Below are 60,948 nucleotides of genomic sequence, written 5' to 3'. Positions count from 1 at the left end.
TCATTCAAGTATCACACATGCGCACTAATTCGCAGTCCGAGATGTACTGAGCAAACTGACCTGCATGCGCAGGAGCAACAAAACAAATACCGGCTTAACATCATTCTAGAATCTAGGCTGAGCATATTTTGATTTCCAAAAAGTGGACACACATAACAGCCATAAATAATCCTCGTTTATTCTTATATTCAGAGTTTATATGGATTGATAGCATGCACGCACTGTGCGTGCATGACGCACAAACGTACGGACAGTTTTCCCCGACTCTTGGCCGAGTAAGCAATCTTTAAATATTATTTGGAGCACAGAATGACGTTTTTATGACTGTTGTCAAGCCCGCTTCTTCCCTAAAACCTGTGTTCAAGCTAGGCGCCAATGCTTACGCACAGCTACATTGCTACTGTAGCGCCCTGTCTCTCTCGCTCTTTGCTGACTTGACAGTTCAGACAGCAGCCACATTCTGGAAAACTGTGGCCCAGATCGAATTTTAACTAAAGATGTCCCGATCGGGTCCAATCACGTCATTTTCAAAGTATCGGAATCGGCAAAAAAATATCGGCCATGCCTTTTTTTAAATATATACACTATGTATATATATATATATATATATATATATATATATTTTTTTTAATTAAATCGTTTTCTAATTGTATTTAACGTTACAGACATAATATGTTACACTCATCCAGAGTCTTTAGTTTAGGTTTAAGGTAGGGTTATCAAATGTATCCCAATGTGCACGGCCCTCTCGCTCATTGTCGCGCTCAATCTGTAATGATGCCGTTTTACCTATATAGAGAGATAAAAGGCAGCGCTAAATGAGTAGAGTGAATTTTGGCAGCCTTTGGAGCCTACTTTTAATTGGCTAAAGCCTTGCAATCCCAATATTGTGGGAAGCAATATGGGGAAGCAAGGTGGCAATTGATCTTTGTCTTAACACCTTATGTTATTTCCCAACGCAGAGAAGATATATCAATTGGTAGCGCTACGCACAGTCATGGTTCCACTTCCCATCATGCATTTGGGATGGCCACAGTATCATTTACTGAAAGCTCAACAAATACACTAGATGGCAATATTTAGTCACAATATACAAAGTCACAAGTCTTTCTATCTGTGGATCCCTCTCACAGAAAGAATGTTAATAATGTAAATGCCATCTTGAGGATTTATTGTCATAATAAACAAATACAGTACTTATGTACTGTATGTTGAACGTATATATTCGTCCGAGTTTTATTCATTTTTTTCTTAATGCATTGCCAAAATCTATATGATCAGGAAAAATTATCGGGAATGATTGGAATTGAATAGGGAGCAAAAAAAAAAAAAAAAAGCAATCGGATCGGGAAATATCAGGATCGGAAGATACTCAAACTAAAACGATCGGGATCGGATCGGGAGCAAAAAAACATGATCGGAACAATCCTAATTTTAACCATATATGAAAGTGATCTGGGTCGAATTTGAAATCGTCCATTTTCCCATTCAGACCGTCCTGTTAATGCCCCACTCAATTCAGAAAAACACGGAAAATCGGATTCGTGCTTTAAGACCTGCAGTATGAACCTAGCCTTAGAGCAGGGGAGCCCAATCCCGGTCCTCGAGAGCCCCTATCCAGCTTGTTTTCCATGTCTCCCTCCTCTAACACACCTGGACCGGGATTGGGCACCCCTGCCTTAGAGTCATTCAGTATATTATGTCATTTTGATGTTGACATTGTTTCAAATGTTTTTAGTTTAGGGTTGAGGTTGTGGTTTGGTTACTTAAGGACATCTTGCTTAATCATTCATTCATGTTCATGACCGCTTTCATGTTATGGTTTTGACCATCTTATGAATGTGTCATAACAAGCATCCAAATAAATTGATATCACTATCTTCCATCTTGTATTTCAATTTTCTGTGACAATTTTGATACGATGGATGAAAATGACACCTGGTTGTGTGTCTCACGCTGCTTGAGCTACTATGACTATGTGTGGAAAAAAGTAAGGCGCTGTAACTCCTGGGCTTTCCGCTTTTCAATTCAATTGGCAAGAAATGGCTCTGATTTACATCAAATGGGAGAAGGAATCTAATAAATTAGCTGTGATCCGTTCCCATGGTTTGACTCTAGATAAAAAGAAGTACGTAGCGTGTTTTGCTCAATTCGCTAATTCAAAGATTGGGAGGGAAAAACATTGTGTGTGGGTGTGTGTGAGATTTGGTCTCCCCAGGCTGAGTAGATTTTCATCAACAACAACAAAAATTGTTCTAAAAGTTCTAGAGTTTTGTGAGAAATGAAGCAGTCGATTAAGATTTGGTGACTAACATTAGTGCCATGACAGAAGGTAGCCCAACGTTTTGCATACTTACAAGACCTGGAATAAACCTTATGATTTACAGTATGTGCTTCATTAGGAGATATGATTTGTATTAAAATGTTAACTCTCATTGGATTTGACAGCTAAGTGAACATACAAATGTGTTCTCCAATCTCCTGATCGTTTTTGTTTGATTCCGACCCTAAAGTAATGCAAAACTTGCATTTTTCTCTTGCGAGAGAATTTTTTTTTTAGAGGATCTTGGAATTCAACCAGCATCACAGAACAAAGTGTGTTCAACTGTTATATAATTTTGCGGTGGTTTTTAATATTTTCTGTGAATTTGTACTTATTTTTGCAAAATGTCTGTTTTATTTCGTACTGATCTTTCAATAAATTTACAGCTACATTTTTGGGCCTCTTTAAACACATTATCTCTATTGTTAGCATTGTGGTCGCAGTTGTCTTGGTTTAATGTCCAGTGCCTTTTGTCCTCTGAATGTGATGAAGAGTTATTACACATCATCACTTGAAAGCAATATTCTATTTCCAACTTCCGATTACTCATAAGAAAGGAGTCATAGAGCATATGTTGTCTGACGTCGAAAATGCCCGCTGCACTCTCTACTTATTTCAAATCACTTCCTTCCATCAGTGCCATTGTTCTCCTAATGAGCCTGAGTCCACTCAGCCTCAAGAGGAGGGAGATCTAATCTGGGCAGCCTGGAAAAGGAGCATCAACCTCACCATAGAGTCCAATCAAACACAGAGACGAGGCTCATTTATTTCCTCTCCGGAGGAGGTCAAGTGATTGGTTTGGCTTGTTTGTGTGTCTCTCAGCAAGATTGTGTAACGTTTTATGTAAGAGTTTCATTCTAATAATCATTCTAAGAACACATTCACAATTTTATTTTTTGTTTAGCTTTCTGAAAGGTTTCATGTAAAGATGTAACATAGGAATGACTGAAAATAATGTAATGTGCATGCCAAGGCGATAATAGATGTACAGTGTGTGCAGTAGCTGTTAATCTTATCCAAGTCTTATCTAAAATGTTTAAAACAGTAATGAAAACTCAATAAATGCACAGATCCCGGAGAAGAGACCCTCACAAAGACACACGCCCTTAATATTTTCAGTTAAAACAACAACTCACAACAAAGACTTCCAGTTACCACCATAGAGTATACAGTGAAGAAAATAAGTATTTGAACACCTATTTTGCAAAATCTCCCACTTAGAAATCATGGAGGAGTCTAGAATTTTCAGCGTACAGTGGGGCAAATAAGTATTTAGTCAACCACCTATTGTGCAAGTTCTCCTACTTGAAAAAAATACAGAGGCCTGTAATTGTCAACATGGGTAAACCTCAACCATTAGAGACAGAATGTGGAAAAAACCCGACAGAAAATCATATTGTTTGATTTTTAAATAATTTATTTCCAAATTACATTGGAAAATAAGTATTTGGTCACCTACAAACAAGCAAGATTTCTGGCTGTCAAAGAGGTCTAACTTCTTCAAACGAGGTCTAACAAGGCTCCACTCGTTACCTGTATTAATGGCACCTGTTTTAACTCATTATCAGTATAAAAGACACCTGTCCACAATCTCAGTAAGTCGCACTCCAAACTCCACTATGGCCAAGACCAAACAGCTGTTGAAGGACACCAGAGACAAAATTATAGACCTGCACCAGGCTGGGAAGATCTGGGAAAATCTGCAATAGGTAAAACGCTTGGTGTAAATAAACCAACTGTGGGAGCAATTATTAGAAAATGGAAGACATACAAGACCACTGATAATCTCCCTTGATCTGGGGCTCCATGCAAGATCTCACCCCGTGGCGTCAAAATGATAACAAGAACGGTGAGCAAAAATCCCAGAACCACACGGGGGGGACCTAGTGAATGACCTACATAGAGCTGGGACCACAGTAACAAAATCAGTAACACAATGTGCCGCCAGGGACTCAAATCCTGCACTGCCAGACGTGTCCCCCTGCTAAAGAAAGTACATGTCCAGGCCCGTCTGTGGTTCGCTAGAGAGCATTTGGATGATCCAGAAGAGGACTGGGAGAATGTGTTATGGTCAGATGAAACCAAAATAGAACTTTTTGGTAGAAACACAGGTTCTCGTGTTTGGAGGAGAAAGAATACTGAATTGCATCCGAAGAACACCATACCCACATGAAGCATGGGGGTGGAAACATCATGCTTTGGGGCTGTTTTTCTGCAAAGGGACCAGGACGACTGATCTGTGTAAAGGAAAGAATGAATGGGACCATGTATTGAGAGATTTTGAGGTAAAATCTCCTTCCATCAGCAAGGGCATTGAAGATGAGACGTGGCTGGGTCTTTCAGCATGTCAATGATCCCAAACACACAGCCAGGGCAACAAAGGAGTGGCTTCGTAAGAAGCATTTCAAGGTCCTGGAGTGGCCTAGCCAGTCTCCAGATCTCAACCCCATAGAAAATCCGTGGAGGGAGTTGAAAGTCCGTGTTGCCCAACCACAGCCCCAAAACATCACTGCTCTAGAGGAGATCTGAATGGAGGAATGGGCCAAAATGCCAGGAACAGTGTGTGAAAAGCTTGTGAAGAGTTACAGAAAATGTTTGGCCTCCGTTATTGCCAACAAAGGGTACATAACAAAGTATTGAGATGAACTTTTGGTATTGACCAAATACTTATTTTCCACCATGATTTGCAAATAATTCTTTAAAAATCAAACAATGTGATTTTCTGTTGTTTTTTTTTTCCTTATTCTGTCTCCCATGGTTGAGGTTTACCCATGTTGACAATTACAAGCCTCTCCAATATTTTCAATTGGGAGAACTTGCACAACTAGTGGTTGACTAAATACATATTTGTGCCACTGTAGGTGCATGTCCACTGTGACAGAGATAATCTAAAAAGAAAAATCCAGAAATCTCAATGCATGATTTTTTTAACAATTTATTTGTTTGATACAGCTGCAAATAAGTATTTGAACACCTAACCGCTATAATTCTGACCCTGCAAGACCTGTGAGTCCGCCTATTAAAAGTCGACCTCCACCCCATGTATTATGCTGAATCAGATGCACTTATTTGAGGTCGATAGCTGCATAAAGACACCTGTCCACCCCATACAATCAGTAAGACTCAAACTTGTAACATGGCCAAGACCAAAGAGCTGTCCAAAGACACCAGACACAAAACTGTTCACCTCCACAAGGCTGGAATGAGCTGCGGACCAATTACCAAGCAGTTTGGTGAAAAAAAGGTCCACTGTTGGAGCAATTATTAGAAAATGGAAGAAGCTAAACATGACGGTCAATCTCAATCGGAGTGGAGCCCCATGTAAGATATCACCTCGTGGGCTCTCAATGATCCTAAAAAAGGTGAAGAATTAGCCCAGAACTACATGATGGGAGTTGGTCAATCACCTGAAAAGAGCTGGGACCACCGTTTCCAAGGTTACTATTGTTAATACATTCAAAGGTCATGGTTTGAAATTATGCATGGCACAGAAGTTTCCCCTGCTTAAACCAGCAGAGGAGTGATGGGAGCAGGTTTTGTGGTCAGATGAGAGCAAAATAGAACTTTTTGGTGGTAATTCAACAAACCGTGCTTGGAGGAAGAAAATGATGAGTACTATCCCAAGAACACCATCCCTACTGTGAAGCATAGGGGTGGTAGCATCATGCTTTGGGGGTGTTTTTTGTGCATGGGACAGGACAAGTGCACTGAGACTTTGGGGAACAGCCTCCTTCCCTCAGTCAGAGCATTGAAGATGGGTCGTGGCCTAAGTTGTTAATAACGGCGTTAGAATATCATGGCGGTATTTTCTTCGGTAGTGAGTAATCTAATTAATTAATTTTCTCATCTTGGCAACGCCGTTACCGTTTCTGAGGCGGGAAAGGCGTGCGTTACTATGTTGGTTGACTGACGCGAGAAAAGTCTCAGAAAGACGGACTTACGGAGACGAGAGAGTAGTGCCGGAGTGGGGAGGAGGAAAGGGAGGGTCACGCCGTTGCAAACGCGATGCTACTTTGTTAGGTGGCTCCAATAAAACCTGACTCTAGCCGATAGCCTACAAACTACGCCCACATGATGCTTCGGTAGATATCACATATATACAGAACTAGATGCAAATGACAGACACAGCTGCATTAGCAACATGTATAATAAAGAACTAGATGCGTTAGTAAACAGCCCCCATCTTAAAGCAGGAGACTTCTCAGGAAGGCTCTGTTGTAGAGAACCTTCCTAGCGAACCAAAGTAACTTTTTATCTAAAATGCTCCTAAATCGGCAAAATCTTGACTTAAATCTATCTTTAAATGATGAAACAGTTTTAAAACTTACACATGTCAAAAGTAGACAGAAGGGAACTAATACAATAACAGGAGCAATTTTAACAACTTTAACGGTTGATTCACAACATTAAATGACTTCAACACATAGCAAAGGTTACTATCTAGTTATTGCAATATCCGCAATACCTCTGTGTCTAGTTAGGTTTAGGGTAAAGAATTGCGCTAGGGCCAAATTATCACCAGTAACTGAGTTACTAACGCAATTACTTTTTGGAAGAAATAATTTGTAACTGTAATTAATTACTTTTTTAAAGTAAGATTAACAACACTGGTGACTCGTGGCTGGGTCTTCCAACATGACAATGACCCGAAGCACACAGCCAGGAAAACCAAGGAATTTATCCGTAAGAAGCATATCAAGGTTCTAGCATGACCTAGCCTGTCTCTAGACCTAAACCCAATAGAAAACCTTTGAAGGGAGCTAGAACTCTGTGTTTCTCAGCGACAGGCCAGAAACCTGACTGATCTAGAGAAGATCTGTGTGGAGGAGTGGCTCAAGATCCCTCCGGCAGTGTGTGCAAACCTGGTGAAAAACTTCAGGAAATGTTTGACCTCTGTAATTAACTAAGGCTATTGTACCAAATATTAACATTTGTTTTTTCTCAGGTGTTCAAATACTTATTTGGAGCTGTATCACACAAATAAATCGTTTAAAAAATCATACATTGTGATTTCTGGATTTTTCTCAGATGATCTCTCTCGCAGTGGACATGCACCGACGATGAAATTTTCAGACTCCTCCATGATTTCTAAGTCGGAGAACTTGCAAAATAGCAGGGTGTTCAATTACTTATTTTCTTCACCTGACTCTGTAGGGTCAATAGACCCCAATCACGTGACGTCACAACTCCGCCCCCTTGACTAGTGCCGCCATATTGACCGTCAGCTAATCGAGTTTACATATTACCGCTACGTACATTCCTCCCATTACTGCCTGTTTTTCTGCTTGTCTAAGGAATCACCGCCTAGTAAACGAACCCAAAAACCTTCCTGACAATCGTTAACATTGATTAATCAAAATGGTGAAGGGATGTGTGGCGGTTGGTTGCAGTAACAAAGAAGATAAACGGTCATTTTAGTAGTTGCTGTGTGCCCATTGTTAAAAGAGCAAATCTCGAAAGCAGCACGGTTTGTTTATCTCGGTCCATGATGTGTTTGTGTCGACAGCCATTAGACAGCGGCGAAAACATCAATATGATGCCAACACGATCGCAGACATCATCAGACGGAGACTACGAAGCTCGTCACCACATTCGCGCAGTAAGAAGGTGAGCGCAACAACAGGTGTTGTGACGAAAAATAGCCGCCCTGCGTGAAATGTCCCCCCTGACGGGAGCGCCCACATGGAAACGACTTTCTTGTACCGTGAATATGTATTATTTTACTCTTTTTGTACTAATAAATGTCATACCTGTGTGATTGTCATTGTGATCTGGTCATGAAAATCTGTAGACTAATACATTTCTGTTCAAAGATGGTTATGTGGCCCAGTCCACGATTTGTTACTAAAATACATTACTAATATTTGGTGTAATTTAATTATTTAAAACTGATCTTACAGTCGTAAATCCATTACTGTAATGCGTCCATGAAAACATTTGATGTTTTCACATCAATAAAGCGTTATAAATAAGCACTCCCGGCAGGGGGAGCATTTCACGTGGGGCAGCTATTTTTCGGCACACACCGGCCCGTTGTCGATGAAATTTCATTTTACAATCGTGACAACGGTAACGCTCAGCTGACCAAATGTCGGTTTATATTCGGGCCGGTGCTGATTTTGGGTACCCGACTCCTCATCGTGACATAAACTGGAGTATGATTGGAAATTTTATGGTCTCAGGACGAGCTCTGACGCACGGGACGGGACCGGGCGGGAGGAAACATCGGTTTGGGCATCAAATATGGATCTGGCGACTGGATCGACTGAAGCTTTTCCAGATAACGGCTTTTATGGAACTCATCCAATGAGTTTGCAGCGTCTGAAAGCTTCCATAATTTGCAAGTGAATCCACCTTTACAAACTACGATCATTGACAATACGACACACAATGACGGATAATATGGCGGCACAATACAGTGATCACGTGATTGTGTGACGTTGGTGATTGGGGTCTATAGACCTCAAACTGATTCATCTGAATGAACAAATTTATCATCACCATTAAAACCAAAATGGTGATTTAATTTTTAGTACCAAGGTGCTGAAAATTGACTTCACCCTTCAAACCTGAACTGTAGATTCACTGCGATGCAACAGGATCGAAAAGGAATAGAGGAGACACAAAACAAGGGTTTCCCCTCTGCTGTTATGATTTATATTCAACACCACACCGTGCAGTCTCCCCTTGCTGCACATGAAGCAGGAAGCCCTGGGGATTTTTTTTCCAATCATCAAAACAAGCTTATAATCAAGCAAAGAGATGTAGGAATGCAAACATGATTGGATAGTGTGTGGATTGTAAAGTGGCAGCCATCTACTTTGCTGTCATCTTTCTCAGGAGCAGATGAGGATACATGAATGGGAAAAACAAGAATGTTGGATGCAAAGCGGATAAAGCCTTTTCTGTTGAGCCTCATGCACAAGAATTCATGCCTTTCATAAGAATCCAGCAAAAACCGCAAACATCCGTGAGAGCGAGTCTCTTATCTCACTGCTATCACAAAATGGCAAACATCAACAAAACCAGGTCTGGGATGGACCTAAAACTCCATAGTCGTTTATAGATTAGAAACTAATAGCCATATTTCGCATTTTCACACTGAAACACATACAAAAATATATTTAGAAACTCATGACTGATAACATTTATGCCGATTCTGGAAGAAAATGTATAAATAACTATACTGTTGTTCTATCTAAAACAACGTTGTGTTTTGTAAATCATTCAGTATTTTCCTGTGAGTTCTAATAGAATAAATATTGACAGCTGGTGAGCTAATGACACATGGTAACTATCACTGTTGTCTAATGCAATTGTGACTTGTGTCTGTTTACATACAGTAAAATCCAAAAACCAGGTAAAGAATGTGAGAATCACATCTGAAGAAACCACAGATCTAAACAACTATCTAAAGCTGAAACCCTGTCGGGTTTGAGCAAAAACATTCTATATTTGGGTTTCAGAAATTCAACACATTTTTTAAACAGCAGGCTGAAAACAACTTCCACTGTGAGATCAACAAAAAATATAAATGGTGACAAAATAACTTAATCTTCGATACAGAAATGTGTTATAATTTACACCTACACCAGTACTGCTTCACTTGCCACAAAGGCTAGGTTCATACCTCAGGTCTTAATGCGAAATTCCGCTTTTTTCGTCATATCTGTTTTTTTGGTGTGCCCGTTCAGACTGCCTTTGTCCATTGAGGCCGTTCAAGTATCACGCATGCGCACTAATTCGCAGTCCGAGATGTGCTGAGCAAACTGATCAGCATGCGCTACACATGCTGGCTCAACGACATTTAAGGGTGATCATATTTTGATTTCCAAAAAGATTACACAAATAACAGACATAAATAATCCTCGTTTAGTCTTATATTCAAAGTTTATATGGATTGATACTGTGCGTGCATGACGGACAGTTTGCCCTGCCTCTCGGCCATGTAAACAATATTGAAATATTTCTCATTTGGCGAGAGAAAACTGAGCATTCTCAAGCTTACCCCCCCATTTTATTTTTTCATGAATGTTGTCAACCCCGCCTCTTCCCTAAAAACCGCGTTCAAGCAAGCTAGCTGGATACAAAACAAGGCTACATAGAAAATGTTTCCGAGCAGCAAAATCTGTGTTATCTCAGTGTCCAGTGTTTTTTAAGTCCGTGGTGCAGGAGGCCGGGCCGAAGGTGTGTCCGGGCGTTGCTTTTGGGACCTTCCCTCTGTGGCCGGTTTAGGTTCGTGCGTGGATGGGACGTAGTTGCCACAGTGACCGACGCTGGTCTTGACGTCCCAAGCGTCCGCTATCAACTTTGTTATCCGGGCTGGTGCTACTTGTTTTAGGACAAAGCGCGCTGGTCTTTGTCCTTGTTTGTTGTCGGGAGAACTGATTGCCAGAGTTGGTGCGTCAATCTTGCTCGCACACGTTGGGCTTCTGTGATAAGATGGCGTTGTGTATCTATTCTGTTTCTTTAAACTATGGTGTGTTATTTATTTTACATTAGGTGTGTTAGAGTAGTGCAGTCCTACAGTAAATATGAGAAATGATACTATTCCCTGATTAATTATATTACGTGTGTTCGAGTAATGCAAACAGTTAGACGGTGCCTACGAGAAACGGTACCATTTTTCCTTTTCCCCCTCATGAGCGCCGATAAGGTGATTCCCTTTATTGTGTTCATGGGCACGGAGTGAAGTCTGCCTAAACTATAGTTAGATGAATGTGTTAGACTAATGCAAACAATTATATGGTGTGTGTGAGAACGGTACCTATTCCCTTCAGCGCTAACGCTAATGTATAGCTCCATCGCTACTGTAGCGCCGGAGCTCTCGCTCTTTGCTGGTGTAATTGCTGCATGGAATCCGATTTGGGGGACTTGACAGTTCAGACCGCAGACACATTCTGGAAAAATGTGGCCCAGATCGGATTTTAACCACATATGAAAGTGACCTAGATTTGGATTTGAAATGGTCCACTTTAAAGCGACTTTTCCCATTCAGACCATCAAGTTAATGCCTCACTCGAGTCGGAAAAACACGAAAAAATCTGATTCTTGCATTAAGACCTGCCGTATGAACCTAGCCTATGAGGACCAGCTAAACCAGTCTGCACCTTAACAGGAAAAGAAAACCAAGAATGTATACTCCACTGCATCATTTCCTTCAGCTTTACAAATGATTTCACTGATGTCCTGGAAAATTACAAAAATAAAACCTTGAATTAAACAAAATTGGTAAAAATTGGTTAATTTTGGAACACAGATACCTTTATGTTGTGTGTGTTTTTTTTTAACCCTTTAAAGTTGTAAAGGGGCTATGGAAAACAGTTGTTTCAGGAAACACAGCAACATTTGATTGCAGTTGGGTGGAGCAAGCTAACTCTGTCAAGTGAGTGGTTAAAAGACAAGACAAAGAAAAATATGCTATTAAAAACTACCATGGTGATAACTTTTTTGTTTGGTTTGGATATGCATGCAGGACCCAACTGTGTACTTATGAGTACCACTGTCACATTCAAAAGATGTCAAGCCAAATAAGGGTTTAATATGTCAAATAGTACCATAGCTACTCAAACTGAATTGTACCACCTGGTTTATTAGTTTATCTAACTTTAAATTCATTGTGAATAATCTAAACTGAGGAAAAACAGAATTGATGTGTATCAGCAGCTATGTGGTTGTCCATGAAGTGGAGTGTAGCTACACTGGACTGTGATCTGGAGAAGCATGGGTAGCCATCACCGTCAAACACTCAGTTGCTGTGTCCTTGGTCCTTCGAAGGCTCGTGTATAGCCTTTCGTCTATGTTAGAGGTCAGTTTGTCCGTGAGTTCTGCTGTGATGGTTTGTGGGCCGTAGCCTGAGGAAGCGGGTGGCTGCAGCGGCGACCGTTCGTCCAAGGGTTCAAGAAGGTGTCCGGGTCGTTTGCTGTCCTCTTGGGGCTCCTGATGTTCAATGTGCCCTTCGTCTTTCTCAGAGATGGGTGGTCGAAGATGTGGTGATGGTGTCTGGTCTTCGGTGGAACTTTGCTCTTGCTCCTTCCCTGCAATCTTACTTGTTGTAGTCTCTGTCTTTGGAGTTTCAGGCGTGCTGCCGTCGCTGGTCTCCTCGTCTGGTGCGCTGACAATGCGGGGGAGAATGCTATGGTAGCTCGTATCCATAGGGCAGTTAACGCTGTCACCCCTCCGCAGTGGCGTTCGTTGTCTCTCAAAAGAGGAATGGAAGTGTCTGACACCAGGGTCGCTCCACTGCTTATGCCGTTGCCACTGCTTTCGAAGATGTATACGCGACCGGTGCTTTCTTAGGGGTGACTCCTGCTGGTCAAACTGAGGGTCATGGCGGAGAAACTCGTGGAAGAGTGCATCAGTTTTCTCATCAATGCTGTAGTCTCTCCGATGAAGGGTTAGAGGTTGAGTGGGATGTTGTGAAACCTCCCGAGGGGTGATCATTTGACCGTATGGAAACCAGCTCTGTGGACTGACACCAGTTTCAATGGAAACTCCTCCACTGGCACCAAGCAATTGCTCATCATCTGGCTCTTCCTCATAGAGGTGAGACTCAAAGCTCTCACCTATTGTGCCAGATCGCCCTGCCTTGGTGAAGTGGTGCCTCTTCTCATGGGCTGTTCTTTCCTTCGGGCTGCTGCTTCCAAACATCCGTAAGTCTTCAGGACCTCGAGACGGGGCTTCTATTGATGCATAGCCGCTATCCATTTGTAATAATTTACGAGTAGATGGTTCACTGTCACTCCCGCCTCGCTCAGATTCAGTACTTTGTTGTCTCCTATTTCGTACACCCTTTGCCCTCAACGTCTCATCTATGTACATTAAAAACTCCTTATCATCCTCTGTACCTTCCGTGTCATCTCCTAAATCCTGGGATGAGCAGCTTGGGAACTCTTCTCTTTCTTTTTCTGTACACACGCTGTCAGCGTCGCTACAGACAGAGTTCCTATCATTATTGCTGCTTTGGTCAGAGGCAGCATATTGTTCCAGTGATGCACGTAATGACCAAATGTCTCTGTAAAGTGTCTGGGCATCCTGAAGGGCAAGAGGTTCAGAGCTTTCCCTTGTCGCCAGGGAAAACCCTTCTTCTTGGGGATCAGGGGACAGGCCAATCACCCCTGGTTCAGTATGGCTGCAGGAGGGCTCCACCATCACCTCTACTTCTACCCTGTTGTTGCGCACAGGTGAAGTGGAAAAGGAAACAGGCAAAATGAGAGTGTCAGAACATTACTATGAATATCACATTCATCATTGTCATGTTTTTGTTCCACAGGGCACAGAATGATTGTCATGACTTGTGATGGCTGCCAAGGCATGTCCTTACGCTTATCTTAGCTTAGTAAAACAGTATTTAGCGACTTGTCCAAAGGTATGGAACCCTGAAGAACTGGGACTCGAAGCCTGTTACATATCATTGCTAAATGTTTTTGACTAAATGATTGCAAAGCGAAGCAGTGGACAGGATGAATGGCAAGGGAATTAAAGATACCTGCCGAGGGAAGGGGGTGGTGCAGATGAAGGTGAACGCACAGGCTGTCCAGGACAATAGGCAATGTCTTGAGTGCGGGCAATGTACTGAATGAGGTCAATGTGATGTGTGTCATTGTCCTCCTGATCCATACTCTCACTGGCGGCCCTCTGACGTTGAAACTGCCGTCTCTTTGGTGAACCTTAATCATGGTAAACAACAGAAGAGAGTACGGTAAACACCAAAACAGAGTTGAAGGAAGAATTTATGAAAGTTTGGTGACAGAAGGCTGGGAGGTAACTCTTAATTCTGATTAAATCTACCACCAGCTGTTAAGGAGTTTGAAGGAGATTTTCAGATCATCTTTGGAGTCTTGGTATGACGAAAAACTGATCCTGCCATAGGTAGTTAATTCACTTAAGGGTTTAGAACTTCTTGGAACAACCAAAGTTTGAGTCAGTAAGCCATCTGTCCTCTGTGTGTTTGTGCATTTCCAAACAATAAGAGCAGCCAGTAGGCATATCACAGTTTATCCTGGTTCTTTTTTGCCTTTTGCTGAAGCTGCTAAGCCGAACATCTTTCAGTTTTGACCCAAAAATCAGAGGACAAGTAGCAGTGCTGTATTGAAGTCACATTGTAGGAATAGATTATTAATGATTATTTATCCTAAAGCCTAATGTTTGTACTTCAAATGCACATTTCTTTCTGTAGGAGTATTCACTAATGATTACATACAACTTTGAGGATTGTGCCACTTTTCCTGTTTCCCAATAGATATTAAAATGATTTTTCCAGGAATGTACTTCACTTAATGGAATCTCTGTTACCTCTCATGTCCAAACTTGAAGCTCTCTGGCTGCTGTCCAGCTTCCATTTCTTAATCTTGAAATAGGGACTGGCCCCCTCCAGGCTTGCGTGGCGTCGCAGTTTGGTGAAGAACTGCTGCACTGGACCTTGGCCTCCTGCACCACTACTTGCACTAGGGACTGAGCTAGTGGCAACGGGGTCTGCTACCATGCTGACACTGAAGCCTCGGCCCCGGGGCCCTGCTGCGATCATCTCCATCTGAAAAGAAGCAAAGCAGAAATAGTGGTGTCTAATAACCTGCTGTTTTTACAGTAGCTCTTACAGATACGCCTCCAGTAACCGCATATGCGTTTAGAATAATTGGATGTAACTCACAGAGCCTCCATTTGTCTTAGCAGTAGTATTTGCACTAAAGCTGGCCTCCACCACAGTTGAGTTGAGGGTGTCTCCAGGGAGAGCACAGCTGGAATTGGGGCTCAAGCTCGTCAGGGCAGTTTGCGGCAGGGGACACAGCATTGGCTGAAGGGGGTGCAAACACACCATCAATCTTTTTGATTGAACCTACTTTGTCATAAAGTGAATAATCAGACCACAACAAAGCACCGGTTCTATATTTATATCGCAGTCTGCTGGCTCAAGTTATTGAATGTGGGGAGCTAAATAGGAAATCAATACATGCAACAACAAAAAATTTGCTTGTGGTTTGTGTTCTTTTCCTGACTGAACTGATTGATGTTCACCATTGGAGCAGGTCAAGAGCAATGATGCATCAGGTCTATGCAACTGCTCGGAAGTGTCACCTGGAAGATGGAGAGTGCCGACTTGGCGACAGGGCGCGTTGTCATGGAGATGGTGTTCTCTGCTGAGTCGCACTCATGGATGGTGACTATCTTGAGCGCCGGGGGCGGAATGTGGAGGTGCGTTAACCGTGCGTTCTTTAGGTGGTGAAAGTCACCCTCAGTTAAAGTGTATCTGAAAATAAAAGTGGAAATTATATAGATATAGAGGGTGTTTCTGTGACATGCTTTGTGCTTTCACTTCAAGTGTAATCGGTAATACAAATAAACTAAATTATACCACTTATTAGTACCCTACAGTTGACTAAACTCTAGTGGTAGGAATATTCATGTCACATTTTTGACATTTAGATGCAACAGATCTTAGCTTGGCTCCATTTGTCATGGTACCACCATCTGTATTTGTCATTGGCCCAGCAGAATGTGGAACAAAATAAATGCTAGCTCACTTACACGAGACACCCTCTCAATCAGTCAATTTCAGTAAGACAAGAAATAGGATGACTGTATAAAGCTTGCTAAATTTTTACAAAAATCATGTCACAGATGTTTTTTTTTTAAAAACATTTGACACCTGTCTCATAATGTGGGAAAAAAGGCTCCTGTAACTCATTCACAGATGTTGAGTGCATTCGTCAATTAGAATCTGAACATTCACCTCCGTTAAAGAGTACACTCGTTATTTATGTTTTCAATAGTGCTGGGTGGTGAAGGGTCAATCTAATGATGGACAAACTTCAAAAGATGCCAGAGATGCACCATTTTAGATTTGAGATCCACCCAGTTTGTCATTACACAATGCTATTTTTGGGAGAAACGACTACACCTACCTATGTTCTACTGCTGATTACTCAAGAACAGAGTCTAGTGAACTGACTAAGCTCTAGTCAGTCAAATGCTATAAAATGGATGAGGGTGATACAGTGGGGCAAATAAGTATTTAGTCAACCACTAATTGTGCAAGTTCTCCCACTTGAAAATATTAGAGAGGGCTGTAATTGTCAACATGGGCAAACCTCAACCATGAGAGACAGCGTGGAAAAAAAAAAAAAACAGAAAATCACATTGTTTGATTTTTAAAGAATTTATTTGCAAATCATGGTGGAAAATAAGTATTTGGTCAATACCAAAAGTTTCTGCTCAATACTTTGTTATGTACCCTTTGTTGGCAATAACGGAGGCCAAACGTTTTCTGTAAATCTTCACAAGCTTTTCACACACTGTTGCTGGCATTTTGGCCCATTCCTCCGTGCAGATCTCCTCTCCATCAGTGATTTTTTTGGGGCTGTCGTTGGGCAACACGGACTTTCAACTCCCTCCGCAGATTTTCTATGGGGTTAAGATCTGGAGGCTGGCTAGGCCATTCCAGGACTTGAAATGCTTCTTACGAAGCCAGTCCTTTGTTGCCCTGGCTGTGCGTTTGGGATCAATGTCATGCTGAAAGAGCCAGCCACGTCTCATCTTCAATGCCCTTGCTGATGGAAGGAGATTTTCACTCAAAATCTCTCGATACATGGCCCCATTCATTCTTTCCTTTACACAGATCAGTCATCCTGGCCCCTTTGCAGAAAAACAGCCCCAAAGCATGATGTTTCCACCCCCATGCTTCACAGTGGGTATGGTGTTCTTCAGATGCAATTCAGTATTCTTTCTCCTCCAAACACAAGAACCTGTGTTTCTACCAAAAAGTTCTATTTTTAGTTTCATCTGACCATAACACATTCTCCCAGTCCTCTTCTGGATCATCCAAATGCTCTCTAGCGAACCGCAGATGGGCAGTACAGGATTTGAGTCCCTGGCATTGCATTGTGTTAGTGATAGTAGCCTTTGTTACTGTGGTCCCAGCTCTCTTTAGGTCATTCACTAGGTTCCTCCGTGTGGTTGTGGGATTTTTGCTCACCTTTCTTGTTATCATTTTGACGCCACGGGGTGAGATCTTGCATGGAGCCCCAGATCGAGGGAGATTATCAGTGGTCTTGTATGTTTTCCATTTTCTAATAATTGCTCCCACAATTGATTTCTTTACACCAAGCGTTTTACCTATTGCAGATTCAGTCTTCACAGACTGGTGCAGGTCTATAATTTTGTCTCTGGTGTCCTTCGACAGCTCTTTGGTCTTGGCCACAGTGGAGTGTGGAGTGTGACTGACTGAGGTAGTGGACAGGTGTCTTTTATACCGATAATGAGTCAAAACAGGTGCCATTAACACAGGTGACGAGTGGAGCCTCGTTAGACCTCGTTAGAAGAAGTTAGACCTCTTTTACAGCTAGAAGTCTTGCTTGTTTGTAGGTGACCAAATACTTATTTTCCACTCTAATTTGGAAATAAATTCTTTTAAAAATCAAACAACGTGATTTTCAGTTTTTTTTTTCCACATTGTCTCTCATGGTTGAGGTTTACCCATGTTGACAATCACAGGCCTCTCTAATCTTTTCAAGTAGGAGAACTTGCACAATTGGTGGTTGACTAAATACTTACTTGCCCCACTGTATGTTGTCCTTCATGGACCACTTTCATGTAAACAAAAATCCTGTGTGTACTGTATTTCCCTCTAACCTGCGACCCTTCTCCTGGGCCTTTTTGCCGTGATCGAACAGTGCTGCCTCATTGAAGGAAACGCGGCGACCCATGGTTCCCGTGGAGAGGAACCGCTCTGTCTCCTGGTCGTGGGAGCTGGCCATTGAAAGGCAGTCCGACTCATCCACCCTGATGGTGATTTCTACCCAGAGACAAATATGAAGAAAAGTTGCAATTATGTCCAAGAAATTGCGGCTGTTTGATCATTTCACCGAAGGGAACCATCTGATATATCAGCTGCTGACTTGTGAAACTCCTTCATAAAAAATGCCTGAGAAAAGCAGTTTCATGCTGCCTTTTATTAAATCATTTTCTGCAGAGACAGAATGCATTCCATGGTCCGCAGAGTATCAGAATGTGTTCTGGGCATCGTGCTAGCGCTTTAAGCAACGCACTTGAAAAATTGCAGTTTTTTAATGTAATAGATTAGACATTGTGCTGACTTGATAAAAGTATCAGTGTGCCGTGCATTTTTCTTCCCTCACTCCTCCCTCTATCAATCACACTATACTCTCCTACACACATACTCACACACATGCACACCGCCTACGCTTACCATGGGTGGGCTGAGACTCCTCTGTGTATGTAGCGTTGGTTTTCTCAGCATCATCGCTACCACTGCGGCATAAAAATCAACATTTAAATGCATTGCTCTTTCTGGTTTTAACATCAAGCAAGAATGACAAACACAGGAGTCGATGCTTCAGATGATTGTTTACGGCATAAAAATCAACATTTAAATGCATTGCTCTTTCTGGTTTTAGCATCAAGCAAGAATGACAAACACAGGAGTCGATGCTTCTGATGATTGTTTAAAAAAAAAAAAAAAAAAAAAAAAATGGCTCCAAGACGAGGGGCTAAATCCTGTCAGTCAGATGGTGCTTTATTAGCTTGCACTTTTCTCCACAAGTCTATCCATGACTCATTCAATTGTAGTTTGCCCTCATTTATTTCTCCCTGTGGTACTATAACCCACAATTGTACAGACATTTTGGCGAATCAGAAAACTGAAGAAAGTTAGATTTGGAAAACACCATCTTAGCATTGACTGGATCATAAACAAAAAACAATTAATTACAGTACCAATATTATCATGACACAGCAAGTGTACGATAGGTTACAAGATGGAAGAAAACCCGTGGTTGGATGAGTAGCGAACACAAAGCTCCACTTTGAGGCAGATGCCAGCAAGGTGGAGGTGGGGTACTGGTATGTGCAGGTATTAGTAAAGATGTGCTAAACTAGTTGGACCTTTTGAGGTAGAAAATAGACTCAACTCTCAGACGAATTGCCAGTTTTTATATGGCACTTTCTTCAAGCAGTGGCACAGGAAAACGTTCGCATCTTTCTGGAAGACTGGGAATGTTATGCATGACAACGCTTTATCATATGCACCAATGTACTCCACTGCATGGCTGGCCAGAAAAGGTGTTTATGATGAAAATAAAGACCTTGAAGCTGAAAAACTAATGACATGGCCCCCTTTTAGCTGAATTAAACCTTATTGAGAACATTTGTTAAATAATTCTTATTTCAACAGGTGACAATTATACAGTACAAGTGAGATGGGAAAAGTCTTTGTTTTCATTTGCTGCATGATAATTCTGCACACCAATGGTTGCCAATAATGGTGTTTATTCATTCATTTAATTTCCATACCATTTATGCTCACGAGGGTCATGGTAGTGCTCGGCCTATCCCAACTATGGGCAAGAGCCGGTGTATACCCTGAACTGGTTGCTAGCCCAAAATGACAATGGCAGGATTCATCAGGCTTAAACTGCAAAACCTTTTATTCACACATTGATTGGCCACCACAGACCTTAACCCCATTGAGAATCCTTGGGATGTGCTTGAGAAGGCTTTGAGCAGCGGTCCGAATCTAGTATTACGTACTGTTGCAGGATCTTGGTGAAGAATTAATGCAACACTGGATGGAAATAAATCTTGTGACATTGCAGAAACGTATCCCAAAAAATACTGCAGCAAATGGGTGCTGTAATCAAAGCTAAAGGGGTTCCAACAAAACATCAAATGGTATGTCTTTTTGTTTTTTTTTGCAACTCTTTTTGTGCTAGGCAGTGTGCTATTTTTTATTTATATTATTATTTTTTTTTTTTTTATTAATTGCTATAAAATAGCTTTACTACCAGCTTAATTATCAACAATGATCATACCCGTAATTTTCGGACTATAAGCCGCTACTTTCTTCCCTCATTTTGAATCCTGTGGCTTATAGTCCAGTGCGGCTTATTTGTTGATTTATTTGGGTGAATAGGTAACACTTTATTTGACAGTGGCATCATAAGACTGCCATAAGACCGTCATAATTATGACTTCACACTATCATGGGCATTATGAATGCTTATGACAGTTGTTATCAAGTGTCATCTGGCAAATGATATCACTAACTCCATTTATGAGCTCAGATCTTTTACATCTATTCAAAAGTGAGATAATTTGCCGGATGACACAAAATGACAACTGTCATGAGCATTCATTAATGCTCATGGCAGTGTCATGTCATACTTAAGATTGTCTTATGCAGTGTTGTTAATAACGGCGTTAGAATATAACAGCGTTACTAACGGCGTTATTTTTTTTTCAGTAGTGAGTAATCTAATTAATTACTTTTCGCATCTTGGCAACGCCGCTACCGTTACTGAGGCAGGAAAAGCATGCGTTATTATGTTGGTTGAATGACTCGAGAAAAGTAAGAGAGATGGACTCACGGAGACAAGAGAGCAGAGCAGGAGTGGGGAAGCCATTGCAAACGCGATGCTAGGTGGCTCCAATAATACCTGACTGTAGCCGATAGCCTACAAACTACGCCCATATGATGCTACGTTAGATATCACATACTCTAGAACAGACCCGGGCATTTTACGGCCCGCGGGCCAAATACGGCCCGCGGACCCACTCTGACTGGCCCGCGAAAGGTTGCTTGGACTTAAGAAAATAAAACCTACTTTCAAAATTGTGCGTAATGCGTGGACTAAAACAGCAGGGCTTTTGCTTTGAAACCTGTTTACGGCATGCGTACGTCATTTACGTCCAGGTACTGAAACAAGTCTGAGTGCATGTGACTAGCAGCAACTCAATGGTAACCCTAAAATGTCTGCACGCGCCAAAAAAAGAAAGGTGGACGCTGAAGGTCGTGGTTTCAAAAAAATATGGACAACTAAATATTTATTTACAGACGTCGGTGGTAAACCCGTGTGTTTACTTTGTGGTGAGCAGGTCGCCGTGTTCAAGGAATACAACGTGAGTCGGCATTACGAGACAAAGCATGCAGAAAAATACGGACATCTGACTGAGGCTGGAAGAGCGCGGTTATCAGAAGATTTGCTAGCGAAGCTAGAAAAACAACAAGGCTATTTTACCAAGCTATATGCAGCCCGGGATGCAGCAACCAAGACCAGCTTTGTGATATCTCATAAAATCGCTAAAAACTGTAAGCCGTTTTCGGAGGGAGAGTTTGTGAAAGAGTGCTTGGTGGACTCTGCAGCTCTAATATGTCCGGATAAAAAAGAAGCATTTGAGAAAGTCCCGCTGTCCAGGCGCACGGTGACCAGAAGGGTGGAGGACATCGCGGAGAATCTCCGACTTCAGCTAAAAAGTGGAGTAGCAAGTTTTGACTTTTTCTCCTTGGCTTTGGACGAGAGCTGTGACGTCCGCGACACGGCGCAGTTACTCGTGTTTCTCCGAGGAATAACACAGGATTTCACGATTACGGAGGAGCTGGCAGCAGTGAGATCAATGAAAGGAACAACCACGGGGAGTGATTTGTTCAAGGAGGTAAACGCATGCATGGACTAGTGTTGTATCGGTCGCGAACGATTCGTTCTTTTTGAACGAATTGTTTGTGTGAACGAGACCGAACTAATCACCATCTGCACTGATTCGTTCTATGAAGTTGGTGCTTGTTCACTGCGTGGGAGGGCGTTGAGCAAGCGGCAGCGTCTTCTGACATCGCACACGACCAATCAGACGCCAGCCTCATCGCAGGCAGGGGAGGGACCGGAAACAGAATCAGGGCGTATATCACTCACTTCCACGTGTGGCCAATGAGCAGCCAGCGTGCAGGCAGGGGGGCAAGACTGAGTTTTGTCACTTCCCGTTCAGTGACTCGGTCCTCCGGCTCCTGACCTAGCTTGCTGCTAACTTGTCTTTCCAGTAATGACTATGCGGTGAACGAATCAAAAAATGAAAGGAAAGGACTTTGTCACATATTTGTTAACGTGGAGCCTATCAAATGCAGCTCAAAAAGACAAAAACACCACACAAATCTAGCGAGCATGGTTTAGTGTACTACTTTTCTCAACAGACTCGCGACTACCTATTACGACATACTATCAAATTTACAGTAATTTAAAACACGGGTAGCTACGAAGCAAGCAAAAGCTGAGCTGCGGTCGCGTGACGGCAATGAAGGGGGCAAAGAACTGTCACTATATGGAGGCTTCATGGCAGCGATATTTACCTCATATGTGCACAGAAAAAAAGAATATTTAGTATGATCACCATAATACTGATTTACAATGAAACGGTATATACATGTCCATTTTTTCCAAGTGTTTTATTTTATTTTTTTTCGTGTCAGGTGTTGGTTGGTTTGACAAATTATGTCAATCCGTCCATCATGTGCTACTCAAGCGCCCCAAAACAACGCACATGGACACGGGAGATGTCGCAATATGTCTACATTTTTCTTAACAGACTAATGAGGGTAGAAAGGCGACATCGTAAAGAGCAAGCAATCATTTCTCTTCAGCATTTGACGAGCTGAGATGCGGGGACGACAGGGGAGTTGACCGGATTATTTTATTTATTAATACCAGTGCAAAAATTCAATCCGATCACCATAATACTGATTTGCAATGAAACTGTATATACATATCAATTTTTTCCGAGTGTTTTATTATTTTTTTTCGTGTCAGAGCGTGTCGGTTGGTTTGACAAATTATGTCAATCCGTCCATCATGCGCTACTCAAGCGCCCCAAAACAACGCACGCGGACATGGGAGATGTCGCAATATGTCTACATTTTTCTTAACAGACTAATGAGGGTAGAAAGGCGACATCGTAAAGAGCAAGCAATCATTTCTCTTCAGCATTTGACGAGCTGAGATGCGGGGACGACAGGGGAGTTGACCGGATTATTTTATTTATTAATACCAGTGCAAAAATTCAATACGATCATCTTAATACTGATTTGCAATTAAACTCAAATATCAAAATGTAGTATTGTCTTTATTTCAGAGCAGCACATTCGACAACTAGCTATTTACACTTATAGTTTTAACAATAGTGACTAAAAATAATTGTGATGAGCATAAAAACAAAAATACAACAGAGCGAGAGGTAAATATGATGTGTTGGTCGTTCCATATTTATAAATTAAACTTTCGATTTATTTTTATTTTCGTGACAGCAAGCATGCTGCGTTAAATGTGATCAAGAACATGCTAAAGAAAGTCCGTGCGCCCCCGACCCCAACCCCCCGCTCCCCCCACAAAAGGAAAATGTTTAACCGTGTCCTCAATCGAAATGCAAGCACGAGCCATGACTTTGAGCCTATAAAACTAGGACAGACGGCGCGGAAGTTCTCCTTCGCTTTTGCAGCAGCGGGAGGGAGGGAGACGAGGCTGTCTGTGTCGCTTTTGCAGCAGCGGGAGGGAGGGAGACGAGGCTGTCTGTGAAAGCAGAATGATATTGCCTGTCACTCATTACTGAAACTACGACGAGTGGTCAATGTGTGCAAGAGAGGGAGGGACCAAGAATGTCACTTCCCGTTCAGTTATACTGCGAAGCGGTCTTTGGTGATTCGTTCGCCAACGTCACTTCCCGTTCACTAACCGAACGATTCATTTGGGCGGGGAGGGAGATGAGGGGGGCGAACGATTCGTTGAACGATTCGTTTGAACGAATCTTTTTACTGAACGATCCGGAATGGATTCGGTTACTCAAGTGAACGACAAATCCCGTCACTAGCATGGACAAGCTTGAACTGAAATGGGACAAACTGGTAGGAGTCACTACTGATGGTTGTCCCAATCTGACCGGGAAACATGTAGGACTTTTGAAACGGATGCAAGATAAAGTGACTGAACTTGACGCAGAGCATAAATTGGTGTTTATTCATTGTATTATTCATCAGCATGCGTTGTGTAAGTCAGTGTTGAAACTTAACAATGTTATTGATGTTGTAACTAAGACAGTTAACTTTATCAGGGCACGAGCATTAAATCACAGGCAGTTTGTTGCACTTTTAGAAGAACATGATGACGAACATGGTGACATCAGTTACCATACTGCTGTCAGATGGCTCAGCCTGGGCAAAGTGTTAAAAAGGTTTTGGGACCTAAAAGCTGAGATTCAAGAGTTTTGTGAGACTAAAGGCAAAAACATCCCTGAGCTCGTAGATGTTGACTGGATTGCAGATTTAGCATTTGCTGTTGATGTGACTGCACTGATGAACGAACTGAACACTAAACTGCAAGGCAAGGGCCTTTTTGTCCATGAAATGCATAACCTGGTCAAGGCTTTCATGAGAAAGTTGCAGTTTCTCTCAAATCAACTAGAGAAGAAAATTCTCACTCACACGCAAACCCTGAAAGAAGTCAAACCATCAGCCAGTCACCTCTGTAGGTACTCATCAATGTTAGGAGACCTGTACAGTGAGTTTTCAAGACGATTTGAAGATTTTAAAAACATTGAGGATGAAATGCACCTGATTTCCTCTCCTTTTGCATGCAATGTGGATAATGCACCCACTGATGTCCAGCTGGAGCTCATAGACTTGCAGTCAGATACAGTACTGGCAGAGCACTTTAAGTCAGCCTCACTGCCGGAGTTCTATTCATCTCTCAGGAAGGAGAATTTTCCAAACATGAGGAAACATGCTCAGAAGATGTTGGTTCTTTTTGGTTCTACCTATACATGTGAGCAAACATTCTCCGTAATGAAGTTTACCAAATCCAGGTACAGGTCCTCTCTGACTGATGACCATCTGTCAGATGTGCTTCACATCTCCACCTCAAACATTCAACCTGACCTTGATGCTCTTGTTAAAGCTCAACAGAGGCTAGATTTCTCTCACTGAAGAAAAGAATACTGAAACATGTTTGTTCTGCACTGTTTGGCAGTTTGATAAAAATGTTGAGTTATGTTACATTATTGTGGTATCTTTATAGAAAGTTAAGTTAAAAATAAAGCGTTGTGGTAATGTGACTGAAAAAGTCAAAAATGTAGCAAACTTACCTGTTTTCACTGAATAAAATCAGTTTTTTTGTAAAACAACCTCACTCTCTCATTATTTAACAACAACACATAATCTTACCAGCTTCTGTAAACAATACAATTTACTTATTTCAATGTACAAATAAAATTAATAACGAGTAGATTTCAAACTTTTGGTCCGGCCCTCCACAATATTTTCTGCTTCTCATTTGGCCCCTGGGGAAAAATAATTGCCCACCCCTGCTCTAGAACTACATGCACATGACAGACACTGTGGCATTACCAACATATATATATTTAGAACTAGATGCGTTAATAAACAGCCGCCATCTTATAGCAGTAGACCTCTCAGGAAGGCTCTGTTGTAGTGAACCTTCCTAGCGAAGCTAAGTAACTTTTTATCAAAAATGCTCCTAAATCGGCAAAATCTTGACTTAAATCTATCTTTAAATGACGAAACAGTTTTAAAACTTACACATGTTGAAAGTAGACAGAAGGGAACTAATGCAATAACGGGAGCAATTTTAACAAATTTAACGGTTGATTCAGAACATTGTTTTTTTGTTTGTTTGTTTGGGGGTTTTTTTGAGAAAAAAAAAACAACATGAAAATTATCATCAGTTACTTTGCCAAGTAATTAATTACGGTACTTTTACATTCAGGTAACTGAGTTACCAAAGCAATTACTTTTTGGGAGAATTTGTAACTGTAATTAATTACTTTTTTAAAGTAAGATTAACAACACTGGTCTTATGACAGCCTTATGGCGCCACTGTCAAATAAAGTGTTACCAAATACCATAACAAGCAATTCATGAAGCAACTGGAACAGTAACTGAAGAAATAATTAGCACAGAGCATGAATTTTGATTGTTATTTACATCTGTAGCACTGCAGTGCATGCTAGGAGGCAAGTTGGGCAACACCAGTGTTTACAGCAGGTGGCAGCAGAGGTTGAGTGTCTCCTCCAAGGGAGCAGTGATGGCCAAATGAAGCTTCTTGAAGCAATGAAGCTTTGCAGCAAATTGGTTCAAACCTTCATGGTGGTTCATTTGGTCCTACAACATCTTATGATGCCGCTGTCAAATAAAGTGTTACTGGTTAATATCTTTTGGTGTAAATATCCCATAATACGGTGAGGACAGCTGTGTCTTATAGTCCAGTGCGGCTCATCTATGAACATATGCTACTTAAGTGTCAAATTTGGTGGGTGGCGGCTTATAGTCAGGTGCGTCTTATTGTCCGAAAATTACGGTAAGTTAAAAGGATTTCATTAAAGTACCTAAAAATACATACCCTTGGACTGTAATGCATCTACAAATGTTACTGTAGCACAATGAAAACAACAGGCTTTAACAAATACACTTTGTCTGGTTAAACATATTTGCTTGCCTCGCTTCAGCCGAGTAAAATCCCAGGCCTGCCATTTACTTTATGAGGAAGCGAAAAGAGAATGAAATCCCCTTCCAGTCATTTCCCACCATCTGATTTCTTGGTGGAGCTCTATGAGCTTCACGCATGTGGGTGCGTAAGTGTGTCATCCCAGATCTCAGCTTCCTCTTGTCTTTCATTTCCTGTGTGACTCCCACAGTTTTCATGTCAGTGTGTATATGTGTGCTGACTCTCCACGTGCACATAGAGCACAGAAGAGTGGGGTGTGGGGGGTGAGATTAATCACTGCCGATGGCTACGGTGAAATCTCATTACACTCGTCATTTGCACCAGTCAGCCTGATTGTGTGCTGCTCTCACCCGCCAAAGCCTTCCTTGCCTTTTGGCGGCTTCGTGCTCTGTGTTTATTTGCTGCCCTCATATTTTCCAAGTGCGAGAGATGATTTGTGATGCTGTTAAAAAAAAAAAAAAAAAAAAAAAAAAAAGATCCCCACCCAAATGTAAACAACAGACATTTATAACAGCTCACTGTTGCCTTATTGTGCGCGTCTGCTCGTGAGGTAATCACGCTAAAGATGCTTCGGGGACTTGTGCACACTAGATTGTTGTGCAGGAAGCTTCATATGCAATTCCAATGAGCCTCATCTATTATGTAAGCAGATATATTTAATAAAGATGCTGTGTCTAAGAAGCACTTGCATGTGAACCAGTCAAGTGAGGAAAGTGTTGCAGTAACTCACCATCTAGCAGGTAGCACTGTGACGAGCAATGTTATTTATATTACGATTTTATATTGATGAATATTAATTGACTTACAAGTATAATTCACTCAGTGACCACGTAACTTCTCTTGTAACTTGATTCATCTTCATCAGAATTGCTGACAGTATATGCACGCGCTTAACTGTGAGCATGTTACAGTTCTGTATTTAAAGGGGATATCAATGATTGTAATGTCAGTTAAACTATTTAGGCATCATAGTTTGTGGTATGTTTACAAACTATGAATACAGTCAATTCTAATGACTTATAGAAAGGAATCTCTTGTTCGGGGGAAAATTATGATTCTCTCAGTTAACCGCAATGAAAAATGTTGTGATTTTATGGTCATAACAGCAAACTTCAAATGCATCAGTATAGAAAAATATGTTGAGTGCAACAGTAATAAAAAGTAAATAGCGTTTTACTGTATATGTATTTACAAATCACTCAGTGTAGATTCATTGAGACGATTCATTTTAAAGAGTAACATTTCCCATTGTGACCCACAGGTTTTGCCAAGCAACAAGTTGAATGATGAATCATATAGACCAGCGTTTTTCTCTGTGAGCCTGAGGTGCACCTCTCCTCAGGGGCTTCTTTCACCTTTCACTACTACGTTCCCCGAGTCTCTCTCTTGCTTAGTCCTTAAAGTGGCAAAATATGCTTCAAATTTTGCGACAGTTTTAAATGATATAAATGTCACTTTATATCAATCTCATTTGCTTTTGTCCAAGGGTATATTGTTATGAGGGTTTGGAACGTACAGTAAAACCTCGATTTTCAAAATTAATCCAATCTAAAAAATCTAACTAAAAGTGAATCGTCCGAAAACTAAAGCAACATTTGCTCTTGCAAATAATTTAAATCCAATTATTCTGCTCCCGACAACGATAAATATGAACATACTGTAGGTCATTTCAAACTAGGCCTGCACAATATCGCAATGTGCGCATGTGCAATAGTCCCACCTCAGGACGTGCATTTTTTTTTTTTTTTTTGCTTCATACTCTGGAACCCTCTTATCAGAGGTAGGTAGAGTAGTCAAAAATTGTACTCAAGAAAGAGTAGTGTTACAGCAAAATAATATTACTCAAGTTCAAGTAAAAGTAGTCATCCAAAAAATGTCCTCAAGTACAAGTAAAAAATTATTTGGTGAAAAGAATACTTAAGTCATGAGTTACATTGCAAGTAACTGTGTACGATGTTTAATTTTTTTTTTTTTTTTTTTTAAATATAGTAACATATTGGCCCGAATACAAGACGGTGTTTTTTGCATTGACGTAAGACTAAAAAAAGCGGGGTTTGTCTTATATTTGCGGTCTAGACATTATACCCATTCACGACGCTAGATGGCGCCAGATATCTTTGAAGCGAATGCTGAACTTGAGGAATAATGTTCTGTCATGACGGATCTCAGCTACTCTCAAGTTTAACCAGTTTGTATTATTTTATTGCAATGTTTTTCCTTATTCAGATTTGTTTCAAGACTACAGTTACAGTTAGACCTCACTTTGATGGTTATTGCAGTTACTGCAATTTTGTTGTTTGATCACAATAGATTGGTTTATTTACATTTCAAAAACCAGACGCCATTCATTTACGAATGTGATTGCGCTTTAGTTTACATATTTAAAGGTTCAGATATTAAGATTTGAATGAGGCAAAATAACATGCTTTTTGTCACAAATATATTGTTATAATATTTTTTTTCAGATGAAGTGTAATTATTTTCTGTATAAAAATTAACTCGGTGTTCAAAAAGTCTTTTTTCAAACTTGAGTCTTGAAAAAGAAGGGGTCGTCGTATAATCAGGGCCGTCTTATATTTGGGCCAATACGGTATTTTTTGTCAGCACATACAGCAAATAATTAATTATTAACAGTGCTTTAAAGTTGCCACGTGATTGAACAGGCTGACGTGATCATAGAACAGCAAGCTTGAGTCTGATTGGTATAATCTAGTCATTTGATTATTGTTGTGATGTCTCATTGGTGAAACTGGTGGAGCTACTGTTGGCATCTCTGGCAAAAATAAAGTCAATATCATAGACTTTGATTGACGGGTCACGCGGCGTGAGGCTGATTAATAGGGGGCCTATATCCGTCAAAGCTGACCGAGTGGAAACACAGAAAAAGAGCTTTTTACGTTGAAAATTCTTGTGAATAAATGCTTAATTCCCTGAATTCTTTATAGATATGGACCCAAAACAGTCTCGATTATTGGTTAAAACGTATTTTAAAAAAAAAAAAAAAAAAAAAAAGGTAGTTAGCATTTATTTTACATAAATATGTCGAATGTGCTGCTAGTCTTTAAGCCACTGTCACCACAAAGAGCTTTTTACGTTGAAAATTCTTGTGAATAAATGCTTAAATCCCTGAAGTCTTCATAGATAGGAACGTAAAACTGATTCTTGGTTAATAGCAAAAAAACTGGGCAGTTAACATTTATTTTACGTAAATATTGCGAATTATGACGCCAATACCGTAGCGGTTAATTTCTCCCATTGATTTTTTTTTTTTTTCAAAATGCATGCAAGGTACAAAAATATATAATAATTACCTTGGATCCTCGAACAAATCCCTCCTGAGATAATCCTTCCTGTTTGTATGCGGTACATCTTTCGTACTTTTTCGCTGCATGCGTTTGAGAATAACTGCGACTGACTGAAGCGGAGTGTGGGACGGCCCCCTACTTGAAGGCGTGGCGCAGTGTCTGGGGAATGTGTCCCGCCATTATCATTATGAAGTCTACGTCAATATGAAGAATAAAGAGGAAAAATGTAACGACTCTAATGTAGCCCAAAGTAGCGGAGTACGAGTAGCGTTTCTTCTTCACGAATCTACTCTAGTAAAAGAAAAAGTATGGCTTATTAAAACTACTCTTAGAAGTACATTTTTCTCAAAAAATTACTCAGGCTACTGGCGCTACTTGGTGTTTTTTCTGGCCCCCATTAACCGCAAAAACGAGGGATCACTATCGCAATATATCGCAAACCTACCAAAAATCGCACTGATAGTTTTTTCCAGTATCGTTCAGGCCTATTTCAAACACATAATTTTTCATCGCTTGCCGCCGCTTTCCTGATGCGCATATTATAAAGCGAAGATTTAACCCCTTATAGCCTAATGCAGGGGTCCCCAAACTACGGCCCGCCTCCACATTGGGTCCGGCCGCCTGAACAATACCAGAGAGCATTTTTTTTTTTTTTTTCTCAATAGTGTTATTTATTTCCTGGCCTTTTTCTGTGAAAAACTCAGAGAGGGTTATTTGGTTATTATCTATTTAATTAATAGTGTTATTATTATTAGGGTTGTTCCAATCATGTTTTTTTTGCTCCCGATCCGATCGTTTTAGTTTGAGTATCTGCCGATCCCGATATTTGCCGATCCGATTGCTTTTTTTTTTTTTTTTTGCTCCCGATTCAATTCCAATCATTACCGATAATTTTTCCCGATCATATACATTTTGACAATGCATTATGAAAAAAATGAATAAAACTCGGACGAATATATACATTCAACATACAGTACACAAGTACTGTATTTGTTTATTATGACAATAAATCCTCAAGATGGCATTTACATTATTAACATTCTTTCTGTGAGAGGGATCCATGGATAGAAAGACTTGTAATTCTTAAAGGATAAATGTGACTTTGTATATTGTGACTAAATATTGCCATTTAGTGTATTTGTTGAGCTTTCAGTAAATGATACTGTAGCCATTTAACTTCTGCCCAAATGCATGATGGGAAGTGCAACCATGACTGTGCGTCGTGGTACCAATTGATATATCTTCTCTGCGTTGGGAAATAACATAGGGTGTTAAGATAAAGATCAACTACTACCTCTCTTCCCCACATTGTTTCCCGCGATTATTCTAATCGTTGGGAGAGGGATTGTAAGGCTTTAGCCATTTAAAAAAAGGCTCCAAAGGCTGCCAAAATTCACTCTACTCATTTAACGCTGCCTTTTAGCTCTATATACGGTATGGGTAAAACGGCGCCATTATAGATTGATCGCGACAATGCGTGAGTGGGTCGTGCAGCGCATGCGTTAATTGCGTTAAATATTGTAACGTGATAAATGTAAAAAAATACTAATTCTTGCCGTTAACGCGATAAATTTGATAACCCTACCTTAAGCTTAAACTAAAGACTCTGGAAGAGTGTAACACATTATGTCTGTAACGTTAAATACAATTAGAAAACGATTTAATAAAATAATATATATACAGTATATTAAAAAAAGGCATGTCCGATATTTTTTTGCCGATTCCGATACTTTGAAAATGACGTGATCGGACCCGATCGATCGGCATCTCTAATTATTATTTATTATTATTATTATATTATATTATATTATATTATATTATATTATATTATATTCACTTGTATTCCGTGAAGAATCCAGAAAAGGTTTTCTGAAAAACAATAAAATTTTTACATTTAGGCACTACTGCAATCGTCACACTTTTTCTGTTACAAACTGACCCCGGCCCCTCATCAGAGAAGTGGCCCTCATAGGAAAAAAGTTTGGGGACCCCTGGCCTAATGTATCACATTTGATACACTTAGAATTCATTATTTTGAGACTAATTTAGAATTTTGAAATCTATTTTTAAAAAAGAATGATTGATGCAAGTCAACACATGTATCTGCAGGTTCCACAAGAAAAAAAAATCTGGATCTAGCTGGGGTTAAAGTTATTATAGTGCTTATTACACATATTCATTTTGATTTTTCTCTTTTAGAAATTTGAAAAAGTACCATTAGGACCTTATTTTTTAAAATTTTGGGATTCTCTGACAATTGCTTCATGTTGCAGACTTTAGACGGTTAATTCCTGCCGATTGACGTCTTCAATTTTCATACCTGTCGCAGCATTGGTCTCCTCGGCAGCAGCGGCGGCAAGTGATAAGGACAATGGAGACGAATATCAACGTCCCCACTAGAAAAATGGACAGGATCACCAGGAGAAGCACGTAGCCATCTTGCTGCCCCTCCGTCTCCAATGGTACATCCTAAAGTAGATAGACAAGGTTACATCATCATATTGAGTCTCTGTGAGAGGAAATTAAACTTGGATTTACTAATTCCTGATCCAGATCAGGAAGTTGTTTATTAACGAGCGTAATTGATGCACCGATGCACAAATACAGGAAGTGAAACATGGGGCCAGACTTACAGTGGCATTTTCTGGTTGGATGTTCCAGACGGTAGACTCATAGCTCATGGTCCAGGCCAACTATGGAGTCCCCCTGAGAGACGACACACACAGAGGAAATGGCTTCTACTGGAGCTGCTCGTCAAGTCACAAAAGTCAACGCAGAACAGACAGGCGGATGCCGTTTATCTCCACTCAATACCCACAATCCCTCGCTAGCATTAAATCAAGTAAACAAACTAGAGTCTAATAAGAGATGACAGTTACATATATAACGAGTGCACGTGAATGCTGAGAGCCGCCGTTGACGATCCAAGTGGAAATAAGAAATGAACTGAGTAGTTTAACACTCACTGCTCAGTACATCACAGCAATCTGAACGGACGGGTTCACTAAGCGCTTTCAGGCAGTTCCATTTTCCCGTCATGATCTACTTGACCTTCTATCTAGAAATGAATCACATGAAGAATGTGAGTAATTATTCATTAGTCGACTAATTGATCATTAATAATTTGGTCAATTGGTTGGAATTGACTGACTTTTCATTGCATCATTAACAAAAAAGAAAACATTCTCAATGAGCAGTGGCCCACGTTCATGCGATGCCAACATTATTTGCCAGCAATGGTGTGGAAGCAGGAGCTTCAATTTTACTCAAGGCCATTCTAGGAAATTGCGCCTAATGGCCACCCACAAAATTGGGCATTTTAATGCAATTTCCTATCTGTTTAACTCACTTTTGAGTTTAATATCATGTCTGATATTATGCGCTTGAGTAGTTTTAGTATGAACACGCAGAGTCCAGAGATGATAGAAATTATGCAGACGTTTTGATTCATTTTAACAGCCAGCAACAATTCAAAATTCATTTTGCATAAGTCAACAGGACATACGCGTAATAGTAACAACCATGTAGAATGTTAAGTCAAAACGTGGAAATTCACACTATTTAAATTGTGGCTAAATGTTGCCTAATCAAATTTCATGAATGAAGCTAAAGACATAGATGAATTGAAATTATGTTCACCTCATATTATTTATGCTTGCTGTCCTTATTTGGAATGCCTATTGGCATTTATCCTTTTTTTTTTTTTTTTGTTTTTTTTTTTTTTTTTTTTGAAAGCACATGATGTTACATCATAAATCAGATAATCTCGCAAAATTAGTCTCTAAAATAGTAACACAGTATTCGCTGGTAATTTAAATGCCTGCTATCTGGTAATCATGTGAACGGAGGATGTTTTGATTGGCTTCCTTAATTACTATCCTCTGTAGTTAGCTGGGATGGCTGCTCATCACGGATTAATGTAAAAAAATAGTGTTCATCCAATTAGGGATGTCCCAATGCTGATTTTTTTCACTCCGATTTTTTTTTTTCAAGATATGGTTTAATATTACTAATCCACTAACCTATCTGACAACCATATTTTTAGATCAGTACAAATAATGCAACCAGTAAATGACAAATTATATTTTTTGTATTAGAATGAGCCATGCTTTTTACAAATATGACACTATGTTCTGTTACTATCATTCGTTTCTAAAGAGACGTACCGTAGTCCCTCTCAGTGGACGTTTCCTCAGTGGTTTGATTTACTACAACCGAAAAGTGCAATCGTGCGGATGACACGTGAATACCGGATCGGATTCGATCTTGTGACCAAATCCAATACTGTCCGATGGTCCAAAAATAGCCATATTGGGCAATGATTCTGAGTTTTGAATTGGGACATCACTAGTGCAATACAATTTCTGGCATCCCATACAGACTCTGATACTCAGTTGAGCAGGAATGGCCGATGACAATACTGTACCAATATACAGTGGTAACTCTACATACAAACTTAATTCGTTCCAGGACCTTGTTTGTAAGTCAAAATGGTCGTACTGTATGTCGAGCAGGATTTTCCCATACGAATACATTACAATTCCATTAATTCGTTCCACAGTCCGAAAACCTACACTAAATCCTTAATAATTACTGCTTGTACTATTACAAATGGCAAAAATAGCTAAATAAATAAATTATACAGTGTGGCAAATAAGTATTTAGTCAACCACAAATTGTGCAAGTTCTCCCACTTGAAAATATTAGAGAGGCCTGTAATTGTCAACATGGGTAAACCTCAACCATGAGAGACAGAATGTGGGGGGAAAAAAACAGAAAATGACATTGTTTGATTTTTAAAGAATTTATTTGCAGATCATGGTGGAAAATAATTATTTGGTCAAAACCAAAAGTTCATCTCAATAATTTGTCATGTACCTTTGGTTGGCAATAACGGAGGCCAACCGTTTTCTGTAACTCTTCACAAGCTTTTCACACACTGTTGCTGGTATTTTGCCCCATTCCTCCATGCAGATCTCCTCTAGAGCAGTATGTTTCGGGGCTGTCGTTGGGCAACACGGGCTTTCAACTCCCTCCACAGATTTTCTATGGGGTTGAGATCTGGAGACTGGCTGGGCCACTCCAGGACCTTGAAATGCTTCTTACGAAGCCACTCCTTTGTTGCCCTGGCTGTGTGTTTGGGATCATTGTCATGCTGAAAGACCCAGCCACGTCTCATCTTCAATGCCCTTGCTGATGGAAGGAGATTTTCACTCAAAATCTCTCGATACATGGCCCCATTCATTCTTTCCTTAACACAGATCAGTCGTCCTGGTCCCTTTGCAGAAAAACAGCCCCAAAGCATAATGTTTCCACCCCCATGCTTCACAGTGGTTATGGTGTTCTTCGGATGCAATTCAGTATTCTTTCTCCTCCAAACATGAGAACCTCTGTTTCTACCAAAAATTTCTATTTTGGTTTCATCTTACCATAACACATTCTCCCAGTCCTCTTCTGGATCATCCAAATGCTCTCTAGCGAACCGCAGATGGGCAGTGCAAGATTTGAGTCCCTGGCAGCGCATCGTGTTATTAATAGTAGCCTTTGTTACTGTGGTCCCAGCTCTCTGTAAGTCATTCACTAGGTCCCCCTGTGTGGTTGTGGGATTTTTGCTCGCCTTTTTTGTTATCATTTTGACGCCACGGGGTGAGATCTTGCATGGAGCCCGGGATCGAGGGAGATTATCAGTGGTCTTGTATGTGTTCCATTTTCTAATAATTGCTCCCACAATTGATTTCTTTACACCAAGCGTTTTACCTATTGCAGATTCAGTTTTCCCAGCCTGGTGCAGGTCTACAATTTTGTCTCTGGTTTCTTTCGACAGCTCTTTGGTCTTGGCCATAGTGGAGTTTGGAGTGTGACTGACTGATGTTGTGGACAGGTGGCTTTTATACCGATAATGAGTTAAAATAGGTGCCATTAATATAGGTAACGAGTGGAGCCTCGTTAGACCTCGTTAGAAGAAGAAGTTAGACCTCGGTGACAGCCAGAAATCCTGCTTGTTTGTAGGTGACCAAATACTTATTTTCCACTCTAATTTGTAAATAAATTCTTTAAAAATCAAACAATGTGATTTTCTGTTTTTTTTTCCCAACATTCTGTCTCTCATGGTTGAGGTTTACCCATGTTGACAATTACAGGCCTCTCTAATCTTTTCAAGTAGGAGAACTTGCACAATTGGTGGTTGACCAAATACTTGTTTTCCCCACTGTAAATAAAAATCGCAATAATAATATAATAATAATAATAATTCCTGTAATAATGTAACGAATCCTGTTCGGACGTGTTTGTTTTCCGTGCTGTACCTGAACGCACCGTGGGGCTGACGCGACAGAGAGAGAAAGGTAGAAATGTAACTTTCTCTTTTATTGTTTTGTTGTTGGCATCAACTGCAGTAGACAGTCGGCACGTTGTGCTGCACTAGTTCTGAAATAAATGATTAAAAACCTGACGAAGCTGGTGATTTCTATGGCGATGTTACCACAATAGTAATTGTCACCTTAACGGAACGGAACGGCGAACGGAACTTGAAGGAGGACCGTCGAGATTACAGACATTGTACGACCATATTGTCGAGCCGGTTCACGGAAGCACCACCACACCACGCTCATATTTTTCTATCATTTCGATCTTCATTTCAATCGTAAGCGTCATGTTTTTCCTTTTTTTTCACCATCTGCACTAACCTTCTTGGAACCCGTGTTGATTATTCTCACAAGAAAATCTACCGTGCGTCCGTCTTGCAGAAAAACAAAGCAACTGAGGCACTGTCATAAATCATCGTATTTCGAGCATGTCGTCGGATATAGAAACAAATGGCGGGTCAAATTTTAAGTTGGATGTTGAAAACATCGTGTGTCGAAGCGATCGTATGTCGAGGTACCACTGAATGTTTTTTTCATTCTTTTTGCTTCAATATGACTAGATATATGCTGCATTAAAGTTAGCTAACATATACTGTATATGTTAAACAATTTCAAATTGGTATAATCTTTATTACACATCAAGCGCTAATGAAATATCAATCGAAGACTTTATAGATATTTTGCCCAACTCAACTGTGAACTGTCAAGCAAGAGGAGACAAAAGGGGCTGTGTTCAGAGTTCCAAATTAGTGTCGGTGAATGGCGTGGGCATGTTATTTATAAGTACTCGCCAATGCCGATGCCAGGACTATAGTGCTGTTTCGGGCTCTTTCCGATACTGGTATCGGTACAACACTAGCAAAAATGTTGGAATAAGTATTTATATTGTAAGGAATCTGAACTTGATTAGTTAAACACAAAGCCATTGTATCTTGAAAGAGAAGACGTGTAACCACGGATTCATTGTACCTTCTTCTTTGAGACCAATTGAGTGAAATTGGTTAGATTCCTCCTGCAGATCACCTGAAAATCTATAATAGCACACTAATGTGCCAAAGTGCTGTGGTTGGGAATCACTTGTAGTGTAAGCTTGGGCTCAGTCCTAAATTGTGAGCACTTCAATCATTCCAAAACTTCTAAAATTGTCCAGTTTATGTCTAACTTGAATCACCCATTTTACCCCATGATGAATTGTATTCTGTTGCCAACTGGCGCTACTATAAAGCGGATTCAAAAATAAACACAAAAAGAATGAATGCGGATGCTGGTTCGTGAGCAAATCTTTGCAAAATCTGTGAGCAGAAACAAGCGTGCTCCTCACGTGCTGCTCATGCATGTGTTTAATCATCGGCCCTGAACAGAAAAGCAAAGCATCTGTGCTATGTAAATCATCAGCCTGCACTCCGGCACATCAGATCGCTAGAATATCTAACTACCTCCCATCACAGAAACACAAGCTCTTGCTACTAATCAGGAACTGAGGTCTACTGCTGCTTGCTGCTGCTATGTCTAGGCTCCTCCAAATCATAGCCATTAATCCTGCTACTGCAGCACCGCACGCCCACACACACATACACACACAACCTGGATACTCACCACAGCATGGAAGAAGCAACATGCCCGCCACTCACTGCACCAACTTGAGCACCAGAGCCAGCAAATACAATCATTTGCAAACAGCCTATCTAATCTCCCTGCTTGCTTCCAGTTTCTTACTCCTGATGCAGGGCAGTGCGCAGAAGCAGCATCTCTGGATGTCTATGTGTGCGTGGCTTGAGAGAATCCGCCTCCGTCCAAGCAAGATGAACGCCTCCCAACCACCCCTACCTGCCCCCCATCCTCCCTCAGCAGTGGTCTAGTGGCCTCGAAGCAACAGGACAGCGTGGCGGCATGGCTGGAAGCAAAACAAAGCTGGCAGAACAGTTGCTTGAATGTCAAATCGGATGTTATGTAAGGAAATGCACCTCGGAGATAACAGGCAAGCACATCTGAATGCCGTGTGTATACAGTTTTGGTTTTTATTTGCACTGTGACTGGCGCGGGCAGCACGGCGGAATATGAGGTTTGTTTATCTGTCTCCCAATTCTTAGATTTGGGGCTCAAATCTTTGCTGAGCCCATTTAAACACTGTTGCTAACCAAAACAGCAGCATTAACCGATTTGTGCAAACAGTTCTTTGGATCAGTGAACGTGCGCGCAATGTTCAAGATGATCATTATGCATGTTCACTGTTTAGGTGGTCATGCCACATTATCATGTGTTACTTTTTTTATTCTAACAATTTCAATACCTTTTTCCATAATAGTGCTTTTTAGTTTGTTTTACTCTTTAGTTGGCACCACCATACTTTTTCCCAATGTAGTATTATTGGTTATTCATTCATTCCACTCATTTTCACAAGGGCCACATGGGTGATATTTGCACAAATGAAAACCTCTTTCCAGTTTTGGTCGAAATAAATAAATAAACAAAAATATTAGGAAAATATAGCACAAAAAGATCTTTACAATGTTCTTATTCAGATTAAAGTATAGCAAAAGGTTTTTAATGGTGGCAGTTTGAGGATTACATTATTCGATATGCATAAACAACTACTAAAATGAAATATTTTCATATTCCCACAGATGTGACACCTTTATTCAAATCCTATTCATAACGTCAACATAATGTACACAATATGCACAATATATACACTGGCCATAGAGTATAGTAAAAGGTTTTTAATGATGGCAGTTTGAGGATCAGTATTTACATTATTCGATATGCATAAACAACTACTAAAATTAAATATTTTTCATATTCTCACAGATGTGACACCTCTATTCAAATCCTATTTATAACGTCAACATAATGTACACAATATGCACAATATATACACTTGATGCCCTATTAGATTGGTTGCTGTGTAGCACTGTGAATCACAGTGCCACTAAAATCTGTATGGTGTCATATTTCAGTAATAAAAATCGATTTTTAGCAAATTAGTTGGCATTTAAAGCGTACCGACAGTGCAAGAAGAGGGAGAATCAAGGCGAAATGTACACCTAATCGATGACATATTAATGCATGAATGCAGGGATGGCGAAATCGGCATCGAACATCCACATCAAGCTTCACACAGAAGCACATTCGCATACAAACTAATCTCACCTGCTCTACCTGCGTGGTCCGGCCAGAGGCGGAGGGGGAGAACCACTGGAAAGTCTGCCGAAGACACTTAGGAATGTGGAGATTTTTCAAAAGGCTTAAAGGTATTTATGAATGGGAGCCCCTGCGTTTAAGACGCGCCCACCGGCCAGTCAGAGACGTGCCGTGTGACGTCATCAGTGAGTTCGCGACGACTGGCTCGGGATTGACCAGAACATACAGCACCCACAGTCGTGAAGTGTCAACGTCCTGACTAACTCTCCACAGATATGAGGGTTTTTTTTTGTTATAAATACATACATAAATGAATAATGTTTCCAGTTTGAAATCGTGCCCCTGTAAATATATCCTTATAGGTAAAAAAAAATGCAATAGCGCTGTATAATATACTTCTGAGAGAACTGCACGGGGTTTGTAGCAGTATTTTAGCCCCATCTAGCGGCGAATTTATCTTATGTTATTCCGTCTATCTAGCTAGCAAGCGAGCTAACAACGTTCCTCTACTTCCGGTATCATTACGCCTGAAAGACCATAAGACTTCATTACCCAGTAGTCTTCTTTGGCCGCAAAGCCTTGTGGGTAGGTTGTCAACGTCCTTGTCCACCAAGCGCACACGGACTGGGGACTTGAGGATTTCTGCGGTTCACGTACTCGTGGTTCAAGTCGGAAAATATCCAACATGATGGCAGCAAGGTTTCTCCGCCGTTCTCTCCCCGTGCTGAGGCAAGCGCGCTGCTACGCTGAGGCTGCCTCTGGTGCCCCGCAGATGTCCTTCACTTTCGCCTCCCCAACACAGGTAGCCCCGGCGTCGGGATGGCTAGCCGGGCCTAGCGCGCATTAGCCGAACAATTTGCTCACAATCCGAATAAATGCATAGGCATACACATTCAGCAGAGTCTGTAATGTGTCTATTTTGCATCCAAACATTATAATGCGTTTTACCACTAGTTTTGGTTATTGCACAATTTCCAGTGCTGCATTACTGTTAGCCTAACCGAGCTAGGTAAACTTTGCTGCCATTCATTTATGGTGACCTGCAGTGAAAATAATTCAACCACGTAGGCTATAAATTTTTGTTTTAATGTCATACTATTTTACATGTTTTTATTAAGAATATGGCGTGACCTTGTTAACTAAATTATTATTGACTTGTGACATAATAGTTCCTTAACCTTGAGTTGTTCATTGGGACAATATAACCTTCTGGTTTTATACTGTAGTTTTGAATTAAGGTCCCTCCTGAAACATTAGTAATTGGTGGCAGAGGTAAGGGACCATGCTCAAAAAGAATGAGTCATTAAAAAGTACATACAGTGTATCATAAAAGTACGCCCGTCGCATTTCTGCATATATTTAAGTATATATTTTCATGGGACAACACTGACAAAATGAAACTTTGACACAATGAAAAGTAGTCTGTGCAGCTTCTATAATAGAGTTAAATGTTCCCCCTTCAAAATAACTCAAAATATAGCCGTTAATATTTAAACTAGGGCTGTCAAACGATTAAAATTTTTAATCGAGTTAATTACAGCTTAAAAATTAATTAATCGTAATTAATCGCAATTAATCGCAATTCAAACCATCTATAAAATATGCTATATTTTTCTGTAAATTATTGTTGGAATGGAAAGATAAGACAAGATGGATATATACATTCAACATACAGTACATAAGGACTGTATTTGTTTATTATAACAATAAATCAACAAGATGGCATTAACATTAACATTCTGTTAAAGTGATCCATGTGTAACCCCTGTGTCAGCGCCGCCCCGCGTTCCGCTCCCACCTCTGACTAGGCCGGGACGCAAACCCGCGCGCCAACGACGCTTCCACTCGGTAGGCAAGATCGGTAACCACTGCACCAATAAGCTCGAGCCAACGGCACAGCCGCTAGCGTCCTTACATGAAGGAATCGGCAGGGAGGTTTCCCCGCTCCACATGGACTTGCGTGTACCCGTTACACTCACCCCCCGAAAACTTCGCTGCCGATCCGGGTCCACGGCACCATTGTAACCCCTGTGTCAGCGCCGCCCCGCGTTCCGCTCCCACCTCTGACTAGGCCGGGACGCGACTCCGCGCGCCAACGACGCTTCCACTCGGCAGGCAAGATCGGTAACCACTGCACCAATAAGCTCGAGCCAATGGCACAGCCGCTAGCGTCCTTACATGAAGGAATCGGCAGGGAGGTTTCCACGCTCCACATGGACTTGCGTGTACCCGTTACACTCACCCCCCGAAACCTTCGCTGCTGATCCGGGTCCACGGCACCATTGTAACCCCTGTGTCAGCGCCGCCTCGCGTTCCGCTCCCACCTCTGACTAGGCCGGGACGCGACCCCGCGCGCCAACGACGCTTCCACTCGGCAGGCAAGATCGGTAACCACTGCACCAATAAGCTCGAGCCAATGGCACAGCCGCTAGCGTCCTTACATGAAGGAATCGGCAGGGAGGTTTCCACGCTCCACATGGACTTGCGTGTACCCGTTACACATGGATAGAAAGACTTGTAGTTCTTAAAAAATGAATATTAGTACAAGTTATAGAAATGTTATATTAAAACGCCTCTTAATGTTTTCGTTTTAATAAAATTTGTAAAATTTTCAATCAAAAAATAAACTAGTAGCCCTATTCTGTCCTCAATGTGTTTGAGTACACAAATTGACAGATAGCGAACATAAGTTCCAAAAAGAAATCAGACGGTGTGGCAAAGTTGCATGGGCTTTACTGAAGTCATCTCTTTTTGACAGGAGCACGTTTCTTGTATTTTTGTAACACATCACATCACAAAATAACATAAAATGTACACACACGTGTCCATTTGAGCAGTAGCACTAGCCAATTAGCTCACAAGCATCTAACAATGTAACTGCATTTCACCATATATGTGAACAAATTCAAATACACATCATCAATAACTATCTAATGGTCATGAATATAAACAAAGGAGGAATATAACTCACAAGCGATGCATGTATTAGACACAAACAGTGTGATGGGACCATGAGAACTGCCACTGAATACTGGATGCGGACGTTAGTTAGTCTGAATAGCACTGTCTATTAGTGTGAGTTCGCGTCGACATATAATCACGTCAGAAAAGCGCGCCGAAACCCAAATAATCCGCTGCACTGAATCGCCAGCAGAGGGCGACATTACGCCACATAACATATGCAAGTCACACCCAAGCGCCAGCAGAGGGCGGTAAAACTCCATAAAACACAATTAACAAGTTGGCCTTTCACTGTACTGACATTTAAATCTGTCTGAGCGGGCCTACTGCGTTAATTGCGTCAAATTATTTAACGTGATTAATTTAAAAAATTAATTAACGCCCGTTAACGCGATAATTTTGACAGCCCTAATTTAAACCCCTGGCAACAAAAAATGAAAAAAAAAATGCACATCCCTAAATGTCCAAATTGAGTACTGCTTTTCACTTTCCCTCCAAAATGTCATGTGATTCGTTACAGAAGGGCTGTCAGCATTGCTGCAGATTGAAGAGGTGGGGGGTCAGCCTGTTAGTGCTTAGTACTCTACATCAAATTGATGTGCATGGCTGTCACCCCAGGGGGAAGCCTCTTCTGAAGATGGTACACAAGAAGAAAGCCTGCCCATCTCATCAGACTATAGGACATGTTTCCAGTAATCCATGTGCTTTGTTTAAATGTCTTCGCAAACTGTTTGCGGGCTTTCTTGTGTACCGTCATCGAATTGAATTGAAATGTGATCACATGAAACGCAACCACCCATCGCATCCCCGCATTTCCTCCTCCTCCTGAGTCCTCACAAATAAAACATAACATTTCGGGGGGGGTTTCGGGTTTGGGCCTGAAAATGAAAAATAAAATTTTCGTTTTTTTTTTTAATTTTTATTTTTATTTTATTTTTTTTTCACGCTAGCGCCTACAAATAAGACATAAAATTTCAGGGGGTTTTGGGCTCGGGCCTGCAAATCAAGTTAATTGATCGGGCTGAGTCGGTCTTTAATACCTGCGGGCCTAATCTCTAATCTGGGGTGGTTACAGGAATATTACAAATATATGCATGTGACAGGCAAATTGAAGTTGTGTTATAAAATTGACAAGTAGGTTAGTTCATAAATCGGCTAGGATCTATTGCCCTATTCTCTTGTATCAATATTTAGATTATTTTTTAAATTAAAGTGACTGTGACATTAAATTTTGTTTTATTTGCAGGTGTTCTTCAAAGAGGCAAGCGTAAAGCAGGTGGATGTACCCACACTCACTGGAGCATTTGGTATACTGCCTGCCCATGTGCCGACATTGCAAGTGCTCCGGCCCGGCGTCGTCACGGTCTTTAACGATGACGGCTCTGCAGCTAAATACTTCGGTAAGTCGGACATTGCAAATAACGATTAACTCAACTTGTATTGTACTTTCTATACCTCATAAATTCATTTTTTCCACACGTGTATTTTATGTAGTGAGCAGTGGGTCTGTAACAGTCAACGCCGATTCTTCAGTGCAGCTGCTAGCTGAGGAGGCTGTGCCTCTGGACCAGCTGGATATTACTGTGAGTTTAAGAAAAAGAAAAAAAAGCAAGAAACACATTTAACCTGTGTTTGTTTGTAAACTATTTTTAATGAATAACCTTTGCTACCAATAGAGGCGTGCGAAATTTCCGATTCTTAGATTATTCGCGATTCGGCCGTGGATGATTCGAGAACGGTTCACAAATATCCGAATTCCGATTATTGAATTATACCAGGTAAAGCAGAAGTAAAACACAGTCAGCGCGGTCTTTGGGACGCATTGAGGAACAGACCGAGAGTAAATATCATGTTCAACTCATGCTGCTAGATAAAAAAAGAAAAATCATACCTAACTGCGGCTGACAGCCGCTACAAACAACGCCAAGTTGCTAGTTGCTACAAACATACGGCTACAGTAGATATCATATATTTGTAGAACTAGATGCAAAATGACAGACGAAGTCGGTGTTAGAACATGTATTATTGAACAGAGATATGAAATGACAGACTTTCCAGCGTAAGTAAACAGCTGCCATCTTAAAGCAGTAGACCTTTCTAGAAGGCTCTGTTGTAACGAACCTAATTAACTCTTTATCTAAAATACTCCTAAATCGGCAGAATCTTGTCTTGAATCTATCTTTAATGATGAAATAGTTTTAAAACTTTGCTCAAAAGTAGACAGAAGGGAAATTATGGAATAACGGGAGCAATTTTAACAACTGTAACAGTTGATTCACAACATTAAATTCATTGAATGTAGTTTAAAGAGCATACGACACGAGAAAAAAAGTCTTAAATGGCATTATTATGTGAATCAGAATCATATTTTGAGACGATTCGACTATATACAACAATTTAGCAAAGCACAGATGACGAGAAATTAGCCTTTTAATCTGCCAGTTAGCCACGCCTACCATTATAGGGCTTTAGCGTCCCCAACAGGTGGATGACGTCAGCGGTAGACTGGTCTCATCGATTTTACTATTCAGCCCATTGAGGGGGAATTATTCAGAACGAGGAAAACGCGACGAAGAAAGCCGCCAAATGTCATTGTTTCAGTCTCTCTACTCCAATATTTTTACGGGATATTCTTTTTATCCAAGTATTTTTCCCCAATAGCAATATAAATGGCTTGAGAAGGACCAGTCAGCCCGTCGAGGGAGAACTATTCAGAACGAGGAAAACGCGACGAAGAGAGCAGCAAAATGTCATTGTTTCTGTCTCTTTACTCCAATATTTTTACAGGATATTCTTTTTATCCAAGTATTTTTCCCCAATAGCTATATAAATGGCTTGAGAAGGACCAGTCAGCCCGTCGAGGGGGAACTATTCACAATGAGGAAAACGCGATGAAGAGAGCAGCAAAATGTCATTGTTTCTGTCTTTTTACTTCAATATTTTTACAGGATATTCTTTTTATCCAAGTATTTTTCCTCAATAGCTATATAAATGGCTTGAGGAGGACCAGTCAGCCCGTCGAGGGGGAACTATTCACAATGAGGAAAACGCGACGAAGAGAGCGACAAAATGTCATTGTTTCTGTCTCTTTACTTCAATATTTTTACAGGATATTCTTTTTATCCAAGTATTTTCCCCAATTGCTAAATAAATGGCATGGTCATGACAAATAACAGTCTTGTGCTGAATGGAATATGAAATAATAAAAATGCATTTATTCAGGACGACATGGCAAAATTACTCCATAATGGTCAAAACTGTCGACTTCACCTTTACTGTCGCACCTCCCGAACTATATTTTATGACACCTAAATCGGACATATGTCATTTCCCTTCCCCGGCTTCGGAGAATGTAAACAAACCAGAAGGCGTGACAGCTAGCCGACATGCTAACCCGAACCGAGTGATGTTTCAAAGTCTTCAAAGCGGAAAATCACACGTAACTATCCTGGATTATTTGACATGACGACCCGGTTGTCTATTGTCGTCGCGGATCGGCAAACCGCCCGGCGGAGAGCAATTTACAGTTCGTTCCCCAGAGGAGGGTGGCTGGAGTTGTTGTGCAGCTAACGGGCTTCTGCTAATGACCATTAGGACAGCTTTTTACATGCCTATCAATGATCAAACGTAAGTAGTCCTTCATTTAAAGGAAGTTTGTAGTGTTTACTTTGTAATCACTGTATTCGTATTTGACATAATACAAAACAAGATGTTTACTCACTTCCTCGTAAGTCCAATGGTCCCACAGTAAATATCCACGGTGAATGGGAACCTTTTGAAACTCCAAAAAGGCGCATACGCCTCTGCCTCATACAGAATGATTTTTCTGCAGCCGTTTGGCTGGCGTGATGCGAAAAATAAACGTATTAATCCGCAAAATCAGCTGAATCATTCGTCCCCATACACAACAGTACGCTGTATAGTGAAGAGGACGTCTTCTACCGTACACGTCACAGCGCCCTCCTCCTCAATGCAAGACCGAAGCCGGAAGTCACTAATTTTCCTGGCGCGGGATTCAAAAAACTAAATAAATATAGCGATCGCCTCCACACACATCCAAGCGGTCCATATAATTCAGGAGTAGGGCTGCAGCTATCGAATATTTTAGTAATCGAGTAATCGACTGAAAATTCTATCGATTAATCGAGTAATCGGATAAAACAAATATATTTTTAGGTGAAAAGCAATTATAAATATACATGAGAAAACAAGACATTTCATCTAATCTTGAACCATTTTCAGTCAATCAATGGCTTTATTTTCGATGTATATTGTTGAAAACAGTCAACAATTGCATCTCAGATGTAACTAGAATTAAAAAAAAGACAAATTCACTCCTTTCACTCAAAAAACCTTTAGATCTTATTAAAATATATATATATTTATACCTAAAAATGCCATTACGCTTGATAACACACATCACTTAAAAGTTAGGATTTTTTCCCACCTGTTTCAATTGAATTTCTATTTGTGTCAAGCCATTTTTAAGTTCTAGTTAAGTTTTACGCTACTCTAAACTCTAAGTCCTGATAGGATTTTGTGTTTTTGCAGTGTTCAAGATAAATGTATGATACAGGCTGTATTGGAGCACATTAGTGACCAGTGCTACTTGGTGTTTTATCCAGCAATGACTACTAAGCTAAAATTGATAGTTAGCATTATTGAGTTTTTATTTTACACCCTTATCACTCCACAAAGCTATGTTATGTTAAAGCCTGTATGTAAGACACGTTAGCCACGCATCGAAAGTGGTCATAATGAATAGAAACCTAGCCCTCCGCAGGGCTAACGTTACGTGAGCTAGTGACTCAGACAGTAACGTTAATCCTATTTTTTAGCGCTTAGCGCTCTTTATTAGCGCTTAGCGCTCTACTGCTTTAAGATGGCCGCTGTTTATTAATGCTGCCCAGAAGGGGCCGAGTCTATCATATTGCATCTAGTTCAACACATGTGAGCTCTATGAGACTCCTCAGATGCTACCTGCTACCAACTTAACATCACGCGGACTAGTTTTTAGCAACGTCGGCGTAGTTTGGAGCGGCTGTCGGCTGCGGAAATGTTTTTTATATTTTTTTTATTGCTTCTTCCTCTACGCACGTGACGTCAGCGCGTTGTCCCGCATTAAAAGTAGTCCGAGCGAAACGTGATGCTTAGAGCTGTCAAAATAAACGATTACTCGAGGTGAATAAAATTACTCGGATCAGTTTTTAAACTCGAGTTGCTCGAGTATTCGTTTCAGCTCTATTCAGGAGCATAAAATACCGCGTGTATTATGAAATAAACATGCTTTTTCGTGTCACAGGCACTTTAAAGCTGCTGATACAGAATGGGGACTGGAGTTTTTTTATTTACTGTTATTTTTGTAAATTTGTTTACTGTTATATGTTAACTTGATACTGAAATAGTAGTTTGGTTTAGGATTTTTGAACAATTTTGGAACTAATGTACAAAACATTTAAAAAAAAAAAAAAAGGAGGGGGGTGCATCAATAATCGTTTTATAATCGAATCGGAGCCTCTGAATCGTGATCGAATCGTTAGGTGCCCAAAGATTCCCAGCTCTAGTTACCAATGTTAATATATTATGCTTTACATCAAGTTAACACTGTATATGAGAAGCGAAAGTAGTACAGACACTATATGAGCACAAATATTATGCGCATGCGGGAACACGCGCACACACACATAGCTGAAATGAAGACTTTCTCCGTCTGAAGTCTAAAAGCAGTGTTTCCCACCAATGAAAGAGACTGTGGCGGCCCGCCACAGTCTCGTTTGGGCCCGCCACAGTCTCGTTTGCGCCCCCCCCCCCCCCCCCCCCCCCCCGCCGGAAAAAAAAACAAAAGATACTAATCAGATGCGTCAGTCAGCCGATTACACAGCTGTAGCCCACTCCACTCTACTAACCGCGCGAGTGAGAGCAGCATTTTAGAGTAGTATTTTATTTATTTATTTATTTATTCATTTAAGAGACGCAAGGGGAACGAGTAGGAAGAATGGGAGAACGAGCGAGATAGCGAGAGATAGCGGTCGCATGTCGTAGCAGCCCGCTGTTATTTTGTTATTGTTTTTCTTTATTATTGTTACCACAATCAAGTGGGTAAGCAAATACAGACTTCTCTCCTTCTTCCCCATATCCGGGGCATTACAATAGTTTGGATCGGACTTTTCGGCGAAAGTGAGCGGTGGACGGCCGTCTTGGACGGAAAGCAAAATTTGATTGAACTTGCGCAGAGAGGCGGGGCCCAAAATAAAGCCTTGCTCTATTTTCAGAGCGTTGGTCACAGTAAAGTATTTATTAGTTCAAGCAGAGTGAAATGATACATATTCACGGTACAGTAACGTCGTTTCCATGTCCATCGATTGGTAAGAAAAGGCTGTTTGTACGAGTGACGTGTGGGCGCTCCCGTCGGGGGGACATTTCGCGTGGAGTGGCTATTTTTCGGCACAACACCGACGCGCCAACTTCAGACAATTACGGCTGACGAAAGTTGGATAAATGCGCCCCCCCGCCCCCCCCCAATTTCGCGAGCTCTGGGACACTCGAAAAATGACTCTCATACCTCTCCTTGCTAAGTTAATGGTACCTCGATGTGCGTTTGTGTGGAAATTTAGTTCACGAACAACGGGGAAAAAACTATTCACCTTCTCACCGAAAGAAAGAAAAACTTTACACGGCCATTAGAATTCCCCCAGTCCTGTAAATGGGTCAGTTGACAGAAGGACTGTTATTGTTGTGGTAATTTAGTACTTATGAGGGTCAAATAAAAAGGAAAAAGGAGGGCTACGACGGCGGTCTGAAACCCGCGGCTCTTGGGCCGCATGCGGCTCTTTAGTGCTGCTTCGGAGGTTTTTTTTTTTTTTTTTTTTGGAAAAAGATGGGGGAGGGAAATATATTTTTTGTTTTAATAGGATTTCTAGGAGGACAAACACGATACAAACATTCTTTCAATTCATTAATATTGTAATGAAGTTAAACTTGTGGTGTCATCGTACAACAGAGTAGTCACGTGGTGCGCTATAGGATCCACTGCAGGGAAAATAAACATTTAATCATGAAGGCTAATTATGTATTTCTAGCCAACTTATTCATTTTTATAGTAGGCTAATATAGCTAGTATTGATAATTATAAGGCTTGTACAAGGCTTTTAATTTTTTGCTGCTCCAGACATACTGTATCAGTTTTTTTGGGGGGGGGGGGGGTGGTGTCAAATATGGCTCTTTCAACAGTTTGGGTTGCCAACCCTGAGTCACTACGAGATGTAAGTCGTACTATTGCTACGAGAAAAAAAGTCGCATTATTACATAGGGTAACGTAGCTGTAATCAGCAACGCATTTTACATACATGTACCGTAGCTGAGAGCTATAACATTAGCCTAGCTAATGAAATATTTCAAATATATCTTTGTTATGGTTCTTCTTGGGGGGAAAAAAATAATGGGAAAAAAAAAAAATTCGCCGTTGCACGACATGGTGTGGCTGTCCAACTCCGATGCAGCCCACCACCACAGTTTCAAAAAATCCTATGGTCAGAGAGCCTCCCACCACAGTCTCCTAAAATCCTGTGGGAAACACTGTAAAAGAATTACTAAAAAGTTTTGTCATTTTTCGCTGATTGGCTTTAGGGGGAAGTACAGGATTTTTGAACTAAAGCTTAATCTTCGAGTTAGCGGGGGTTTAATTACTCGGAGTTGATTTCAACAAATTCAGTGCAGTTTGTTAGTTATTTGGTAGTTTCAGGTCTGCAGAGTGGTTAAGCTAGCGCAAATCAATGATTCCTGATTAGCATACCGATAAAAAATAGCATATGCACGCATGAGAATCACCGATGAACCATACAATTAATAGTGTTGGCTATGTTTTCAGGATGAAGTTATTAAAACTTACAATTACATGTCAATAATTGTAGTATGAATAGCAACATTTGTGATCCAGCAGCTCTGCATGGAACAGGCTGTCTAGGCAAGCAGGGCGGAGTGATATCACATCAGTTTTTCACCGCTGATTTTTGTTTTTTGTGGGAACGAAAGCAGCTGACTGAGCACGAATGACCGAAGCACTCTGTGGTTAAAATACACATCTAGAAAAACACTCCTGCATAATGAAATGAATTACAGCAATTTGTTGTGAAATTTTTTGGCCGCATGGGTATTGCTAACAATGTTCTCCATTTTGAATATATTTAGCTATTCATTCATTCATTCATTCATTTTCCATGCCGCTTAATATAATTTTTTTTGGCATGCTAAGCAGTACTGGTGCACGATAATTATTGGTCCGATAATTATCGGTCCAATAATAAGAATTATGACTTCATCCCGATAAATCCAATAACATTTATAATAGGACCGATAATATGTACTGTTCTGGCTTTGCAGTTTACACAATAGTATGGGAAATCAGTTGACCATTTGCGGGGCATTGCTCCCACCTGCTGGTCAGAATAATTCAATGCACCTATTTTTTGTTACAGTAGTTTGGTTCAATCACTTACGCATTGCAGTGTCTAGCGGTAGCATTTACAGTCGTGAATGCTTTGTTACGTTTCCGCATTGTGCAGTTTGTTGTATATTGAGTATTGAATATGTGTATTTTTTTGTTGTACTTTCACAATATTAAGACGAGTGTCTTCCCATGAAAGCAAGAAAAGACCAAGCCTTGTGCTTTATGGAAGTGCATTCATTCTTAGCTGGCTGTCGGGCAGTGCAGAAGTGAAACGCACTGTTTTGTTCATGTCATTATAAAAAATCTGATGAGATCAAAGGCAAATCTATGTTGAATCCACCACAATTTTTTTAAAACCTCCAGGTGTTCAAAAACTCAGGTTATACATTTTCAAAATTATACCTTTATTATCGGTTATCGATATTGGTATCGGCTTTGAGGAGCAGGAAGTTAACGATATCGGTATCGGTTTCAAAAAATGGATACAGTGCACCCCTACTAAGCAGGCACCATAGACTCGCGCTAGCTTAGTCACCCTAAAGCCCTGAAACTAAAAAATAACTGACAAACTGCACAGAACATGTTGAAATCCACTCCGCCGACTAATTAAACCCCCACTAACTCGAATATTAAGCCTAATATCAAAAATGCTGAATTTCCCCTTTAGTTTGTGATTGGGATGGCTGGTGAAATGTCACCCATAAATGGCAGTGTCACCCCAAGCGACCAATATTAAGAACGAGCACGTGACTTCCGACTTAATGACGGTCAGCTAGCTGATGCTAGTGAACTAATTCTAGTTGCCGTTTCATTTTTTCAATGCACACTAACTTTACATCTTATGATCAATGCGCATGATTGAAAGGACACACTAAGACCTCCCTCCGACCAAACCTTCGGCAAGCTTCACGTGTCCACAAGGCTAGCAAGTCTGCACGATGCCATGATCACTGTGGAACAGTCAGCCCCTCCCAGTGTACTCGCTTGGTGCCACACACAAACCTTGGCGAAAGTTTGTGCTTGACGGGAAAAAAGGATCTAGGTGGCCTGACAGTTTGTGGTTATGCTTAAATCCAAGTTTAAAAAAAAAAATCTGACCCAGATCGAAAACACAATTTTAAGCATGTTTTGTCCCAAAATTTGCAAATATCAGTATTTACTCTACAAAATGAAACTATACTGTTGTTGTAGAAGGGTTTTCATTGTGTCCAGAAATAGTGATAAAGCCTGACATTCTTAAAATAGAAAACTGCTTCTTTCTGGGAAAAATGGAGTCCGTTGTGAGCAAGTCGATTCCTATTATAGATTTGGGTTGTTGTAATTAGATTTGAGGAATGGGCTGTCCTCATCTATGTTGTTGAGACGTTCATAACAACCTCTTTATTCTGGTGCGCTTCCCAGCAGGGATATACTCTTTGGTGGTAGAAAGCATTCGGTGAACCTGTGCTAGATTTCTAATTAGCTCTAATTTTGGTCCGTTGAGTTGTTGGTGACGACCCATCGGGTAGTCTTCGCAGTTAAACTTGACCGTTTAAATGTCAGGCTTGTTAATGCTCCACTGCGATTTTAACCCCGCCTCGTTTTTGACCTTGGGCAACATCACTATTAACTTGATTCTGAAGGACTAAATAAGCTTCCTCTCCATGCCCACCCCCTTCTTTGAGTGTGCGGCAACAATGCACATGAGGCCACGTTGCTAATAAGGAGGGAAAGGTCACTCACTGTTGAGTTATAGCAGATGTGTCAAATCCCTACTGGGAGACCTTTAACTTGCAGCCATGTTTGGCATTTCTACTTTCTAATCGCTACTGTGACAAATGGAGCTTTCAGAACGAACGCGGCACTTCTGATTTTTCTCCAGCCGATTTCCGTCACAATTCACCTTCCACCTAGTCCTCTGTTCCTTTTTGAAGGTGATTGGTTGTATGAGCATATATGTATGATGGGTAGGAGTTATTTCATATATATTTTCAAAGCTATTAAAGATATTTTTGAATCCTTTTAAAGCTTTTTACTAGTTTTTAAGAAGCCCCTCTATTACTTTAATTCATAGTATAGTAGGAGTGGGAACCTCTTGGTACCTCACGATACGATACAATTTGCGATACAAAGCTTACGATAACGATGATCTCACGATATGGCGATACAACGATTATCGATACATTGGTCAGGAAATCAACCTAAGATATTCTACAAAACGACTAATAAACAGAAAAACAGGCTTCTGTTGTGAATTTGAATGAGTTTACCACTAGTAGACATTAGAGGTGTGCAAAATTTCCGATTCTTAGATTATTCGCGATTCGGCCGTGGAAGATTCGAGAACGATTCACAAACATCCAAATTCCGATTATTGAAATATGCCAAGTAAAGCGGAAGTACAACACACTCAGCGCGCCGCGCGGTCTTCGGGACGTAATGAGAGCGGAGCGAGAGTAGCTAAACATCATGCTTCTCATTCTAGAGCCTCAACTCACGGCTCTAGCTCAACTCATGCCACAAGATAAAAAAACACAACAACATACCTGACTGCTGCCGAAAAGCTGCTACAAAGTACTTCCATATAATGTTACGGTAGATATCATTTAAATAGGACTAGATGCAATATAGATTCGGTAGCGTTAGCAGCACATCTACAAAAAGCTAGATGCGGGCGTTAGTAAACGGCCGCCATCTTAAAGCAGTACACTTCCCTGCAAGGCTGTTGTAGCGAACCTTCCAAGCAAACCTAATTAACTTTTTATCTAAAATACTCCTAAATCGGTAAAATATTGACTTGAATCTATCTTTAAAATAGTTTTAAAACTTTCACATGTCGAAAGTAGACAAAAGGGAAATTATGGAATAACGGGAGCAATTTTAACAACTTTAACGGTTGATTGACAACAATAAATTAACTGAATGTAGTTAAAAGCTGCTGATACGGAATGGGGACTGGAGTTTTTTTATTTACTGTTATTTTTGTATATTTGTTTACTGCTATATGTTAACTTGATACTGAAATAGTAGTTTGGTTTAGACTGAGAGTATTTTTGAACAATTTTGGAACTAATGTACAAAACATTAAAAAAAAAAAAAAAAAAAAAAAGGAGGGGGGTGCATCAATAATCGTTTTATAATCGAATCGGAGCCTCTGAATCGTAATCGTAATCGTAATCGAATCGTTAGGTGCCCAAAGATTCCCAGCTCTAGTAGACATCCAATCCATTTGAACTGGGAGGGTGGCAGCGAATGAACCATCAGTGGCTGCCAATGCTAGGTAGGCAACGAGGTAATTTTGGGGCATTTCAGATCATTACTTTATTGATTTTGAGTCACTTGCTGTTGATTCCGGGGGATTTCCTGTTGATTTTGGGTTACGGAACAGGAAGTGGCCGATGAATCTCCCAAATAAATAGGCAGTGACTCAAACGCAACAGGAAGCGACCTGTAAATGCACTAAAATGAACAGAAATTGACTTGTAAATGGCCTGAAAATCAGAAAGAGTGACTGTGAATGCTCTGGTTTCGAATGAATAAACGTTCGTTCGACCCTCCCAGTCTAAATGGATTGGGCGTCGAGCGTCATCAATGGCAGCCATAGAGTTAACTGAGACACTATTATAGTTGAAGATTTTGATAGCAACTTGTTGGTTCCTTTTTTTTTTTTTTTTTTTTTTTTTTAACACTGACACCTTTTTAAACCAATATCTCGATTCTTGGCAGGTGCATATCGATAACCTTTTGGGATACAAAGTATCACGATATATCACCTTTACGATATTTTGTCACACCCCTACAGTGTAGTATAATGTGCAAATTAATTCATCATATTGAAAATAACTGTAAACATTTTTCACAATTTGCACAGTTGCGGTGTTCTGTGTCGTCTATGTATTTGTTTTATTTCAGTGGCCAATTGTTTAATGAAATCTGTATCCAGTTTTGAGATGGAATGATAGCATGTTCATACTTATATTTCCCAGCACTATTAGTGAATTTTTATTCATCTCCATTCTGCTTTCAACTCTCCATTCTTGCTCCTCGCAGGCTGCCAAGGCGGGTCTGGAGAAAGCCCAGGCTGACCTGGCCGGCACATCCGACGAGGTGGCGAGAGCAGAGGTCCAAATCAGCATAGACGCTCATGAAGCCATCGTCAAAGCGTTGGAGTAGACCTCCCCCGTGGTATGGCCCAACACTTGACTTTAGTCACCAGTTTGTCTGTATAGAAAAATATGGAACGAGTTGATTCACACTCACCACTCATCTTATGTGAAATATTGTATCTTGCTGGTACATTTTCTTGACGCATATACTGTACAGGGCTACCTTGAATTGCAAGTTTCATGTTTTGCCTCAACACAAAGCTTGTAAGTTGGCGCACTCTTAAGACGGACTGTCACAGGAAAATGCTGCGCCTTGTCTAAGTAGATAAGAGACGCTTGTTCTCAGATGTTGTTGGTTAGCATGTTTTTTTTCCCCGCTGACGCAGTGTGGTTTTCACAATTTTTTTTACCAATTACATGGAGAAGAATGAAGCAAAACTGATCATGTGCAGTCGCACAAGACTCCAAAATATTCACCAGATTCTCCTTCAGTCATTAAACAAAAGAGGATGGATCAGTGTTGCTGTTTTGCATCAAGCTAATAAGGAGATGAAAATATCATGCCAGGCAGGCGAGTTTTTCCTACTTACCATTGTTCACTTTTGTTCTTGTTCAATAGCGTACCACACATCACCTTTGTGCATTAATATTCATGTCGTTAGCAACTGTTGCTAGAGGGGGATCAAGCTTGCGTTTGTCCCTCATGGTAGATGCATGTAAATCGTGTAAGAACGAGATGTTTACTGAGCTAAACCTACCTATTCGGTCCGAAAATTGTCACTGGTGCCAAATTCACTGGTAAAAATGTGGAAGAACATACAAATGTTCAGTTAAAGTGATGGCTTGAGTGTCGAGAACTGAATAAGACGTGAAAAAGAGCCGTCCTGATCCAGAGGTAGCTTTTTTATCGACACCTTTTTCTTGTGTGCATTGCCTTAAACCACTGACAATGACATTTTCATGTTTCAACAAGCTATCCTTTACCACTATATGCCCTGTCTTTCTTATATATCATATCTTCTGGTTGTCTTACGTCTCTGATCGTTCTTGGGGGTAATTTATATTGCTATTTTTGTGTAGCGATCGCAAATGCTACTCAGTGACAGCCAACGAATACAGTTTATTTCATTTCTTAATTTTATAATTCATTTACACTTCCCCCTTACTAAAGTTTTTTTTTTGTGTGTGTGGCGGTCAGATACCATTTTAAATTTTTTCAGGTCATTCATTGTGAGAAGCAGCACGGCAAAACGCCACGCTAAAAAATAAGTAAAAATATCAAAATGGCTTACCTCTTCGGGGCAGGCTGTAGCAGGCATTGTCATCTGTAGGATCATGGCCCCCAACAAAATTATTACTGCATATGAAGGTGAATGGTTTCACCTTGCTTGCGTTAAACTGGTCTTCTGGACATCTGCACAAGTTGATCCATTGTTCACATTTTTTCCTCTGAGTTTTTGGCTTCGGGAAACGTATAAAGAAAACATCCTTCATATGTCATAATGTCTAGAGTCATTTCTACAAGTTCCATAGCGACAGTGTTTACTCGGCATGTTCTTTTTTGAAAGATTACCGGCAAAAAACAAGCAGTACTAACATGGGTTGTATGCGAGGGCACTTCTATGTTGACCCCCTTCCGGTTTGCCATGCTGACGTCACGCAGCCTTGCGGTCTAAAAACAGCATTCATGCAATACGCTATTGCCTCATATGACGTTCTATGTGATATTTTACACGTCACCTGTTTACTTAAAAGAGTTTATTATTAAAGCTAGTGATGGTATTTCACAGGTAATTAATAACTTAATAACTTTATACTTATCTCAACTCCCACTGCCCTCTCTTTTACTTCCAGGTCATTTTCGCTCTTATTTTTGATGGAACATCCTTTCGGCATCTCCAGCTGTCCTGTGGATTCCATGCTTGCTTTGTACAGTGGACAAATAAACAAAATAAATTTATTTGGAATTATGTGGTGAACTTTGCATCCTTGTTTTCGTTCAACCTCAGCCTACATGTATTCTCAACTAGTTGCTGTCTCGCTGGTTGGCCTCTTGGTGGCAGCAGATGTCAGCTACATGTAAAGAGAGCAAGTACTGTGCTTTGTCAGATCATCTGATTATTATTTAACTGACCTTTAAATATCCCTTTAAGGAAATAAAGGAGCACTACAGCCACTTTGAGTTGAGATAACATCTGTTTGTTATGAGCGATGATGCCCCGGGCCTTGTTCATCAAGCTGGAAAAAGACCTCCATTACCCACTCCATGGGAAACTGGAACCTCCTCCTCTTTCATAACTAACTCGAAGCACCAGTTCATTCATTCACATGTTGGATTCAAACCAGTTTGTTATGAATGTCATGACTCTGGAGGCCCCTAAACACATTGGTGCGCGCAAAGAAAACTCTTTTTTTTTTTTTTTTTTTTTTTTTTTTTAAATTTTTTTTATTAACACCCAAACACTCTGAGGCCTTTGCAAAGGTCAGGCTTCTCGCTTCTCAGCAACTGCATTAAGGCGATATTATTTCAAATCACAGAATGGACTTGCGGGCTGATGCCTCGGATCAGTAATAAGAATAATAAAAGCTTGACAACTCATGGACCTGTCTGTAGGTTTTCATCAAAATGCATCACATTTTAGACAGACTGGGTTAAACCCATATCAAGCAGCTATTGAATGCACTTTTATTAAGGAGTATGTTGATGAGACTGGCCATTTGTATTGTCTCAAAATATAAAAAGGTGTTTAGGGCATGTTAAGTGGTTGAAAAATTGCTTTTGCATCTAAATGGGGTTGTTGGCAAACTTTTTACACAAAGTACCACCCAAAAAACCCCAAGTGCTAATGTAAGGATTAACATTAACCCGAGGGAATTGAAAAGTTGTATTACTGGAAAATGAAATACCATTAAAATAGTCCAACTGTTATGAGGAAAAACTATAGATTATACACGCCTGTGGTCAACAAACTGGTTTTATAAGTGAAAGGCAAACATATTTATGCATAAAAGATAAATACAACTGAACTGCTTGGGCAGTGTTTCATTTGAAGACCACTAGAGAGAGCCCCTTTACCACTATTACCTGTACCACACTTTTAGGGGCAATGCACTAAGATAAACAGAGCTGCATCAAGTTTGTTACTTAGATAATTATTTGATCGTTTGAAATAGGTGACGCGAGTGCTTTTGTTCGGTACCGTTTTTGTAAAAGCACATCAAACATGTTAAGACAACTTCTGAACGGGTTCTAAATTTCTATCTCCTTTGAAGTATAAATGATTAGTATTGGTGAAAACCTGCATTACATGTGCAGTTTATTTTCTTAATACCAGAGGCCCAAATGAATGACATCAGCTGTTCTGATGGCCTTTCAACCCCCCATTCTGTGCAAATTGTTTCAAAATAAGACATTCTTTCGTTTTACATGCTCATATGACGATTTCCAAATAGAAGGCATTGATTGTCATATACTAGTGGCATGACCAGAAAACATTTTTGACCCTGGCCTCTCAATTTGTTATGAATGACATGCATTAAACTTGACCAGACTGTAGAACTCCTGTCACCTAATTTTACAAGTTATCCCTTTCATAAGACCCTCTTTTTAGGCCTTCAATAAATCATGGGGTGGAGTTAATATGCTTCACCATTGACATTTAACTCCTCGTGTTTGTGATCGTTCATGCTGCTGGACAGCACAGCAGAACTGTTTGTTCGCCTGCCACTATTTCGAAAAAGCGGCTTAGGGCTTTTTTGGGGCAAAATGAACTGAAGCTAAGGCAGGTTTTGTTATTATGTCATTATGTTTTTGTTTTAGAATTGTATCAAATGGCACTTGAGATGCAGTATATACAGTAGCATCAATGACATGCTTCATGTTTCAACATTGGCATACAGAAAATTAAGTCATAATGTCGATAATTAGTACAATAAATGGAAAAAGGCTCCAAGTGTCAGAAATGACCAGGAAGGATAGTTCAAAGCAGGACTTCTCAAATACATAATACAAAATACTTTTTTGCCGTACAAGAAGAAAGTGTGATTGCACATCCACTCAAAAGTTGGCAGTGGCGCTCTCATTTTCAGAGTGTGCACAGTATATTTTAACCAAAAAAGACGAGAGATGAAGAGCTAAGATGAGGAAATATGACGAAGTGGATGTAGTGTTTGGCTTGTGGCTTTGACTTTTAATAAAATGAGAGACGAAGAAATACCAGTCTGTTTACTGGGTCTAAAAAGGTTTGCAGTGGACAGCAGGAAGCCAAATCAATTAAGACGTCGCCTAAAGACATTAGACCCAAATAACATTTATAAGCCGCTTGATTTTTTTTCCAGCAAAAACGTGCCGAATATTGACAACAGTCATTCCAGCGAGCACTGTTAGCATTATTTAAAGTGGCATACCAAGTTGCTCAGTGCAAAATAACCCCACACCATAGCAAAGGAACTGATACTGCCTGCAGCAAAAATAAAAACTGTCCCTCTGTCCAATGAATGTGTCGTTTTTGTTCTATTAATTTATCTTTTCGGTCAAATTGTTTGGCATATTGGAGTTAATGTTGCTTAATCAATTTGAATTTGTTATTATTGATTGATTTTATTAAATTTTATTTTTCAGTATGAAATGGTCAAAAAAATGTACCCCGAGTGTATTTTTACAGTTTGGATGTGACTTTAAAAAAAATTTTTTGTTGGTTTTTTTAATTGATGTGCTTTAAATCTTTTCTGTTACAAACAAAACAATGGTAATAAGTTACTTTGTTGTAAGTTTATCTATACTACTTTTTTTCTTTAAAATCAAAAAGTGCAATGTTATGCAAAGGTGCTTCTAATAATAATTGTATTGACAAATGCTACTATTTACAGTGGCGAAAGAGAGTTGGGGGGGGGACGAAACATTTACAGTGCCCACCATAATTATTGGCACCCCTGAAAAAGATATGTTTTTTAGCTTCAAATATGTTTTTTTTGTTCAAATAATATGGGACCTTAATGGAAAAAAAGAGAAAAACCCAACCTTCAATACAAGTGCATTCATTCAGTGGGGAAAAAAATCCCACATAAAGAAAAAATTATTTGACATCAAATAATGTGTGTCACAATTATTAGCACCTCTGGTGTTAATACTTTGTACAACCCCCTTTTGCCAACAAAACAAGGTCTGGGGACTGCGATGGCCATGGGAGGAGCTTGATTTTGTGTCTGGTGAACCATTTCTGTGTAGATTTGGCCATATGTTTAGGGTCATTGTCTTGCTGAAAGGCCCAGTGACGACCCATCTTCAGCTTTCGGGCAGAGGGCAACAGATTTTGATTTAAAATGTCCTGGTATTTCAAAGCATTCATGATGCCATGCACCCTAACAAGGTTCCCGGGGCCTTTGGAAGCGAAACAGCCCCACAGCATCACTGACCCACCCCCATACTTCACAGTGGGTATGAGGTGCTTTTCAGCATGCGCATCTTTCGTGGCACGCCAGACCCACTTAGAGTGTTTGTTGCCAAAAAGCTCAATCTTGGTCTCATCTGACCAAAGCACACGGTCCCAGTTGAAGCCTAGGTTGGTGTGTATTTTTGAGTGAAAATTATTCGAATAGATTTAAGAAAAATCATCAGATTAAAACGTTACAAATTTGCAGTGTGAAAGTTAGTACAAGTCAATACAGATTTATTTTTGCATTGATCATTTAGCCTATCAATTAGTTAGGTTCATATTGGTGATAAATGTTTCCCTGATCCCCGTTCACCGAATCAGTTTGGTTTTATAAATGTCCTGTCCCCAGTATTTTTTTATTTATTTATTTATTTATTTTTTGATGTTTGTGAACTTCATTTCCACACAAATGCACATCGAGCTACCATTTAGCTTAGCAGGGAGAGATATAAGATACAATTTTCGAGTGTCCCAGAGCTCGCGAAACTTGGGGGGGGGGGGGGGGGGGGGCGCATTTATCAAGGTTTCGTCAGCCGTGATTGCGTATATCCGATCGCTGTAACAGCCCTGCCCCTCTGCTACTGAATGCGTTGCTGA

The 60,948-nt window shown here is 40.5% G+C and overlaps 2 protein-coding genes across 4 annotated transcripts; one reads left to right on the top strand and one right to left on the bottom strand.

Annotated features, from left to right (window-relative positions):
• Positions 1-7,451: 7,451 nt before the first annotated feature.
• On the bottom strand, positions 7,452-46,376 carry cbarpb (CACN subunit beta associated regulatory protein b). Of its 3 annotated transcripts, none has more exons than XM_057841454.1 (10): positions 46,107-46,376; positions 32,552-32,624; positions 32,239-32,387; positions 18,528-18,589; positions 17,951-18,113; positions 15,398-15,569; positions 14,973-15,116; positions 14,618-14,855; positions 13,812-13,992; positions 7,452-13,490 (listed from the first exon to the last, which is right to left on the bottom strand). In XM_057841454.1, exons 2-10 carry the CDS (start codon positions 32,597-32,599, stop codon positions 12,020-12,022), a joined length of 2,628 nt encoding a protein of 875 aa, XP_057697437.1. In that variant the 5' UTR covers positions 32,600-32,624; positions 46,107-46,376; the 3' UTR covers positions 7,452-12,019. The 3 variants fall into 3 exon arrangements, with proteins under 3 accessions (XP_057697437.1, XP_057697436.1, XP_057697435.1); XM_057841453.1 differs by lacking the exon at positions 46,107-46,376 and adding an exon at positions 39,434-39,671; XM_057841452.1 differs by lacking the exon at positions 46,107-46,376 and adding an exon at positions 37,880-38,125.
• On the top strand, positions 39,980-56,886 carry atp5f1d (ATP synthase F1 subunit delta). The gene is made up of 5 exons (XM_057841455.1): positions 39,980-40,226; positions 43,632-43,785; positions 43,880-43,968; positions 54,861-54,995; positions 56,771-56,886. The coding sequence occupies exons 1-4, from the start codon at positions 40,110-40,112 to the stop codon at positions 54,981-54,983; spliced, it is 483 nt and encodes a 160-aa protein (XP_057697438.1). The 5' UTR covers positions 39,980-40,109; the 3' UTR covers positions 54,984-54,995; positions 56,771-56,886.
• Positions 56,887-60,948: the final 4,062 nt, after the last annotated feature.

Source organism: Corythoichthys intestinalis, chromosome 7 (genome assembly GCF_030265065.1).
Source record: "Corythoichthys intestinalis isolate RoL2023-P3 chromosome 7, ASM3026506v1, whole genome shotgun sequence".
Taxonomy (NCBI): domain Eukaryota; kingdom Metazoa; phylum Chordata; class Actinopteri; order Syngnathiformes; family Syngnathidae; genus Corythoichthys; species Corythoichthys intestinalis.
The sequence above is the reverse complement of the archived record's forward strand: the minus strand, read 5'-3'. Positions and strand labels throughout refer to the sequence as shown.

Coding starts and splice junctions, on each gene's coding strand:
- cbarpb (XM_057841454.1), bottom strand. CDS start 32,599: ATGAGCTATGAGTCTACCGTCTGGAACATCCAACCAGAAAATGCCACT. Junction 18,114..18,527: donor GGAGTCTCAGCCCACCCATG/GTAAGCGTAGGC, acceptor GTCTCTGGGTAG/AAATCACCATCAGGGTGGAT. Junction 15,570..17,950: donor GCCCAGGAGAAGGGTCGCAG/GTTAGAGGGAAA, acceptor TTTTATTTTCAG/ATACACTTTAACTGAGGGTG.
- atp5f1d (XM_057841455.1), top strand. CDS start 40,110: ATGATGGCAGCAAGGTTTCTCCGCCGTTCTCTCCCCGTGCTGAGGCAA. Junction 40,227..43,631: donor CTTTCGCCTCCCCAACACAG/GTAGCCCCGGCG, acceptor TTTTATTTGCAG/GTGTTCTTCAAAGAGGCAAG. Junction 43,786..43,879: donor CTCTGCAGCTAAATACTTCG/GTAAGTCGGACA, acceptor TATTTTATGTAG/TGAGCAGTGGGTCTGTAACA.